Consider the following 72,089-nt stretch of genomic DNA (forward strand, 5'->3'; position numbering starts at 1 on the left):
TCGCTAGTGGGGGGTGGGTGGGGGGGGTGCTTTGACTTTATCCTCAAAAAAGGGGGCCTTCAGCGGCCACGAGGTGGGATCAAACCCTATCGAGATGCCACATCATCTATCTTGCACTGCCAAGTCTGCCACCGCCAGCCTGCGGCGACTGGCGCAGGGCACCGTCGTCGCCTACATCAACCAAAATTGATGCCATGTCACACTCGAGAGACACTCGTGCAGCTCCTGCAAACCAACCTCCATAGCCACGCCAAGGGGGAGCTCCCCTCTCCCATCCTCTCTTTCAAGTGGCCCTGATAGCCTGCTACAAATACCCCAAACTTGCATGCCTTGTGCTCATATGTGGGCTCATTTGCTTGCCACGTGGCAACCTGTGGTGATCGCCATCTAAGGACCCCATTCTCCATAAAAACCCTCCTTGACCAATCTCCCATTTTTTGTCTATGAACTCGATCTCCAACCCGTAAATTCCCATTAAAACTCCCCGTTTCAATCTTCAAATCCCTTTCTCCTTGTTGCATTTGGAGATTTCCTAGACCACGAACGGATGCTGCAACAATGTGAGAACCATCTGTAGACAACCTCGAGCAACCACACCCAATCTTTGACCGGCCACAACTTGCAGTCTGTACCTCTTTTTGACAAGCAATCTCTTCTTATCATCTCCATACATTGCATACTACTTCCTCAAACCCTGTCAAGCTTTAAAAACCTCTAGATGGCATGCTCTTAAACTGTCACACACCTGGCCCCCGGACAACTTTGAAGCTCCATATCTTGATATCCGTGACTCTGATATTTGAAAAGTCCAACATGTTCCATAAATCAAGCACTACACATCTATCCACTGAAACTGGCTTGGACTACTTGGCACCACCTGCCCCATTTGTCGGAGATCTGCAACACACTACACCTTCAAACTGAAATATCTTAGGCTCTGTAGCTCTGTTTGATGAGCCGTGTGGACCTCCTCCTTCAACAACTCAAACTCTACATCCTCAAGCCAAAAAACTACCCTGCAATTCTCTTCAACTTGCCATCCTTCTAGGCCCATCCTTGAGCCCTTTTGGTCTCTAAAATCTCATCAACCATACACAGTCGTTGCTACATGCTTGCCCATGATCTTTGTAGCTGCGCCTGCTCTATGTCATTAATCTGCTAGCATGCACATATATACCAATGCCATCTTCCATGGTCGACCAACTTTGGCTACACCATCATTGCCTACCCCCTTGTTGAACATTTATGTTCAACCAAAAAAGAGATTTATTCCACTTCTAACTGCAAAACGTAGCACGCACTATCAACAAATTAAAACCATATATACAGAGTTTTATTGTAGCCTACTGCCAAACCTTAAAGTGGGTTGCCCCACTCTTTGCATCACAAAACTTCCACCTAGATCAAAAACCTGCCATTGGTTCCTTCCATCCACCTATAACATCTTTCCATAGTGCCATACCAAGGCACATAACCATCTACACACCCAAACCACCAACATCATACCTCCACCACTCCATGCACCCATTGGCAAACTTCCCACTTCAAACACAACATCTCTAAGCACACCAAATAGAGCGCCATCATGCTCACCATTAAAAAACATACTTGCACACGTACCTGACCCACCCTCCCAACCATGTAAAGGGAGATCCTCTTCTAGTAAATCTTGTACCTTCTCAAAAGCGCACTACACAACCGCTCCTATCAACATTCCCTTCAACCACCACTCACAGAACTCCTTGGAAATCTTGGACACCACCTCGAAATCCGCACCATCTGCCATAAAGAGCACTTCTGCGCTAGAATCTCCACCATCTTTGGAAATATGATCTCCTCATTGGCAATACACTTGATTCCCACATCATCAAGTCCTCTTGCTGCAACCATCAGCTCTTCAAGGTCAATCAGCTCCACTTGCGTGTCAACTTCAGCTGCTTGTACCTCAATCTCCTCTTCTACCGTTGCATCATGCCCTTCCAAGGTAGAGAGAAAATATCCTCCCCGGGGGATTCACCATGGAAAACTTACCACACCACGTAAGTGCAGGGGAGGGGAGTTTTTTTACAATTTACATAAGCGTATAAGTTAGGGGCACGTCCCCAATAAATTATCTCTCAAGCTTAAAAATGAGCGAGGGGGGTATCATTTTTTTTTTTTGGGGGGGGGGGGGGGATAAGTGAGAAAAGGGAAAAATGAGAGGAAGTTTTGGTGTTTCAAAATCATGGCTTCCCAAAAGATTCTGCCCTTGAACTTGTGAGTCAATAGCTACAAAGATACATGCAAGAACTAACATTTCTTTGTATGGATTGCTTGTTTTGTGATTATAGTCCATTTGTTGAGGGATGAAACCTATAAAGAGTTTGTATAGATGCAAATTTACACGAAGAACCTAACATAGCTTTATAACTATGTTTTTTGAGTAATTTAGATGGGTTTGAATTGGACGAGTAGCCAGAGTGCAGGCTGATCGAGCACATAGTTTGATAGTCAAACTAAGACACATTGAGGGTACATCTAGTTGTCAACAGAAGTGGTTCCTTATTAGTACGTTGCCAATCACTATGCTACATACTCTTTGACTAGGTTTTACTAAGTTAGATCATGTGAGACCTAGATTTTGTATGTAAGATAAGGGTATGATTGTTTTCTTCATTGATTGTCATATAAGCATAGAAAGGGGGGTCATGTTCCCTAATATGAGTCGTATATAGTGGTTTTATCAAAGTTGTCCGCTCACAGGTGGCATCCCGTTTTGTATATAGAGTGAATCCCCCGGGCTCTCCCCACACTGCATCCATAGGTAAGGTCACTTCATCCCTTGTGGCAAGAATTTGCATTGTCTCCTTCTGCATGGTTCCATTGGTGGGCATAGACCATTTTTCCTATGGTGGTGTCGTCTTTTGATTTGGTACTATTGGGAAATTGTTGGCAATTTAGTAGTGCAGCCCTTGATCTTGCTATGGTGACACTTCAAAAAAATTGGCTTCTTGTGGCATTGTGGGGATTAAGGCTAATGATGGTAGCCAAAGAGCTACAAAAACGTGTTGCCGCTACACCTCTAGTGCAAACTTTGGTAGGCTTTCAATGATGAGGAGGTTCAAGCTGAGCAAGGCCAAGGATAGGATGTCTCTTGCACTTTTCTTCTCTCTTCTCTTTACCTTCTCTCTATAAAACAAACATACACACTTCTCTCCTCTCAAAACACAAACACACACAATCTTTGAAAATCTCTCATGTGTTAAATACACATACACACTCACATACACGCAATGATGCACATATACTCAATCAAAGCATAAAACATGAAGATCATAAAAAAGACAAATTGAGAAACAAAAGAGAAAAAAAATCAATAAAGCTCACAAAATAATGGATTGTTGATGAGGTGATCTAGCGTCATGAGAGAGCGTCGATGGAGACAATGCCTTGATGGTGGAGCGCAAAGCCGTAGCTTTGATACCAATTGTGAGGGTTGATCATTACTCTCCAAGATATAAGGTGAAAGCTTGGCTATGGAGTATCTTAGGCATGTTGTTAGGGTTAGGGTTAAAGCAATAGAATTTAGGGTTATTCTAGTGCTTAGAGCATGAGCAATGGGCTAGAGTTTGGACACAATGATAGACTCAATAGTGAAAAGTGCAAATTCTTCATTCACATGGGCCTCTTAATAGACTATTAGCTTTACATCCATTGAGTGGTGAGGCTATACCGTTTTTTCATTGGACCAATTCATAATCTCATCCATCCTAAATGGCTAGAGGGATTTCCCACACAAGTCACAAGTTGGGCTTATCCCCCAACAAAAAATGGCTTTCATTTCATCATCAAAACTAAGACCCTTTGATGTAATCTGCAACAAGCTGTTGGACTCATTTAAGTGTGAAGTGACACTGCTACAGCACATAAGCTTCTTCATTAGAAAAAATTTGTTCGAGGCACTCTTGCCATCCTAAGGTGAGCATAATGACTCCCATAATTCATTTGCATTAGTCTTTTCCATAATCATAAAGAAAATAGACTCACCAAGGTGCAAGCGAATGGTCCCCATAGCACAAGCATCAAGCTCCTCCCATTGATCATCATTGTAAACATCCTCATTATGAACTTTTAATGGCATTGCAAGGTCCTTATTGACCAAGACATCAAGCATACACTGCTTCCATATCATGAAGCTTGTACCATCAAATAACTTGATATAATACTCTTCTTGCTCATATGTTCTAGCCATGACTGACAAGAGAAAATGCAAAAGAGTTTGCAAAAATTTCAGCATAGTCTCCTGTGTTTAGAGATCAAAATCTCAACAAGAAACTCATCAAAATCACTATAATGTCATTGCAAAAGAGTGTGGTAAGCAACCTAGAGGACTTGTGGGGGAAATCTGATAGAGTCTCATCTATACGTAGATGAAAATCTCATGAAAAACTCGATAAAATCAACGCATAAAATCTCAAGAGTGCTCTATGGGCATAAACTAGCATATACTACCCAAAGAAACTGTCAAGAATGACTACCAACTTGGCATCAAAGCACACATACCCATCTATACATATCCTATGGCGAGGCCACAAATGGGGATCTCCAACAACCTAATCCACCTCACATTGGGTTACCCGACCCCCAGTGAATGATTACCAACACCTATACCCAAATATACATATCCTATGACAAGGCCACAAATGGGGATCTATAGCAACCTAATCCACGTCATATTGGATAACCTGAGGCCCTAGTGCTTGGCTTCAAAAAACCTCACAAAATATTATGTAGGCACAACTAACCACAATCTCAGAAAGGGCTCTTCTGGTTTGAGCCTCAAAAATGGTCGAGACTACCAAAACAAGCCATATGCATCCAAAAGTCCCAGTGGAATTGTAATGGATATCATTGCCAAAGATGCTCGTAAGATATGCTATCCAGAGAACCTATGACTGTCCCTATGCGTGTAAATCTTTATTTGAGAGCCGTCAATTGCTATGGATGAGCACTTAAATCAATCTTTGAAACCACAAAGAACGTACATCAATGCTAAGAAGGCATATGGCAATCTAAAGCCACACACTCGCTATAGAGAGAGTGTGTGAAGAGCCGGCGTTGGTGCTACAGAGAGAAAGAGAGAGAGAGCTTGGGATCTCTCTTGGTGACGAAGAAAAGAAAGAGATAGTCAAGCATCTTTATCAGTGACATCCGACCATTGCCGGCACTTGCCATCGATGGCTTCCCATATTCTTTTTTGGCATATATATATATATATATATATATATATATATATATATATATATATATATATATATATATATATATATATATATATATATATATATATATATATATATATATATATATATATATATATATATATATATATAGAGAGAGAGAGAGAGAGAGAGAGAGAGAGAGAGAGAGAGAGAGAGAATTGGCTTTCTTGGTGCTCCGCATCAACGTTCAACATCAACATCGGTGATTTTTGCAACATCGGAGACACTTGCTAATGCCATTCCCACAGATGCACATTCCGGTGGACGACCACTTCTCGTGCTCTTACAGATGGACCATTTCCCACAAATGACAGTGCTATCGACATGATTAGATGAGGTATCTCTTTCATAAAGGAGTGACACCTAGCATTGGCATCGATGACATTAGCCACGCTTTTTACTAAGTTTAGACTTCAAGCATTAGTGTTTTCAGTCTTTTTGTCCCAGAGGGTGGAAATTGGCATCGGATATCTAGTCTAGCATGACACATAGGTTTTACACAATAAGTTTACACGAGGGATTTTGAGCCTACATACACCTACATCTGTAGGTCTTAAAAAACACACACGCACAATGCCTTTAGAGGCACTCTCGACAGTGGTTTTTTGGCAGCAATTTCTCTACAAATTGTTATGCATTTGCATATGCATTTTTGACCACAGACAATGCTATTGAGCTCTTTTAAGAGTAGATATCCCCGTAGGATTTTGTTTACTGCTTGCAGCAATTTTTGGTGCTTGTTTATGCAAGATTATTCATGTACATTGAGTTGTGGATACTGCCCACTTTACACCATGTGGAGCCATTTTCTAGTCCTTTTGGATATTTCTCGGCCGTTTTTGAGACTTGGACTGAAAGAGCACTTTCTAAGATTGTGGCTAGTTTTTATGTCTGCTTAGCCTTTTGGAGGGTCTTTCATGAGGTTTGATTGAGTTGGGGTATTCTCAAATGTTAAGATTTTGATGATACAGGTTGCTGGAGTTTCCTAATACGATATCCTTGCCATATGTTATATAACTGATCGGATATTTTATCTGACACCACTATCAATGACACTTGACAATTTATGCCCAAATTTACTCTCTGAAGTTGATTTTATGCATCGCTTGGGTTTAGTCTTTACTCCCCAAATAGAGGAGACTCTGCGAAATTTTTTCCACAAGTCTACCTATGCATTTTATGAGTCTCTGAGCACTATTTTGGGTTGAGATTTTCCCTTCATTCTAAAGGAGAGTTTGTCAAAATCTTGCTAGGTTTTCTAGCCATAACTTTTGGCATTATCTCCATAGTGCTCAAGTCTTGCAAACATGGCATCTTTTACTGAGAAAAACATTTACAATATCAAAAAAATTGATGGCTCAAATTTCTCTATATGGAAACAACATATCTAAGATAAGTTGACACAAAGAAGTCAATTACAGCCAATCTTTGAGCGTGAATAGGGATATGGCTATACATAAGCGCAGTGGAAGATACTTGATGCAAAAGCTAGGTCCACGATTCACTTACACTTAGCCAAATTCGTGTTTTTCACCATAGTGGATAAAGCTACTACTACATCATTGTGGGAGAAGCGATGCAACACATTTGTGTATTTCACCAAAGTGGATAAAGCTACTACATCCTTGTGGAAGAAGCTATGCAACACATATGAGAGAAAAAGCACAAGTAACAAAGTGTACTTGATGAAGAATCTTTTCAAGCTTCACATGAAAGAAGGTGAAACAGTTTCTGAGCACTTGAATGCGTTCAATGTAATTTTTAGTCAATTGACATTATAGGGACTGGAACTTGACAAAGTGCGCTCCATCTTCTTATTGTGCTCTTTACCCTCTATATAGGAGCAACTATGCACCTGAGGGCAAGTTGGTTGTTGGAAGATTCTAACAACAACAGATGTCGGCTCCAAAAAAGGAGATGCTCGAGATGTGTTTTAGCCTATGTAGCAAAAAATGATTGTAATTATCTTGCCAAAAAACCATTATCTCTTTGTTTACTCTATAATTATGAAGAATTTGGGACTATGAGCTCTCAAGTTGTATTTTATGCTATTTTTGAAGCAAGTCCAACACTTGTACACGAGACCTTGATCTAGAATATAAAAGACAACTTTTGCAAAGTTTTGACCATCATCATCATTATTAATGAAAGTGAGCAGATAAGGTTTCTCTGTATGTTGCGTGTAATCTCTTAACTACTACTGTATTTTTATCGCTTTGCACCACACTGCACGATCATCATATCAAAATTTTGAGAGCACCATTTTGTTAATCTCAAGGAGCTCTACATGTGGATATCTACATTTCAAGCGTTTTGCGAGATCCAAACGTCAACTCCCACAACCTTTCAAGTAACATAGCTCACTATCCGAGTGTTGTTTTGAGATTCTATCGATTGCATCAGATTTTGTCACTTTGGAGCACCTAGTAGGTGTGTCCGATATTAGATTTGATGACCTACAATTTGTTGCTGTAAAAAATTACTTTTTTTTTCAGTTTGCACATATTAGGTTTATTGATCTAGAAGTGTGTTTGATCGGATAATGTCTATTAAGTTTGGTGTTGTTTGGAGTTGAATTGCTATAGGTTTTTCTTGTTGATGCGTGAATGGATCATAGAGATAAAAACTAGGTTTTTAATAGCTGAGCGATTTTAATGGAGTGTATTGTGTCTAGACAAGCGATTGACAACCTCTTGGTGTGCCTCCATGCCCTAGTTGAGTCACTTGCTTTTTAGGATTGACATTAGAGTCTTGGGTCCGTCTCTTTGTGAGATGTGATAGGTGATGACAATGTAACCACCAAACGTTGGTGTCGTTGTTGCCAAGGAACAAATACCTAGACTAGTGTGGACACATACAAATTGATAGAGTTACTTGAGTTAAACTAGTTAGATAAGGTAGATAAGGAGTGGAGATTGAGGTATTCTTGATCTTTGTGATTCAGTGGTGAGTTTCAGCCATAGAAGTAGTAAAGAGAGAGCTTGTAAGTGTGAAATATTTGCATATTTTTGTTAGTCATAAGAACAATTAAACTTGCATTAGGCTGAAAAATGCAAGAAAATGTAAAATTTCAGAGTTGGTGTAGCGAGTTGTTGTTTTGAGTTGTTCTTTATGTTGTTTATAGGTTATTTTCCTTTGTCATAGGAGTAGGGTAAGTAGAAGAGTGTAACAAGTACTCTTATCATTTTGTATTTGGACTGACTCAAAAGATCACCATTGTGGGTTTGAAGCTAAGTGTGATAAATGTTTGATAATGGAAACACATTAAAGCAAGTTGTGATTTGAGAGCATAGATTGCATGTACAGGAGTGTGTCAATGCATGTCATTAAACAAAAAGTTAAAAAATTGATCATTAGCCTCTATGAGAAAAAAACACAATTTTTTTTCCCATCAAGCTGATATGAAGAAAGTTTGCACATTTTGACTTGACAAGAATGTTTGGCTATTGCGTTTGAGCACTTCTATGAAAGTTAGGTGCAAAAGGAAGCATAGTTTGTGTCCAAGAGACAAAGTGTAAGAAAAGTCGTATGCTTGTTAACTCCAATTGGTAAGAACAAAATGGAATACATACCATTCATTGTGCTTAATAGAATGTGAAAGAGGCACAACATCAATAGAAGGAAAAAATAGAGCTTTTTTGGGAAATTACAAGAAAAAATTGTTTTTTTTAAAAGAAAGCTTCAAAAGTTCAATTTTTAAATTTTGCTTGGACACATATCCATTGGATGTTTGAAAGCTAGTTTGTGCGGGGAAATTGCATGCTAGTTTGTGGATACTCACACACACAGAGATTTAAACTGTTGATAGATAGACAAGAACTTAATAGATAAAAAATAAAATCAAAATTGACCAAAAATAGGTGTATCACATTGTTTGAGATTGCTAAGTATAGTGCAATTGTCAAGAACCAAATTGGACTTAAAAAAACGTGTTTTTTTTTCTAGCCATCTACTACAAGAGTCAAAACTTGACAAGACTTGGGACAAAGGTTCTTCTTAACCCAAGAAAGAAAACCATCAAATCAAAAGTAAGTTTGGGCATATAGTGTGAGTGTCGAGTCAAATCCCAACTCTTAAATTGAGAAAATTGTTAAAATTGGAGTTAAACTCAAACCAATTATCCAAACATTGTGAAACTTGGTGAGTGCACTCTTTAAAAAAAGTGCTTTGGGATTGAGAGAAGTTGCCAAAAAGTGCCAAAAGCAAGAGTAGAGGAAAACAACACGCCTTTTTTTACTATCTGCTCGAGACAGAATTTTCGGCCAAGTTTGGAACCAGAGAGGGACCTTGATGCAAGGATCACATTAATCAAGTAAAACTTGAAAATAGAAATTTGCACATAAGGCAAAATCCTAGTCAAAAAGTTGACAAAAAATGTTCTAATACCATCAAAAAGCTAAGAAATGGGATTAGTGCATGATTGCATAGAAGTGTGTTGTTTGCCTGTGAAAATTTGGAGAAAATATCAGGACATAAGCTAATACACATGAAAAAAACACAGTTTTATTCCTCTAAAGTGTAAGGAGTACAAATTTTGATCCCAAAAAGTGATTCAAGCTCTGTACAACATAAGTAGCCCTTTAGCTCAAGAGGAAGTTGTGCATAGCGTGCTGTTAAATACAAAAAGTGTGTATAGCTCAACTGCTAGCTTGAATTAACTCAACCAACACTTTAGTTTTGTGTTGAGTCTTGTGCAGATAAGTAGTCAAATGCACAAGTGCAGTTGGAGCAAGGTGGAGATTACCAAAGGATTTAAAGAGTTCCAAGTCACGGGTCAGGTTTCACTTTCCCATATTGTTGATGTTGTTGAGGTCAAGAGCTTTGTATAGGTGAGGTGAAAGACTACCGAAAGATCAAGGGAGTCATGTGTCTACTAAAGAGAGTGTCAATCAAGTTGACTTAGAGTATTTATCGACCTCTGAGGAAGAGGTAGTCTCAGATACTTCATCCGAACAAGCATTTCCTATCCTTGTTGTGATTGAGAGAGCATCATGTATGATTTATCATAGTGAAGGAGATGTGGGTGGTACCTCTAGGACTACAGCAATAACCAATGAGTATTGAGAAACTTGCAGATGAGCTTATGAGGAGAATGAGTCAAACATTGAGAATCCAAAACCAGAGAGTACTACCTTGAGACATTGCTTGACATGTGGAGGAGATCATCTGATACAGTAGTGCTCCATGTTGCCATAGCCATATCCTCAATAGAAATGGTGTGCCATTGAGAATAAGTTGATGAATCATGTCACTCAGGAAGAAAGGTCAAGTCAGGGAGAGGCCCTAGTAGCCCAACCTTTAATACCAGCCTAACACACCAATGAATCCTCACTATCAATAGAATATTCCACCACCACCACCGTCAAGATATGCATTAGGATCAACAAATCCACAGACCGGTGTTGGGGCACCAACCGCCACTACCAAGTAACAACCATGCAGCTATGAGGTATGTGTATCCAAATCAATATTAGAAAGAGAACATCCTAGTGATGATACAATTGTATTACAAAGAGGAAAGCTATGGGTACCACCATGCATACGATCCTAACCCACCAGTGATCATGGATTCATATAACCATGAGAATATTACTTCATCTTTAAATAATTCTCAGTCAAAAGTGAAAGGTTATGGTGGGTAGAGTAATGTGGCATTCATAATGATGAGAGAGAGAGAGAGAGAAAGAGAGAGAGAGAGAGAGTAGTTAAGGGTTAAGCCAATGCACAAAAGATTAGAATGTAGAGACACATACTTGATTATTTAACTTGAGAAAATGATTGCAAATATAGGCAAAGCACCTAGTGCTTACACCTATCCAAAGGTCACTTGACTCTTCATAATGGGAGAGATGCCGCTTGACCCTTGACCCTTCTATTTGGCTCTACACATGACTCTCGGAACATCACATACAACCACATGGCCACACATGGGCTATCACAAGATGTTATACACATAATATCTACATGGTAGTCTACATGGATAGGGTGAGTTACTGTGGTGCAACAAAACCCACACCTCAAGAAGCCCCCCCTTGTGGGTTTTGTTGCATTGATCACACCCACTCCTCCCCTACCTCAAAACGCACTAGGGGTAGGTACACAATTTTGCCTCCCCTTGACACATAGGGTGTAGGCACAGAAAACCTCCCTTGGAACAAACTAGGGTATGGAACACAAAATCCCCCAAATGCAAAGTGGGATACACACTCGATACACAAATCCTCCCCTACAACGCAAATGAGGGAAGTACAAATGATACTGCTTCACAATATATTATCGTAGACTATGCCAACTTGATTATCATTATCTTAACTGGAAGCTTCAGTATAGCAAGGTTGATTTTGGATTTGCGTTTGTCTTTGTGCCTCTCTTTGTAGTTGCTTTTGGTGTTGGTGCTGGAAAACGTCACTTGTCTATCATTGTAGCATGATTCTTTTGGCCACATGTTTTACAAGAGTTTATTTCATAACAATCTTTGGAAAGGTGGTTGGTTCTCCCACAGTGAGTGCACCTGAGATTTTCCTTTTTTGTTGAAATTGCTTGGGCTTGTTGTTATTGCATAAGCTCCACTAGATTCACTTGTGCATCCCTTTTTCTTCTCATGTTGGTGTAGTGAATTAACTACATCTTCAAGGTTGGGAATAATGGGTTCCTTCTCCTTTAGCATGGTGACTATTCGTCCATAGTCATTATCAGGAAGCATTGCTTTGAGAAAAACGGCTACTTGATCTTCATTTTCTGTGGGACACCAAATGTAGGCAAGTTGGGTGCAAATGCTTTTGATCCGGTTCACAAGGGAAGCATTGTACTCTTCAAGCTCCATAACTAGACTATAGAGTTACATCCTTAGGGATATTTTGGAGTGCTTTGCACCAACTCCAAAATGCTACTCTTAACTAGTCCATGCTTTGTGTGTTGTGTTGTATTCATCTAAGTAGTGCACAAAGTTGTCCCCAAGTGATGTGAGAAGGATGTTAAGTGCCTTTTCATCTTTCACATGAAATTGTGCAAGGCTTTGATGTGTTTCTACCCTTTCACTCTCCCCCAATGGTACCCTTTCACTCTCCCCCATGTGTGGAAGCCTTGACCAATGAATTTGTCAATGTTTTTCTTGCCCATTGTGGAGCACCCAAGTGATGTGGAGGAAGGTCTTACTCTTTGATAAGAGGAATGTCTAGTCCTTGTGTGCACTCAAACTCAAAGGTTTTAAAATTTATGTAGTGAAGTCACTCTCCAATTTTATGGAGCACCTCTTCACACAAAAAAATGAAGCTCGAGAAATGGTCCTTTTACAAATTTGGACTTACTTTGAAAGTTAGGAGGTGCACAAGAATTTGATGGGGATACAAGTTGTTGAGGCCTTTGTGGTATAAAAATCCTCCTATGTGTGTTGGACAACAATTTTAGAGAGAGAGAGAGAGAGAGAGAGAGAGAGAGAGAGAGAGAGAGAGAGAGAGAGAGAGAGAGAGAGAGAGAGAGAGATTAGTTAAGGGTTAAGCCAATGCACAAGAGATTAGAATGTAGAGATACACACTTGATTATTTAACTTGAGAAAGTGATTACAAAGCTTATTAAATAGGCATAGCACCTGGTGCTTACACCTATCCAAAAGTCACTTGACTCTTCATGAAAGGGCAATATGCCTCTTGACCCTTGACCCTTCTATTCGGCTCTACACATGACTCTTAGGACATCACATGCCAGCACATGGCCACACATGGGCTATCACATGATGCTATACACATGGTAGTCTACATGGATAGGGTGAGTTCCTGTGGTGCAACAAACCCCGCACCTCAACAAAGAGTATGCAGAGTATCTATTAGTGAAGGGTTTACATTGATTCAAAGAACACTAATGTTCATAGCCAATCAAGGAGAGATCATATGCTCAACAACAAAGACAACAAAGAACCCTAGGACCTCGTTTCAAGTGTCAAAGAGACCATTTGGCTAGGATTTCTTAATTGACCAAGCTAATGATGAAAACAATGTTCCTAATGTAGTGATTGTGGACATTGTGGTGATCATGGATGTAAACAGGTGTTCCAAGATTGTCCTCAAAACTGAGATAAGGAAGGACAAGAGATGGTGAAAAGTGTAGAGGTTATACCCTCTTCAAGAGGTCTTGATTAAGAAGAAAAGGTGCCACTGAAGGTGGTAACAAAAGCCAAGCAAAGTAGAAAGCGACAAGTGAGCAGGGTGGTAATGACTCTAACAAATCCATAGGTGTGAAATTTTCAAGGAAAGCTATGAGAGATAGAATAAGACCTTAGTATCATCATAAGTTAAAGGTTGTTATATTTGAGCTATCATAAACTCGAGAGCAATGACATCAACCGACAAGATCTTCATCTAGTGTCATACTAGAAGAAATGCCCAAAACTGAACAAAAGCCAAGTAGAGTAGAGCAAAAGGATGCTAGTTCAGGAGGTTTGATCTCAGTCAATAAAAATTTGAGCCATTGAAAGCGATTCTAAAGGCATATAAATCAAGATTAGACAATTGTCATACTATGGAGCATCAGTGTGGATGACTTATCCTCTGCAACCAAGATGAAAAAGTTGAGGTTGAATATGTGCAAAAATTTGATTGAGATTGCACAAGCGCTTATGAAATCTCCACCACCTATGCCAGACCAAGCTAGGATAATACCTCAACCACCTGTTGATTCTAAAGAAACAAGCAAGAGAGCTTAAATGAGGCGGCTAAACAAGAACCAATAAAGGAGACTGAGATTTCAGTTGAAGACGGGGTTTACAAAAAGAACTCAAACAAGAGATGTGAGAAAGACAATAGAACAAGGATCCAACATCCTCAAGGGAATGGGAATGCATGTACTTGTGAAGCAAAAACGGTTGAACAAGTGATAGAGAACACAATAGATGAATATGTCTTCCATATACCAAAAGTCAAAGGTGACTGGCCTGAAGAAATTTGGGACATAGTTGGGAAGGCTAGAGATGACAGTCATCAATGGCGGAAGTCGGCACTTATTGCTGAAGTTAGTCTTGATGAGGGTACGATGGATTTTGAAACCAAATCCATGTATGGTGACCAAGGAACACAAAGATCAAAATATAGTAGAGAAGAAACCCTTAAGAAGTTGCCATCATACTTAGGATAGTACGAGGAAAGATTTGATGTTATGGTCTTACCATCACAAAGAGAAGCTCGTAAATCAGTCATAGATTTTCAAGGATTGCAAGAATTTATGTCAACACCAGTGAGATGTATGCTAACGATTGTTGAGCTGCTAAAAGTTAGATCTCAAATGTGAAGAGATGCTGGTAGATATCTAAAAAAAATGGGAATCAAAAATCCTATCGAGACAATAGGTTGAGAAGTGGAGGAATGGAATAAACCCAAAAAGGATGCTAAATCGGTCCCCATATTTGCAAAGGTGAAAATAGAAGCACCACATTGACTATAGAATGTCAAGGAACAAAAAACATAGCTATTCTATGTAGCGGTGTGAGTGTTGCCATAGCCACTAAACATCTCTGGAAATAGTGGTGGAAATCGCGGCTCTTATGCAGACAGGGAAACTCTCCATACTTCCTCAAAAGAATAGATCAAAAACCAAAAACAACAAAAGGCCACTAGACCAACCAAGGACATGTCTAAGCCAGCTGATGACTTTGGTGAGCCTCAATTGAAAAAAGTTGTGTCAAAGAAAGAAATATAGCGAGCTGAATAGACCTTGAAAGACGTGTGCATGATAGAGAGGAGAGTGAGAATAAAATTGAATCAAAGAAGGACAAAATAAGTGTACCCTCTCGTTACAAAAAGTACACTATTCAGGACCAAAAAATTATTATTTAGCAACCCATTAGGGAAAAAGGAGAGCCAGGTAATCTTTTGATGGACCTAAGAATGCTAAAAAGATAGATCTACGAGCCAAGTGAGGAGCCCAAGCCGGCATATATTGCTAGTGATCTATCTCCAGACAAGGAATAGTTATTGATCAAGATGCTCAAGGAGTATAAGGATGTATTTTACTGGTCCTATAAAGGCTTGAAGGGGGTTGATCCTACAATTTATCAACACAAAATTCCCCTTAAGCCAGATGCTAAGCCGAGAAGACAGCATCCTTAAACTTACAAAATGAAACCTTTGCAAAGTAGATCAAGAAAGCGATTGATAAATTTGAGGAAGTTAAGTTCACATATGAGATAGAGCACATTGATTGGGTATCTCCAATTGTATGTTGGAATTAGGGTTGCAGAGACACACACACAGCTTGGAGAAGACGAAGGAAGCTCAAGGCACACAATAGAGAGTGTGTTACTTAGTGTGCAATGGAAAGATAGATAGCCCTAAAGTGATGGGCGTATATACAATGCACCGGGGAAAAAACCTCCTAAAGAGGGAAAAAATGCCCCGGCGGTCCTAGTGTGTTCACACACATCACTACCACATGTATATGGTAACAAATCCCCCCTAGAGTGATGCGGTGAACGAGAGCTGGCATATGAGTAAAGGGAAGTGCCATGCCCTGAGGACAGGATCAGTCCACAAAGGGGAGTAAGCCCAAAGCTTTGCGGAAAGCTTCAAGCTTCTCACGAGACAATGCCTTTGTGAAAAGATCTGCAAGGTTGTTCTGTGTTGGCACATAAGCCAAACCGATCTCTCCTGCTGAGAGCCTCTCCCTGACATAGTGGTAATGCACCTCAATGTGCTTTGTGCGAGCATGAAAAACTGGGTTCCTCGCAACTGCCAATGCGCTCTGACTATCAGTGTAGATAGTGTTGGCAGTGTCCTGTCCAACACCCAAATCAGCCATAAGGCATCTGAGCCATACACACTCAACCGTAGTTGTGAAGATTGCCCTGTACTCAGCCTCACAACTCGAAGTGGCCACAGTAGGTTGCTTCTTGCTCAACCATGATATACATGAACTGCCAAGCATGAAACACAAACCACTTGTGGACACTCGCGTGTCAAAACAACCAGCCCAATCTGAGTCCGAAAAAGCATATAAGTATGGCGGCAATGATCCTTCCTTGGGATAAAACAAGACAAGATGTAAAGTGCCACTAATGTAGCGGAAAATCCTCTTGACAGCCTGCCAATGCTTAGACCCTGGGCTATGCATAAATCTGCTGACCTGTGAGACTGCAAACTGAATATCTGGCCTCGTGTTGCATACATAAATGAGGCAGCCAACAGCATTTTGGTAAAGAGTGTCTTCAGCAGGATCGCCAGCATCATGTAGACTCAACTTCAAACCTGTTTCCATGGGAGTGGCAATAGGTTTGCAATCCTCAAGTCCAAACTTACATAGCAATGTTTCTGTGTAACTTTTCTGACACAAGGCAATACCACCATCACACTGCTTAAATTGTATACCCAAGTAATGATGCAACAGCCCCAAATCTTTCATCTTGAAAGTAGCATTCAAATCAGCATTAAATTCAGCAATATGTCTCTCATTTGGTCTAGTGATCATCAACATAAAGAACCACGATGAGAAATACATCACCCTCACGCTTTACATACAATGTGCTTTCTGTTGGACTGTTACGAAAGCCTTGTTTGACCAAATGAGTGTCATCTTTCTCATACCAAGCATGAGGAGATTGCTTCAACCCATACAAAGCCTTGTTACATTTGCACACTTTGTCCTCTTGTCCTTTTATGACAAAACCGCGAGGCTGCGTTACATAAACTTCCTCAAATATGTCACCATTCAAGAAAGCAGTAACAATGTCTCATTGATGTACATCCCAACCAAAATGAGCTGCCAATGCACATAGAAAACGCACAGTAGTCATACGACAAATGGGAGCAAAATTCTCTTCATAATGTATGCCTTTTTGCTATGCATAACCCTTTGCAACAAGTCGAGCCTTATGGCAATCGATCTCACCATCCGGCTTGCGTTTCAACTTGTAAACCCATTTCGTACCAATGGCCTTTTTGCCAGGAGGCAAATCACATAAAGTCCATGTGTCATTTTCTATAAGTGCATCATATTCTGATTGCATGGCAGCCATCCAATTTTCTGGATTTTGTGCTTCATCAAAACTCAGAGGCTCCTCAACATCATGTAATCTAGACACAGCCAAAGCATAACAATCTCATTGCATAAGATGCATGGCGAGAGCCTGAACGAGTACGACTAGACAAAGGTGCATCCAATTTACTATCATGCAAGGTGTGCACCAGCCATTTTGGCATACCTCTAGCCTGCTCATTTTCAGCCCTTTCCTCATCAAGTCAATCATGTACATCTACATCAGTAATAGGCTGATCTATGACATTTTCAGAAACCCCCATAGGCTGTACATTTGCCTCATTGGAACTTACATTCGTATTTCCACCACTGAAAAGAGGCAACAAAGTGTCATAAATGTCCTGTGAGCTTACTTTACTGTCTCTAGTACATGACAGCAAGGGCTGAACAGAATCTTCCACAAACACTACATCCCGAGAAACCAGAATACGTTTTGTTTGTGGATGATACAACCTGTCACCTTTGCTTTCAGCACTATAACCAACAAAAATACATTTGACAGCCTTATCATCCAATTTTCTGCGCTGCACTTGTGGCACCAACGCATATGCCAAACAGCCAAAAACACGCATGTGCTCAATAGAAGGTTTTCTATCATTCCATGTTTCATATGGAGTAATAGACTGCAAAGCTTTCGTAGGACACCTGTTAAGTACATAAGTGGCACACATAATGGCCTCAAGCCAAAAAGAATACGGCAAAGCTTGACTTTTGACCATACATCGTGCCATTTCCGTCAGTGACCTGTTTTTCCTCTCAGAAACACCATTTTGCTGAGGTGTATAAGGCATTGTACTTTGGTGTTTTATCCCACGACTAGCTAGAAATGCATTAAATTCATGAGACATATACTCCCCCCCTCGATCGGAACGGAGGGTGCCCATAGTACATTTCGAGACATTTTCAGCCATAGCCAAAAATTGTTTGAAGCACATAAAAACTTCAGACTTCGCTTTAAGCGAAAATACCCGTGCATGCCTGGAGTAATCATCAATGAAAGTCACGAAGTACAGGTAATTGCCCAAGGACGGAGTTTGCATGGGCCCACAAACATCACTATGCACAAGCTGCAACCTGCATGTGGCCCGAACTGAACCATCCTTGGAAACTTAGAACGCTGCATCTTACCCAAAATACAGCCTTCACAAACATGTTTGACAGGTGCTTCAAGAGGTGGCAAAGAAGCAACCATATCAGATTTCTGCAAACGCAGCAAACTGGCAAAATTCAGATGATCAAAACGTGCATGCCAAAGTTTGCATCTGAAATAGCCCTTGAATCTGCAATAGCATTTGCATAATTTTTTCCATACTTGTCATACAAAGTGAGCTTATACAGCCCACAGCACAAAAGCCCAGATGCAACAATTTCATCACCAAAACTGAGATCATGAATTGTACATCTGTCATCCACAAATTTGACTACAAGTCCAAGTCTAGCAAGTGCGGATACAGAAAAGAGATTCTTCTTGATCCCAGGTACATAGAGTGCATCAACAAGTGTGAAGGAACTGCCATTAGCAGCAGTAAACACAATCTTTCCAACTCCCTGAACTGGATAAGAGGCGTTGTTGGCACAAGTGACTGAATTCCCATGAGGGACAGACTCGAGAGAGGTAAACAATTCACGAGGTGAGGTAATGTGCTTTGTAGCACCACTGTCGAAATACCACACATGTGAATCTGCAGCAACTGACAAGCATGCATCATGGACAACAGGATTGTAAGTGCATTCTGCGCTAAAAGCCCATTCTGCATCAACATCAGCAACACAGTCTCCTTTCACAAAAGACTCAACAATGGCTGCATTTGTAGTGGAACCAGCATTTGCAGTGGAACCACCCTCTTTCTTCTTAGCCTCTTTGGCCTTCAACTTAGGACACGACTTAATCAAGTGATCATTGGCTTTACAATAATGGCAACGCATCTTCTTTTTACCCTTATCACCAGAATTGCCAGACGAAGTACTGCCAGCAGAAGCATTAGAAACAAAATTTTTGCCACTCGCAGCAGAACCATAAGAAGTGGCTGCATTACTGTTACCATCCTTTCTTTGAGAAGCAATAAAAGCATGTTCAACTGCACGCTGCCTAGTCCTGTTTTTTCTAGAAAGTGGCTCTTGCAACAGCAATGTGCATAATGCATCAAACTTGACAACTTCAGGATTTCCTTGGGTCATCAGTCTCCAAGTACTAGCAAAAGTCTGGTAGGAATCTGGTAAGGCATCAAGAACAGTCTGCACAAGGGAACTGTCTGAAATGACTTCACTTGCAGAAATAAGCAGCAACCATATAAATCATTCGACCTACCACATGCATATTGCAACCCGAGAGGTACCTATCTACGCATCAAGTTCAAACATAACTACTTGGATAAAATGCATAAGGACACCATGGAGCAAACCCAATGGCATGTACTATTGCATAAAGACCACATAAGCAAACCTAAATGCATGGACACCACATAGACTGAACCTAAATGCATGGATTGTTTCCAATAAGACTACCAAAATACATGTACATGAAATCAACCTTGAAATGGCACGTCCTATGATATTATGTGAATCACATGCATCATGGAATGAGAAGGTCCACAATGCAACAGATATGTAAAATATTTATATATAAAGTTTCCTTCAAAGCCGCATGCTCATTCTAGACATGTGCAAGTCTCTTTGCACTTGGGATTAGACTAACAAAAAACCCTGAATAAATGGAAACCATGCCAAGGGCCCCAATGGCAACACGGGTCAAAGTTGGAAAACTAGGACTACCCCTATAAAGTAAACAAGGACAACTATAGATAATAAACAAGGAAAAGTATAGATAATCAAGGACAAGCTAATATTTACAAGGGCAAGTCTAGGTAAAGTTGAAACATGGCACACACAATGATCCTGGTGACTAGCCTAGGATACCAAAAGGTCAAATTTAATTAAATGGAGATTTTAACTAAACAAGAACACATTTTTGAAAACCCTGATCACATGCCAAGTGAGAGCAAACATGATAAACTAGGACACCGTCCAACAATCTTCAATCAAATACGAGTAAACTAAGAACACCTCTCCCAAGAAAAGTATAGATAGAACCAATATGGCACAAGGACCTTGGTGAATAAACTAGGAAAGTCTTAAGGAAAAAGACAAAATAAACTAGGCCCATGGCAAACAAAGACACAATAAGTAGTAGAGCTCTAAGCACTTAAACCTAAGGGGCATTTCAGAGCCGCCATCTTCTCTCTCATCCTTCAGTCTTAGTTTCAATTCACTTATTCAAGTTCTTTCAAGTGATAAAGTGCTTGCAATTTCTACATCGTAGTTGTCTTGAAGTTTTTGTCGGATCCCTCACCGAAAGTGATTACAAGGACAACATGGGCCAACCAAGGTCCCCGATAAACAATGACCACTAGGTATGTGGGTCAAATGGGTCCATGCCAACAACCATGTAAGCAAATAAGACATGTGGAGTCAAGGCTGGACGACATTGGTACATTGGGGCAAGCCCATAGTAGCAAACAAGGGTGAAGCTTTAAAGGCCTTTACAGACAACAATCGTGAAACATGCAACCAACTCAAATGCCCAAGCTTCCAAACATACACTAATCTATTCACTATGAGCTTTAAGATATGAGGAATCTAAACTAAACAACATTAAGCATAGAAGCATGTGTAGAGCTAGACCCTTGGCAGCAACTAGGGTGGGTAAAACAAACCACTAGCACAAGGAAGGAAAGATCTTCATGCAAGCCAAGGTAATGGCCATGAAACCTACTGCTTATGTGTTGTTGCTTCAATAAACCAAAGCCTACATGACCAACGTGAGATAGAAAGAACATAAACATTCTCATGTACTAAAGCTTTAAATAATACAAGAACACATGTTAAATTGTAGCAACCATAAGCATGCTTATCATGGCAAGGTAATAAGAATACAAGAAATCTGTAACAAATTCCCACATATTGAGCCTTCAAAAAATACAAGGAATGTGAACTAAACTATAACCATAAGCCTCCAAAGAAATCCCTTAACCACCTAATTAGCTTACATGCTTATTGTAGCCTTCATCAATGCATTTCTGAATGCATGCAAGGTGCAATGCAGCAGATGTGTGGTAGGCGATCATCCATTCATTAATGATTCTATCCAAAAACTTCTTTTCTGGCATGGTTCTAAAGTTTGGCTTGAGCCTACTCCATTTCTCTTGTGCTCAAAGGCGATGAAGGTCCTCATCTCTCTTTGTGAGTTCCTACTTTTGTCTTTGGCTTCAAACTCCCGAGCCAAACAAAGCGCCAAGTCACATGTATAACATTGGTTTTTGGACCTCGTGGGTACCAAGGTAGCGAACTAAGTACTGGTTGTGTTATCCTTGTCAAGCTTGCCTTTGCCATTGTCCTCTAGCGAGCTCGTGCATTTGCTTTTAACTTCACAATCTCAAGCCAAAAAATCCACAGATTCCTTGAGAACTATTGTGGAGTGTAGGCTACTAATTGGGTGCTGATTAATGCAATTTCCATAGCTTCTTGTTGATGTCAAGGCTACACAAGAACGGCCCCCTTGCTATGATTTTGCTACCAAAATCATGGCCATTGGACCCTCTTTAGACCTTGCTGAAATGGGACATCTCAAGATGCAAGTAAAAAAATGCTTAATCTTCCAATAAATGCCACTCTCTCTCTATTGTTAGCATTGTTAGGAGTTTTTTGGAGAAAGGGATTGCACATTATGTATATACACATGCATGGTGCATAAAATAAAGAATTGCCCATTCTTCAGAGCCAGGTGGTTATGTGGGGCCCACATGTGTACAAGTAGGGCAGGGTGTACATAGTGCATCGATTTTCATTATCAGGAGTATCAATGTGTTTTTCTATAATAAGAGGAGTTTGTGGCACATAAAACTTCTCAATGAAGCTATTGGTGGGCCCACGCCATGAGTTAAGCAGGTGCGTTCGATGGCATCAAGTGGCGTCAGGAGGTCAAATGGGATCAAGTCTTGCACGTGGGTAAGTGAAGACACAACAAGGTTGTTCTTTTGTGATGAATTATGAAAAAGGTCATCATGAGGACCATCTTTTGGGGCTACTTCACGTGGTTGCGAGACCAAAGCTATGACCTTATTGAGAAAATTTGAGGGCCAGGTGTGCGGATGAATGCAGCAGGATGATAACTATGCACTGCGAGGCCACTTTCTGGCCTGTTCGAGGTCCGTTTGAGGTCAACTAAAAGGCCAAAGGTGCCCAAGTAATAAAGCTAAGTGTCGGAACTAAAAAACCTGAGAGAGAGAGACAAAAAAAAAACGTGGAGAAGAGGAGCAATACTTGCACTTCAGTTTTTGCTCATTTTGGAGCATTTTTTGGCCCTAAACAGCTCATCCGAGGTCGGATTTGAGCACTGTGACATTGTAGGGTGGGGTTTTTGGCCATTCCAGATGCAATGGTGCTGTCCATTTTGCCAAATTCCTCACAGATTTTCGGTTGTTTTTCTATGTAATCTTCTCTGGTGAGTGAAGCCTATGCTTAACTTTGTGGTTGTATCTTGTGTATTTCCTCAATACTGTGTAAACTATTTGCCCCATTGGTGTGGGCTGAGCTTCATTGAGTCTAAAAAATAGCAATTTTCCTCCTTTGAGCTGAATTGATAGTGTGTGTGTGAGTGTATATGTGTGAGTGTTGAGTGGGCAAGTGGGAAATCTCTCTCTTCTCACTCCATCTGTGTGTTTCCTGTCTTGGCCACGCAGGTTGTGTAAGCCGAGCGGTGCCACATAATGTGTGTGTGTATTATTCCAAGAGTGTGTGTCTACTTATCATAGAGGCTTTGTGTGTAATTCCAAACCGCTCACATTCTTTTCGCACCCCCACGGAGGATCTTCTTCGAGCACCTTCAACTTCGGGATTACAAGTTGCAAATTACAGGTTACAGGGACAGATACAGGTACAGGTGATTCACACAGGTACAGGTAGCTGGAGTAGAGTGATACACTGGCAAGTGGGAGTCACTTGTAATTGTCGTGGGTATGCATCAATTGGTGCCTGTTTGAGTGCATTGTCTTGTATTGTATGTTACTTGTGGATACTGGCATTGTACGCCTTTGTGGAGCCATACTTGGTTTTCTTTGGCAGTCCCAGCCATTTCTCAAACTTGGTCTGGAAGATAGTCATTTCTGAGACTTGACTATACGAGATTTGCATAAGCTTTTGTGAGAGGGTCAATAGTGTGAGGTTTTATTGAGTTGGTGGATTCTCAAATGTGAGATTCTTTTGGTGATACAGGTGGCTGCAGCACCCTTTTCGTGACCTCGCCATAGGCTATGTACTAGTGATTCCTACTTGATGCTCGGGTTCTATTGTTGGCAGGTTATGCATACATATACAGTCTATATTTTGGGTTCTTACTGCTCTACTTCTAGGGAAACTCTGCCAAAATTTTTCCAAGTTGTGATGGCTGGTTTTTTGGTCTTTTGAGCCATTTATGCGGTTATGCTGTTGAAATTCTGGCAAAATCAGATGATAAGTCAGGTGTGCCTTCTTGGGAGCTACATGGTTGGCTTTAATGGATGATCAAAATAGACATCAATTCACTCCTTTTCATTTAACACAAAGAATCCAGATAAATGTTCATGTGTCCAGGAAGTTTCTTTTCCAACAGTGCATAGTCTTTATGTTCGGGCCAAGAAGATTAAGAGAGATACTGGAATGCCCTTTGCCTGTTGTAATTCCAATGATTAACTATGAAAACTCATTTGATGTGCATGTGTTTGTCCTTATTTAAAAACAAGCTCTATTGAAGTTTCTAGGGATTGAGTCAGTCAAAAGTTTTGGGTTCTTGCACGTGTGTTCGAAGGGGTTCTCAAAGCATCGTAACTTGGGTAGCCATGGCTTTCTCTTATCCGGAATTTCATGGAAGAAGTGATGAAGATGTGAAAGACTTTTTGGAAAAGATGGAGGTTGCCTGCATTAGCAACCAGATTCATGACCCAGCGCAGATGTTACATCTTCTCTAGATTTGTTTGAAGAGTGATGCACGAGTTTGGTCCAAAGCATTTAAAAAGGAGTTGTGTGTGGTTGGCCCCCCTGTAAGATTGAGTTGGTACAATCTAAGGTATGGATTGGAAGTGGAGTTTGTGAAGACAGAAGATCCTGACAAAGTGTGGCAAGAAGTACAAGGTTTGGTGCAAAAGGAAGGTGAGCCAGTAGATGCATACATACGTAAGTTTTCATTGACATGGGAGAGGATATGCAAGGCCTTAGCACCACAAGTGCCCCCACCTAACATGATGAAGAAGGACAGATTAGTGGCTGGTCTTTGGGAGAATATACGTTGGAGAGTGGAGCTAAAGAAGCCTAGAACATATGAAGATGCATTGGAGGTGGCAAGGAACAAAGAGTGGAAGCTGAGGAAAATGAACCAACTAGGGGTGGATTCTTCGCCCAAGAGGTCTGGAACAAAGAGTGGAAGCTGAGGAAAATGAACCAGCTAGGGATGGATTCTTCTCCCAAGAGGTCTGAGTTTCAGCCTGTGGACTCTTGACAAGGTCACATGCCAGGGGTTCATCATGAACCAGTGGTTTCTATTACTCCTCAAGTTATGCCAGCAGTGGTCACTAGAGCAGTGCAAGATGATGGGCCAAGGCAAGACATTAGGAAAGTGGTGAATTTAATGAAGAATCTCAGCCTAAACATACTAGGTAATGTGGGAAATAATCGAGGTTGGGGGAGGTTTGCAAATCAGCCAAGAGGTGAAGAAAGACCCAGGAATGGTGTTGGACAAAGCAATGGTAGAGTCTGGAGGCAGACACCCACATGTTATAATTGTGGAGAGTTGGGGCACATCAGCCCGCAATGTGATAAGCCACCAAGGAGCCAAGGAGACATGTATCCATTGCCAAGACAGGTGCTAACTAGGTCAAATGATTATGGCATTGAAATTAAGGGAGAAGAAGAAACCAGTGGATTAACCCAAGAGGAAAAGGGAAAGACAAAAGTGATAAGTGTGGTCACCTTGGAGAAGACAGCAAAGCTGGAGGATACATTAGTGATGCCTATTGGGAAGAGGACCACCGAGGACAAGAAAGGAAGAAGTGCCCCAGGTCCTAGTAAGAAGAAGGGAAATAGCCATGAAGGCGACGATGTCAAGGCCAAGAGGAAAAGGAGGGCTCGTTTCAAGTTTCATGTTTCAGATTTTCCACTAGGGGATGGGCAATTAAGCTATGACTTGAAGGAGGATTTGACAAGCAGGAAAGCTGATGTTACTTTTGGGCAGCTTATCGAGCTAAAGCAACAGTGGAAGGGGATGCTTAACCCAATGGAGAAAGAGCCAGAGAGAGGTTCAATAAAGGTGTTGGCAATGGATGAGCTACCAGACATTTGCCCAATAGTAGATGTGTGGCACAAAAGAAAAATCTGGGACAAGGTTATGTGGATGGCGGAGTCCAAATACGTGTCATAACACACTCATGTGTTGAGAATGGGTCTTACAGTGATGACTGGGGTGTCAGGCTTTCGGATGGATTGGAAAACCATTAAAAAGTAAAATGTTTGGGTGTTGTAAAGAGCTTAGAAGTGGAGGCATATGATGCAAAGGTGGTGGTTGATTTTCATGTTATGCCAGCGGGGTTGGGAGCATATCCTATTATACTGGGCAGACAATGGTTACATGCAGTAGAGTTGTTCAAGATTGGAGACGTGGTACGATTAGCCTCTATGGAAAGACAGGTGCTAAGAAGCTATATAATATGGACACAAGAAAAGTATTGGAAGAGCTTTATGAAGATGAGGATGACTCTAGTGATGAAGACTATTCCACAGTGACTGATGAGGATAGTGATAGTAATACCAACAATGATGAGGATGTTGATGTTGCATTTCTTTTGATGGACAAAGAAATCCATGAGTCTGGTTTAGTCGCATTTGCAAATGAGGTTGAAGATGAAAGTAAAGGGCCTTATGAAGTGATTGAAGGGCTGATGCAAACCAAGGTTGAATTGTCAAAGAAGCAGGAATTGATGGCACAAATGATCAGTGGAGACCTCTCAGCTATGGAGAAGGAGATATATTTGCACATGCTGTCTAGTTTTCCTGATTTGTTCATTACTTCATATGAAGAGATTAGAGGGTTCAAGGGAGAAGAGATGCATATAGAACTAAAAGAAGGTGCTAAACCAGTGTGGCGGCTAAGAAGGATGGGTCAAGAGCATATGGAAGCCTTGCGAAAAGAGGTGGATAAGTTATTGAAGGCAGGGTTCATAGTTCCAATGGAAACCACAGAATGGGTGAGTCTAGTAGTAGTCAGTCCAAAGAAAGATGGAAAGTGGAGGATTTGTGTAGATTTTAAACCCTTAAATTCCACCACTAAGAAGAAACCGTATCCTCTTTCATTCATCAATCAGATCTTGGATTCAGTGGTGGCAGGTTATGAGAGGTACAATGTGTGTGATGGTTTTTTAGGCTATTTTCAATTGAAGATTTCTCTTAAAGACCGAACAAAGACAACTTTCATTACGCCATGGGGCTGTTATTGCTACACGGTATTGTCATTTGGGTTGTCAAATGGACCATCTTTCTATCAAGAGAGAGCAAATTGGGTATTGGCACCATTCATTGGTGGTTGTGTTAAAGATTTTATGGATGACTTCTGTGTCTAGTCCAGTAGGGCTGAACACCATGAGAAGTTGCAGATGGTATTGGCTCGATATGATGAATGTGGAGGAAAACTAAATCCAAAGAAATGTCATCTAGCACAGCCAAGGGTGAAGTTATTGGGCCACATGGTGTCAGAAAATGGCATTGAGGCTGATCTAGACAAGGTTAAGTCTATTATTCTTCTTTCATCACCTACGAGTACAAAGCAATTGGCAACCTTTATACACAAAGTGAAGTACATGGCGCGGTTTATTCCATTGTCTTCACAGCTCCTTTATCAATTACAACAAGTGGCAAAGTATGACCCATTGCAATGGGATGACAAGTGTGAAGAAGTGTTTCAAGAGGTGAAAGAGGTGTTAGGGGGGTTGTCAGCCATGCAGGCTCCTAATTGGGAGCAAGTGTTTTATGTAAATCCATCATTAGGGGATGATGCCATTGGAGCCATGCTATTGCAAAAGGGGAAGGGCAACCATTATATGAGGCCAGTGTATTGTGCAAGCCGAGTGAAGTTGGTAGCAGAGAGAAAATTCTCGGAAGTAGAGCTAGTGATGGCCAGTATAATATTGCTTGTCGACGATTTCTTCATTACTTGCTACCACGACCCTTTGTTTTCTTGACGAGTTATGCTTTTTTGCCACAATTGATTAATGGCATTAAGATGTCAAATGTGGTCAAGAAATGGGTAATTGAGCTGCAAGAGTTTGAGTTCTCTTTTCTAGTGGAAGACAGTACAAGAGCTACTCTAGCCGTTTTGTTGACCTACAAGGAGAATCCCCTTATTGTCAAGGAAGAGGCGGTGATAAAGGTAGTCGAAGAAGTGCCACAGATCAGCAATGCACATGTTTTGTTCTTTGATGGATCATACAGGAAGAGCCATGATGCAGCTTCAGGGGGTATAGCACTTTATGATGCAGAGGGGAAGCTAGTATGCAAGAGAGGGTTCAAATTGGATGCTCATAGTAACAATGATGCTGAATATGCAACTTTGGAAGCTGGATTACACATTTGTTTGAAGCATGGGATTAGAAGGTTGAGCATAAAAGGAGATGCCTTGTTAGTGGTGAAGCCAGTGTTGGGTGTGTGGAAGAGCAAGAACACCTCATTGAAGGAAATGTGTTTTAGACTTAAAGGCATGTTAAAAAAGTTCGAAGCATGGAGCATCAGACACATTGAACGTGCTCTAAATGGAGAGGCACATGAAGCAGCTCAAAGCATGATTGAGGAGCTATTTGTGTTGAGGACCAATTTACCTCTTTATCATGGCCGGGAAAGTTTGGCTTGAGAAGAGGAGTTTTTGCCAACAGGAATCATTCCGAAAGACATTCGAAACTCTAAGAGGTATGGTTTTGTGCTTAGAGCATACAGGTACAAATTGATTGGTGATGTCTTATACATGAAAGGGGCTAATCTCGTGTTGAGACGTGTACCTTGGCGGGAGGAGCTTTACAGAGTGTCGGAAGAGAATCATGAAGGCGCATGTGGCAGACATTTTGCTCTAAAGATCACCTTGCATAAGATCTTGCAAGAGGGGTATATATGGCCTAGTTTGCACAAGGATGTTCACCATTGGTGTAGGTCTTGCAATAGATGTCAAGCATTTGGGAAAGAGGGTGTTTGAAGCCAGAGCTACAAAAAACCATTATGGGATTTAATGTGTTTGAAAAGTGAGGGATTGACGCAATAGACCCATTACATGTCACAAGCAGTGGACTATCTCTCTAGATGGGTAGAGGCTATAGCAGTAAAACAAATCACTGCAAAGGATGTGGCAAAATTTGTGTATGATGAAATATGTTGCAAATTTGGGGTGCCATTGGAGCTACTTTCGGATAAGGGGCCAAGATTTAGAGCTAAACTATTACACTTCTTATGCAAGAAGATGAAGATTAGGCACCAGTATACCACTCCTTATTATCCACATTGTAATGGCTTAAATGAAAGATTCAATGGTCAGTTGGTACAAATTCTTTCGAAAGTGATAGAGCACCAAGGAAAGATTTGGGACTTGGAATTGCCTAGTGCATTATGGGCTTACCGTACTTCGGTGAAGACAGGTACAGGGTTTACTCCATTTTATCTAGTATATGGAAAGGAAGCACTATTGCCTGTGGAGGTAGATTTTCCTGCAGTAAAGATGTTAAAAAAGTTGCTTGGGCATTCCGGTGATGCATTCAAGAGAGGCTCTTACAGTTACAAGAGGTTCAATTGGATAGGACGATTGCATTTGAACATTATGGGTAGATGCAGGATAAGGCTTTGGCAAAGATAAATGAAAAGGTCAAAAGTAAGGGTATCAAGAAGCATGACTTGGTTTTGTGCTACAACAGTAAGCTAGACAACACCTTCCAAAAGAAGTTTCAAGTTGAGTGGGAAGGCCCTTTTAAGGTGGTCGAGTGTTTCCCAAATGGTACATATCAGCTGGCTAACCTGGATGGAATCCTACATAAGTGAAGGGTAAATGGATTGCGTCTTAAATTATATCATGCCAGGTTAATGATGGTGGAGAAATATGAGCTGTCTGTGGAGCAAGTAATGTTGGTGACGGATGAGGAGACTTGTGACGCGGCGAGTCTCATATCTCTTTTTGCCACTGCTGATCATGAATGATCTAGCAGGCTAGGAGATGGGCAAACTGTGTTAGGAGTTTTTTGGAGCAAGGGATTGTGCATATATATATACACATGCATGGTGCATAAAATAAAGAACTTCCCATTCTTCAGAGCCATGTGGTTACGTGGGGCCCACAAGTAGGGCAGGGTGTACATATTGCATCGATTTTCATTATCACAGGTATCATTGTATTTTTCTATAATAAGAGGAGTTTGCAGCATGTAAAACTTCTCAAGGAATCTATCAGCGGGCCCACGCCATGAGGTAAGCATGTGCATTAGATGGCATCGAGTGGCGTCAGGAGGTCAAATGATATCAAGTCTTGCACGTGGGTAAGTGAAGACACAACAGGGCTATTCTTTTGTGATGAATTATGCAAAAGGTCATCATGAGGACCATCTTTTGGGGCTACTTCATGTGGTTGCGGGACCAAAGCTATGGTCTTATTGAGAAAATTTGAAGTCCAGGTGTGCGGATGAATGCAGCTGGGTGACAACTATGCACTGCGAGGCCACTTTTTGGCCTGTTCGGGGTCTGTTTGAGGTCAATTAAAAGGCCAAAGGTGCCCAAGTATTAAAGCTAAGTGTGGGAACTGAAAAAGCTGAGAGAAAGACCAAAAAAAACATGGAGAAGAGGAGCAATACCTACAGGTCAATTTTTGCTCATTTTGGAGCATTTTTTGGCCCTAATAAACAACTCATCCGAGGTCGGATTTGAGCATTGTGACATTGTAGGGTGGGGTTTTTGACCGTTCCGGACACAATGGTGCTGTCCATTTTGCCAAATTCCTCACAAATTTTCTATTGGTTTTTTGTGTAATCTTCTCTGGTGAGTGAAGCCTCTGCTTAACTTTGTGGTTGTATCCGGTGTATTTCCTCAATATTGTGTAAACTATTTGCCTCATTGGTGTTGGGCTGAGCTTCATTGAGTCTAAACAACATCATTTTGCCTCCTTTGAGCTGAATTGATAGTGTGTGTGTGTGAGTGTATATGTGTGATTGTTGAGTGGGCAAGTGGGAAATCTCTCTCTTCTCACTCCATCTGTGTGTCTCCTGTCTCAGCCAAGCAGGTTGTGTAAGCCGAGTGGTGCCCCATAATGTGTGTGTGTGTGTGTGTGTGTGTGTGTGTGTGTGTGTGTGTGTGTGTGTGTGTGTGTGTGTGTGTGTGTGTGTGTGTGTGTGTGTGTGTGTGTGTGTGTGTGTGTGTGTGTTATTCCAAGAGTGTGTGTCGGCTTATCATAGAGGCTTTGTGTGTGTTTCCGAACCGCTCACAGCGTTTCAAAATGCTATTTAAAGCATTGACAACTCCCCTTCACTACAGGTGCCACGTCTCAAAACGCTAGCTAACATATGTTCTCTATAGGTGCTAGCATTTGAGAACACTCTGCTAGAAGGGGGAAGAGAACACTCTATCACTTTTGCTATCGTTTTAAAACCTTGTTTGCAAAGGGTGATGTTCCAAAGTTGATCAAGAACAGCAAAATACTAGCATTTAGAATGTTTTCCACAAGGCCCTCTTCTTAGGAGGAAGCAAGGTGCAGGTATAGCGATGAGAATTCCTTCTTCTTCGATTTCTCTTCTTCACACACAGGTGCTTGTCCTTGCTGAAGGTCACAAGCCTTTAGCTTTGATACCATGTCAAAGTCGACAATGCGGAAGAGTAGAGCAATGGGGAGAACAACGAGAGAGAGAAAGAGAGAGAGAGAGAGAAAGAGAGAGAAAGAGAGAGAGAGAGAGAGAGAGAGACTATTGGACCGATCAACCTTGGCAATGAATTGATGATATTGCAATGGGAGCAAGGTGTACTTATATAGTCACCTTAACAAATTTCCCTACACAGACTTTGACAAATAAGTAATGTCATAAAAACTAATATCTAATTCTCCCAAACAACTTTATCATGTTAAACTAATCATTTAATATGGGGAAGTACCAGGGGAGTAAAAGCTAGAATATTGGTAAGGCTGCCAGACCACCGGTCTCAGTAGAGGGATCCAAAGGAGGAAAAATAGGAATCCAAAGAGAGACAGTCTCCAAAAGAGCAATGTGCTTCAATGGGGCTTAAAAGACCTAAGGTTCAGCTCCATTAAGACTTCCATAGGCTAAGGTTCCAAAGTTTAACTAATAAGTCCAATGGCCAAAGGTGGAAAATATTGGTGGATGGTTATGGGAAGACTAAAAAATCTTCCCACATCCCTAGGAAGGAGGGGGCGAACCCTAATGGTAGGGGATGGGAGAGAAACACACACACACACACACACACCCAAGATCTACCCAAAGGGAAGAATGGCAGGCTCCTAACCCAGCTACCCCCAATCTCCCCTCAAATCCTATTGGATGGCCATAGAGGTGGACCAATGAGAATTAGGCTAGAGTAAAATTATTCTAATCAATTTAAAAATGATTGATAAAAGAACCAATAGAAATTAAGCTCCCTAGAAGACTATTGGACAGTCTACCAAGGGGTCCAATGAGCATCCAGCATCCCAATGGCTTGCTTGATTCCTATTGGCCAGAAGAATAAAAGGTCCAATGAGATTTTAAATAAATTATTTAATTACCTAAAGCTCTCACAAAAGGATACATGTCACAAGGCTATCAATTATGCTTCTAATTTGTGATTGGCTAAGATTTGCAGGAGCCAATGGGAAGCCAGCAAGAGCAAAAAGCAAGAGGGGTCGACCAAGTAGAGAGAGAGTTGGCATTTCTAGTCTAATTCACTTTGCTACACACACACACACACACACACACACACACAACTCATGTGTTGAGCAAGAACTCCATCTCCTTCTCCAAGCATTGAGAAGTGAAGGCCTACACCACCAACTCTTGGCTAAGCTTCAATGGCATGCTCATCTCCTCTACCATGCTAATTACTAAGCTAAGCTATGCTATTAGACTAATTATGTCAGGAGAATACTTCTTTTTGGTAAGATATATCTTCTTCCTCTCAATCTTTCCTCATTCCCTGCTAGCTCTCACCATTTTTTGAAGGTGTGTGAGGTCTTGGGACTGAGGCTAGGGACACTAGGTGTGTTCATCAAGCATAATTTGGTGCATGAAGCTTCCATGTTCATTGCACCAATGATTTTTGTCAAGGAACACAAAGATTGTATTGTACAAAAGTCTCCTTTGATGGGAGAAGCTATAATACAAAGCCTTTTTGGAGGGGGGACTGGCTCCATGTAAAAATCCGGTCCTCAATTTTTGTCAATTGTTCTATTTCTCTCTCTTTTCAAGTATTGTCTATGTTAAACTAGCTAGGTGTAAAATGCTATTCTTCTTTCTCAAATTAAGTACTCTCTCTATGCTCATTAGGAACTTGTTCTTAATGAAATGCTCACTATGTTATCAATTTCCACTACACACAAGTTACTAGTGCATTAAATGTTACATTGGTATCAGAGCTATTGGTTTGTCTTTTCTTACTCAAGAAGAGAGGTCCTCAAGATTACTACAAATGGTTGGTGTTATAAATTGCAAAAGAGTAAGTAGAATAGTGATTTTTCCTCCTTGAAGCACGCTTGCCTTATGCTGTTAAAGGGGATATTGTCGAGAGCTATGGTCTTAATAATGGAGTCCTATGGGGCTTGCCTATGGATTTTGCCTATGGCTTAACCATTATTGAGCTATTAGAAGCTTGATAGGAACCGGTGCTGTCTTGGCTCTAAATCCTCTCTTATATTCCTTGCAATTAATAATATTCGAGCCATGTGTATAGATGCTTGAGTGCTTATCTTTGAAGGTAAAGAGGAGTAGCAACTAGGGCTTGAAGTGCCAAGTACAAGTAAAAACTTACACCTAAAATTTGCTAGTATGGCTGACAAGGAAAAAGAGATTGAAATGAATGTTGATAGCTTTGATTTTGTTGATGAAAGAGCAACTAATGATGCCCCTATGCTTGTATACTATCTTGTTTCTAGGCTTCAACAAGCCCTGGGCAATCCATCTCTCCAAGATGAAGTGCTACAACAATTACACACCCATGGTATTCTCCAAACTCCCCACCAAGAAGAGAGAGTACCTAGGAAATCTCCTGACTGGTGAGACTTCCAAGAGAGGACTCTCTCTGATAAGGGAAGAAGAGGAGGATCCATACAAAGGGGTCAAAATTTTACTACTCGATGAGGCATCTACCTCCCAAAGGAGAACCCAAGGTTCAATGATAGAGCCCCCACCAGAAGAATGAGAAAGAAATGAGTCTCCTGCCACCTTGGTGGAGATGGCTCCACGAAGACGGCGGGCAAAATGCTCTCCAACACCCCCTAAACGGAGAAGACCATCCCAAACTCCTCTTCACCATAATTCAAAGAGGCAAGAGAGAAAACAAGAGAAGAAAAGGTCGAGAAAGTGGTCACCCTCTTCTCCATCTTCTTCATCTTCTGAAGAAAGTGATGGTGCATACAAGAAGGAATAAGCGAAGAAAAAGGCAAGAAAGAGGTCACCCTCTTTCCATCGTCCTCATACGCTTCTTCTTCTTAAGAAAGTGATAGTGCAGTTCTCGAACCACCCAAAGGAAGAGGCCATAGGAAGGCTGCCTAGAAAAGGTCGTCCAAGCTCAAAAAGTTCAAAGAGGGAGGAAAGAATGTCCCTTTCCTTACCTATGATGGCACCTTTGGTGCTACGAACAAAGTCTTGGTCTTTATCCAACAATTCAATGTGGTGTTTGGAGATGAGGGCTTCACAGAGTCCTCTAAGCTACATCATGTAGATATGCATTTTCAAAATTTCACCAGGCAATGGTGGTCTAGCCTACGAGCAAACGGTGAAGCTCCACAAACATGGAAACCTTTAAGAGCTTTCATCATGAAGCAGTTTTTGGCTACCAATGATGCCAAAGACAAAGTACTCATCGAATGGCAAATCTTGAAGCTGTCTCCCTTTCACAAATATGTAGACAAGTTTTGGGATTTACATCTCAAAGCCACTATCTATTGAAACGATGGATTTTGGAGAGCAAAAATAACAATTTTGTGCGGTGTAATCTGAGGATATGGCGGAATATGTTAACTCCCAAAGGCCTCGCACCATATCTGCGATCATACACCATGCCATGGTGGCTTCAAGAATCAACCCCCAACAAGGGGCTAAGAGAAATCTTAAGCCCATGGAAAACAAGGACCGTAATGAGCCTAAGGGGAAGGATAGCGTCCAAAAGTCTCCCAAAGGCAACACCAACAACAACAAAGCTAAGGAGAAGGGAGTTTATAAAGGCAAAAATAAACTCTCTCATGAAGAGCTAGAGCGTTATCAAAAAGATAGCCATTGTTTCAAGTCCGGGAAGCAAGGGCATGCCTATCGTGCTTGCCCCCACAAGAATACACATAATGAGCCTCCTCGAGCTACCTTGGTTGAAATTCAAGAAGAGGATGCTCATCACAAAGGATCTCCTCTATGTCATGCTTGGGGAAAGGTAAGAGAACATGATGCTTTCATTCTCTTTGACCCTAGTTCTACTCACAATTTCATATCCACAAAGTTGGCCACCAAGCTAGGCATCCAAGCCTATGAGATGGCAGATGTCCTACATGCTGATGGTGCTTTCAAGGGTCAAGAAGACTCAATCACTCCCTTAATTGAGAAATTGAGGCTCCATCTACTTTAGGTACAGGGAAAAAGATATGTATATAGATGCTAAGGAGTTGGGTAGTACCATACCCATTGTACATAAGCAAGCTTTCAATAAGTCAATAAAGAGCTCTATTTCCGTGTACATGATTTTTGTTAAAGATCCTCAAACTGAACCTAATGTTTTAGCAAAAGAAGATATAACCAATCAAAAGGAATTAGAGTTATCCAATTTCCTTGAGGGATTCCAAGATGTCTTTATTGACAACATCCCTTGTGAGCTATCTCCCAAACGAGGGGATGACAACCATGCAATTGAACTTCTTCCATGAAGCTCACCGCCTGATAAACCTCCTTATCGAGTTTTCCAAGCTCAACAAGAGGAGATTATGCAGCAAGTGCATGTGTTGGTTGAGAAAGGCATGGTTAGGCATAGCTCATCTCCATTTTGTTCACCAATGTTATTAGTGCAAAAGAAAGATGGCACATATCATATGTGTGTCGACTATAGAGCACTAAATTGGATCACTATCAAGAATAGGCTTCCCATTCCATGGGTAGAAGACCTATTTGATAAGCTACAAGGGTCGACCTACTTCAATAGGATTGACCTAAAAAGTGGTTATCATCAAATAAGGATAGTTAATTAAGACATTGTAAAGACCGCATTTTGCACTATGTTTGGTCTTTACAAGTACATTGTCATGCCTTTTGGCTTGACCAATGCACCAACCACAGTTAACCACCTGACAGAGAAGTTATTCAGGCCTTGTTGAACCTTTACTGGAGTGTTCTTTGATAATATAATCATCTACTCTAATTCATTAGACGAACACACGCAACACCTCCGGGTAATATTTCAAGTTTTACGAGAGAATAAACTTTATATTAATCGAAAGAAAAGTGAGTTTTTCTTACAAGAGATTTAGTATTTAGGTCACATTATCTCTCAAGATGGCATCCAAATGGATCCATCAAAGTTAGAGGTCATAAAAGGATGGCCTAATCCAAGGAATATGCATGAACTAAGAAGCTTTATAGGTATGTGTGCATACTATAGATGCTTCATAGAATAGTTCTCACAAATCGTGGGACCATTACATGGCCTAACAAAGAAAAACATTAGGTATATATGGTCCACCAAGGAGAACAATGCTTTTGAAAATCTTAAAGAGAAGCTTATCTCTCAACATGCGCTTACATTGCCGGATCTCTCAAAAGCCATTTGAGGTCCAATGTGACGCCTGTGGTGATTTCCTTGGAGTTGTTTTGCTACAAGAAGGGCATGCCATAGCCTACAAAAGTCAAAGGCTCAACCCTATTGAGCAAGCTCTAGGGATATAAGAGAAGGAACTCTTAGCAATTCTACATGCTCTAGACTCGTGGAAGCACTATTATTGGGGACTCCTTTCATTCTGTGAATGGATCCCCAAAGCCTTAAGTACTTCATGACCCAGACCAAGCTCTTTGACAAACAAATGAGGTGGAAAAATTTCCTTTCGCAATTTCATTTTCATATTGCTCACATTGTTGGCAAGCATAATCAAGTGGCCAATGCACTCTCAAGACGATCGAGAGTGAATGCGGTATCCATAGCAACTCACAATGATCTATCTTCTATGATAGATGAGTACACTATCGATCCCAAGTTTAGAGATGTGATTTCAGCCCTTGCACTAGGGAAGAAGGAAGAACCATTTACCCTACAAGATGGTTATCTTCTCTATGGAAATAGACTATGTGTTACTAACTCACTACGTGAGAAAGTAATGTATGAATCTGATGCTCCTCCTTATGCAAGGCATAGAGGGATTCAGTCTACCCTAAAAGGATAGAAAGATACTTCTATTGGCCTACCATCAAAGCAAACATACAAGAGTATGTTTCAAAATGTGTGGTATGCCAAAAGACAAAGTTTGATAGAGGGAAGCAACCTGGGTTGCTTCAACCTTTGCCAATTCCTAATTCACCATGGGAGAGCATATCCATGGATTTTATCTTTGGATTTTCCAAGTCTATCCATGGGAATGCAGGAATATGGACGATAGTAGATAGGTTTAGCAAACAAGCACATTTCTTACCTGTTAAAAAGACTATTAAGGCCCATCAAATGGCTCATAGCCATATCTTCTTTGCAAGAGAGAGTTGTCACATATGCATATATGCCCTTGTGTATCCTATACGCCCGTCTGGTACGTAATGAAATAACCTGCCAACACATTGCCTATTCCTCCCCAATTTTGTATGCTCCTAGCATATGCCAAACATGGGGAGTCTCAATGCAAGACGTATAAATGGAAGCCTTGCTTCACATAAGTTTATCAAATAGTATATAGCCCCTGTACCGTATGTGTACCCATCTGCCCTTGGCCAAGGCCTTGGCCAGGGCCATAAGTTCATCAAACAGATGAGACAAGAAGGTAACCTGAGTGCTCATAGCTAACTGATGCTCTTCTTGACACACATATATCTGAGTAGAAAAGGATCGACCTTGTCGAATTTCATAGAGAATTGGCCTTGTCGCATAACAAAATCTTACAAGTCGCAAGCCCTGCCTGGCTTGTCGGGTGTCTAGGCAACCTTGCGTATACGTAGTAGCTATGATTGAGGAATTAAAATAAAAGAAACTAAAAAATTACCTCATCCTGAATTCCAAGTCGTAGACCACGACCTTGTCGACTTGCGCAAGAACATTGGTTATTATTCTGCTAACCATGTATGTTGAGCAATTGGCGGTCCCTAATCCCTATAGATTATGCTTAATCAAGGAAAGCTCAATTTTCCATGCCCTTGCATGATGTTAGGTAAAGGCGGTGTGCCTCACCGTGCTTTGCCCGTGTCCGTCGGCCAGTGTCCGACTCCCCACATTTATCTTCTTATTCTTTATACATACAAAGAATAAGGAGCTCTCGCTCACATTCTCACATAGTGCTCACACAGTGAGATTTTGGGAGCTCCACCCCACATCCTGTGTACTCTCTCTCTCTCCTTCTCACTCTCCACACACGCACCGCATTCGCGCACTCACAATTGGTATCAGAGCTATGGTGACCGCGGAGAGCACGATGGCTTTGAGAGCTTCAAGGCGATAGCTCGCTTGCTCTCGACGGTGGAGAGATTAAGAAAGCTTGGAAGCTTTGTGAGAATGCAATGGGAGCTTGTGAGCTCAGTTGAGAGTGATGTATGCTCTTGTGGAAGCTCAGAAAGGAGTGTGGAAGATTGTGTGTAAGTGAAGGTGCTGCCCTAAAACCTGTGTGCGCAGCAGCACTGTTTTCAGATTCGTTTTTCTCCTTGTAGAATGTAAATCTGAGAATTCTGAAGCGTAGCCCATCCGTTTCGACGTGGTCTACAACTTTGCAGAAGAAATTTTTTGCAAATTCCTCACCGTTTTGTTGATATTCAGCTCAGACTGACTGTATACAGAAATTCCAGATTTTCTATTGTCGCATTGTGTGCGAGTTTGATGCACTTTTGGAAGCACGGGAGATGCTTGAAGTCGAGTGCATAAATTCTGAGCTGAAGATGCAATTGTAGCTTGTGCAGAGCTTGTGGTTTGAGGGTTTTTGATAGATTTGGGCAACGAAGTACGGAGGCGTTTACACACCATCGAAGCGGTCTCTTGAGAGACGCAGTTTTTTTTTGGAGTACACAGGTGGAGCTTCTTTCACTGGTTTTCAAAGGATACTTTGGCAGTGATTTTGTGCTTGGATTCATGGTCTTTGTGAATGGGTTTGCATATGGTTATGGTGCATAGTTGATGCCTATTATACATGCATTTTGGCGAGCACTTTCAAGTGCCGGTAAGCTCTCTTGGGAGCATTGTTTTCGCATTGATCAAGTTTCCGGATTGCAACTCTTTTGGCGCTTGCTTATGCACGGTCACTCCGTTGATGTACGTTGACTGCGGATTGCCATTGTATGTGAACATGTGGAGCCATTTTGGCATTTCTACTCATTGGCATTGAGTAGAGTTATGGTTTATGGTAGAGATTGTACTTGCGTTTTTGCTCAGTTTTCAGGGGAAACTCTGCCGGATTTTTCCCAGATTCTCGCCATAGTTTGTGATCGAGTGTTTACTCTCACTTTGACAGGTTTTGTCAATTTGGACACAGTTTGGTGTTCTTGTATCCACTCTTCCAAGAGTGAGGAGTTGTGTATCCTTTTTTGCTTCAGACAGTGGTTTGCTCTCGGGTGGGAGAGTCTTCTGATCTCAAGCACTGTTTGCCATAGTTTTGGCATGGAGACGCTTCAGGTTAGAGGCGGTTCTCGTTCACGATCGCGACTAACATGTTGGCACTGCGGCCATAAGGGGCATATTAGGCGCCGTTTCTTCAGGCGTATGAGGCAGCGGAAGAGGCAGATGCATGGTGCTACTATGAGGATAGATGCTAGAGAGTATGCATGTGACGGGCATGTCACTTTTGAGTCTAGCTTGCCTTCAGACTACTTTGTGTCTTGGGATAGCACATTGTCTACGCATTTTCTACTAGACGAGCATGCAGTTTTTCACGTGACGCCATGTCGTGATTTGTTTTGCTCTTTCTCTAGTGGGAGACTTGGTTGTGTGCAGTTTCCTAATGGTTCAGCATATGACATAGAGGGTGTTGGAGATGTATGCATGTCTTTACCTAGCGGTGCATTGCTTACGCTATGAGATGTACGTTATGTACCAGGACTCAGCAAGAGTCTCATTTCAGTGCGTCAATTGTGCAGAGTAGTGGACATTGTTTACTGCTTGGAGAGCGGTCATTTCAGATGCATAGGGGATCACTGGTGATAGCCACAGGTGCTAGGAGTGGTCTGGTATACCCTTTGTAATATATTTTTGACACACGAGGCGGTGTAGTCTCTGTGTATCTGCAGCCATGTTTCAAGCGAGAGATGAGGCGTGTCTCTTTTACGGATGTGCTGCATGGAGAGCAGGTTGTGCATTTGTCTTGTGGTGATGTTCACGCAGACAGTGGTATCTATGGGGATGCACAGCTTTGTCAGTCATCAGTTGAGGTGACATTAGTTGAGCCAGAGACCGATGCATTGTTCTATCATGCGTCTGATACATTTGAGGGCAACAGTGTCCTTCAAACTACTGTGTGTGATTGCAGTGGTGCTGATTTTTCGGTTTTGTAGTCATTCTCAGTAGATATGCCTTTGCCAGAGGATGCTGACATGGTGATGCATAGTCAGGTGGTTCCTGATGAGGATGCATATGGCACTGAGGTTGCTGACAGGGATAGGTTGGCACACTTAGTGCATGTTTCGTCGGCTTTCGGGTCTCTCATGTCTGACCTTTTGGTCTCGAGACCTGATCTTGCTTATGTGGTTGGTGCATTTGCAGTGGGAGTTGTCAGTCGTGCGATGACTGACACTGGCATTGTGCATTGTGTAGCCATGCAGATTGTCACTCAATACCTGCATCAGAAGTGTCATCGTAGCTCTAGCTGTAGTGGTATGCATGTTGCATCTGCACTAGAGAGGTTACAGAGTGAGCCAGTGGGCATAGGTTGAGAGTCGTCTTCTCTCACCTCTTGTATATACTAGTTGTAGGCTAGTCTTCTCGCCACTTATTGGCACACAGCCTTTAGTGGGAGAATGTTAGGTAAAGGCGGTGTGCCTCACCGTGCTTTGCCCGTGTCCGTCGGACAGGCTCCCCACATTTATCTCCTTATTCTTTATACATACAAAGAATAAGGAGCTCTCACTCACATTCTCACATGGTGCTCACACAGTGAGATTTTGGGAGCTCCACCCCACATCCTGTGTACTTTCTCTCTCTCTCTCTCCTTCTCACTCTCCGCACATGCACCGCATTCGCGCACTCACACATGATATACCTCAAGAGCCCAACATTGGATGTTTGGCTACTCACAAAAACTTGTCAAACAGAGGCACCATGTTCTTGTTGTGTGATTATTATGGAAATGTATGTCGCAATACTTAGGAACTCAAGAAATTTCCTTCCTGAGAACCCAATCCTCATCAAACTGCCTATAGCAGTCATTGTAACGACCCTTGCCGTATCGATCGGATGCCATGAACATGCTCTACAAAATGTTCAATAGTAAGCCATGCAAGCCTTGCTCAAGGGATACGACTTTGGTGGGTTTTTTTTTTGTGTTAGCCCCTTCAGGCATTGGACACTACTCTGCAATTGCATTGCCCTGTGTGGCACTTAACCATGCAGCCATGGACCCCCCTTACGAAGGCCTTTGCATGAGCATGTAACCATGCATGATTACATGTACCCATCTTCACGAACCCCTCCAAGCCCAAGGCGTGGGACCTGCTTCTTGCAATGGAAAAGGCCAACAGAGGGCGTCCAAAATCAAAAGGAAGTAAAACTAATATGAAACATGCATCGACAACCCTGTGGGGTCTGCGCAAGGGAGAAAACCCCTTTCAGAAGCGTCTGTGATGCTCACCTAGCATGCCCCACGTGAGGAGCACGCCTCTACAGGCTGTGGCGAAGACAACAAACTCAACTCGGCCTAATTTCATGCAGGTCAAGGCCACCTCCCTTCCTGCCCTTAACGTCTCTGCACACGATTGTCGGCTTCGACCTCCCAGCTTAGATCCGCTACACGCGAGCAAGAGGTTTGGCTTCCCCTTCCTCCCCAACTTGGGACAGCGCACATGGTTTTTCCATGCTTGTGTGTTGCATGTGACATGCAAACTCACTTCGAGAGCAAGATCGAGAGAACCCCTAGGCTGAGTGTCCATGAACGGGGGGAGAGAGAGAGAGAGAGAGAGAGAGAGAGAGAGAGAGAGAGAGAGAGAGAGAGAGAGAGAGAGAGAGAGAGAGAGAGAGAGAGAGAACATGCCAAGCCATGCAAAGCATTTTCCCCCCCTCCTCCATAGCCCGCTCTCCCCTGAGCTATGATACCAATGTAAGACCCAGGAGCTGTGTACTGAGATTCACCGCCCAACCCCCCATTATATAGCCCTTGGCCGCTATGAATAGAATCTCCCTGTCTACATTTAGCAGCCGGCCCTTGGCCCAAGTCATACTCGCCTGGGTTTTCCCTTGGCATGACAATCCTTCATAGATACAATAGTGTAAGCCGCTTACAGGTCCAAAACCATGCAATTGGTTGACCCAATCCCCACACCTTGAAAACCTCAAGAAAAGTCATCTTGTGCATTGTCTGCTGACCACACACAAATCCTAGGCACACACAACATGACCCTCACTATGCCCTACTAAAATAAAAAACAAATGTATACCTTATCGCCTACCCCTCTTCATGTGCACACACACCGGAGTAATGTAGCCAAACCTGCTATCAAATCCTCTTGTTTGTTGCCTATCACAATTCTGTTCTCTCACACAACCTTGCTAGCACGCTAGCTTATGCCCTACCGCAATGCCTATATTATCTCAATCTACAACAGTCCACCTGTGATGGACCTAATTCCTTGTGTGCTCACGAGTCCTGACAACCCCCGTTGCACCTCAGCTCCCCCACCACACATGCACAGGACTCTCTCCATTCCCACCACCTCCTCCACTTGCATGGCGAGTTGCATGGATGGTACAACCCACGCACGCCACCATGATGCCCCTAAGTCAGCATCCCTCTAGTCTGAGTCAGCCTCCACCTAAGCTCCACCTCAACACCCCACTACCTAGTCAACCCCCCACCCCACCCACATGCCACATCAGCACCATCCGAGTTTAAGAAGCTAGGCCAAGTTTACTTCTTTTAAGGGTGACGTGGATGGCCCAAATCCTCGCACCTCACTTCCTAGGGCCGCAAATCCCACCGCTTGGCCTTCATTGAAGACCTCATGGTATATAGTATTGAGGGAATCCATACTCTTTATGTAGCAATTACCAAAACAAGTTATTAGGCATTCATTTTGTGAATGTAAGCTTTTTAAAAATTTTATTGGTGTGATAGCATACTCAGCCATGATAAAGGCTAGCACTTGCTAAGTAAGAGTAAAAAGACAAATTGTCCAAAGGAGCTAGCTTGGTTGGTTGAGCACTTGACTGTTGTGACCCAGGGGGTCATGGATTCGAGTGCAGCCAAGCGATCTTAGTAGCGATCATGGACATGTTTGTTGTTTCCCACGGGATTTGTGCAATCTGCCAAAAAAAAGAGTAAAAAGACAAAGTGTTGAAGAGGGTAAATAAATTGGTTGGCCAACTATGATATTTTATATTTTCTTTTTACACTGCTAAATTTTTGCAATCTAACCCATATACGCCCCATACTCAAGTTTCTTATCATGTGGCATTTATGTTTAACGTTGCATATGATTCAATTTCAACTATTCTACACGATTCAAGAAGAGAATATGTTTCATGTGCAGCTCTAGTCTCTTGGTGATTCAAAAGGTTGTTTGACTAGCCTCTCTCTCCCCCTAGCTTGCTACAACTTCACTAAAAGATTTTTTTATAGTAGATTTTATTCAAGGAATCTCTCTCTCTTTGACTCTCTCTCTCTCTCTCTCTCTCTCTCTCTCTCTCTCTCTCTCTCTCTCTCTCTCTCTCTCTCTCTCTCTCTCTCTCTCTCCTCTTGCAGCCATTTTTTGACCTAGTAGACAGCAGTTCACTCTTTTGATCATAACTTCTTCATCCGAACTCCGATTTGGGTGATCTATAGACTCATTCAAAGAGCACGATTCCCTGTAGCATTGATGTAAAGACAAAAACTTTCAAAGTTATGGGAGGAATTTTTGTAGCAGCATTCTTGAAGTGAACAGGTTCAAGAAAGTTGACTCTTATCTCTTATTTTACATACAATGTTTTCCAGCACTTGCAAGGGTTCTTCTTCTTCAACAAGGTCCACAACCATTGCAAAAAATGATCCAAAATCTCCTAAGTGTGAAGATAGCAACACAGCCACCCAACCAACAACATCGAAAATCATGACCATGGCATACTTGGTATCCTTGCAAGAGACTGTAAACAAACAAAGTAAAGACTTATGGGCACTTGCAATGGAGAATGGCACGCTGAAGGTTCTTGTGGTCGAGAATGAGAATCTCAAGGGACACTTGAGATACAAACAACGGGTTTGATTAAACTTGAAGAGGAAGTCAAGGAATATAAACGTTCTCTTGTGGACTTGAATGCTTTGAAGGAGCGCATGAGCAAAGTAGACCATGACCATATATTGAAAGAGGAGAAATTTGACACCATGAGCCGGGATGTATGTGACATGAAAAATGTATGCACAAACAAGTCTTGGGCTGATGTATGTGGTAGCAATGTGATTCATAATTCCTTCCTCATGCAAGCTATGGATCAAACAAAGAATGTTGAGAATGTGGATGTGGAGGAGTTGAAGAAACGGGAGCGAACTTTGTTATTCATGGAATCCTTGAAGAGAAGCTAGAGACGCATCCTTCTCTTGCCATTGTTATCAAAGATTTCTTCAAAACCCACTTTGTCGTGTTCGGAGTTCTGGTCTATGGAGCACATAGAGTGGGTAAGCAAGAAGCTCCTCACTAGAGAGAACGGCCAATTGTATGCATCGTGCCGGATGAGACCAAATGAAAGATTATCCTTGATAAGGCATATGAGGAAAAGAATAAGAATTTCAAGGAGATCTCTCACAAAGAAAATGTGCCCAAGGAGGAGGCAAGTCCCTCGAGCAAATAGGGATGCATGACCTATGAGGCCAAGTTACAATTGAAAATATGCTTTTGGAATTTCAATGGATATCCATGGAATGCGGAGGTTGGCATTGATGAACTAACAAGCAAATCCGATGTTGTACTTCTTATTGAAACTTGGCAGCTTGATACACAAAGGATTAACAGCTTGAAGGATTACAATGTACATTCATTGATGTGGTCAAACAATCTCAAGCAACAAAGAGGGCAATGAGGGGTAGCATGTATGATTAAGAAAGGATTAGAAGATTTTGTATCAATTGTGAAAGATGACAAGTACAAACATTATGTATGGCTAAAAATTATGACACCAAAAAGAGTACCCATTTTTATAGCTGGTTGCAACATTCCTCGTCATGAGTCCCCCATTTATGCTTGCATGGATAGAGATCATCTATTTTTTAATTTAGAAGAGGACATTGCTTATTTCAAAGGAAAAAGTGATGTTATTGTATTTGGGGATATGAATGCTCGCACAAAAACATTACAACATGATACTCAACATTTTGATATGCCATACATTTCAAGGGAGTTGGAGGAAGTTCACTTGTATGATCGTACTTGAATGGATGAGAAAGAGTTGGATCACTATGGAAAGTTACTTTTACACATGTGTAATAGCACAGATATGCTCATTGCCAATCATGTATCTTTGTGGAGTGGAACCAATGGATTTACATGTAGAAAACATAATGGGGATAGTGTGATTGACTATATGATTCTCTCCGAAGCCATCATGTATAGCATAAATAGTTTTATGTTTGGCCAATGGACCCGGGAATCAAACCATCGGACCTTATGTATTGACCTTGCCTGTAGAGAAGCAACTAAGCATAATTATCTCAGCCAAAGGGAAGAGAAGTATCAATATGTATGAATTTCAAATGGAAGAGAAGTTATCACTATGTATGGATTTCAAACGGGCACCAGTGTACATTGAAATGGTTGAGCAAAAGTTACGGATGATAAAGCTTCAATAAGATACACCATTGGAAACTAAATGGGAAGATTTCAAGAAACTTATTTGTTCTTGTGCTGAAGAATGATTTTCCATAAAGCATCTCCATGGTATCAACAAAGATAGATCACGCAAAAGGTGACTTGATAAACAATATCAAGATGCTTAAAATTCCTTGATAAAGCTTGATACAACTATGGACAAAGACAACTATCAATGTCATTTGCATACATACAAGGCATTGATTCAAAAGAAGAGAACAAGATGGGAAGTAAAGCAAAAACTTTTTCAAATCCAAGAAAAGACATGTGCATGTGGAAGATTTTGTAGAAACTTGAGGGGCAAGCGGGTTGAGAATTTTGGTAACTTAAGTCTTATGGATATGTACACACATTGTAGGAAATTATATGAGCAACCAAATGCTGAAAAAATATCATTTTAAGGTTCACTCCCATGTATGCCCTCTTTTTTTACTATTGAGGATGTATGTGGTGGGATTGAAAAGTTGGCCACTCGTAAAGCGGGAGATCTTCAAGGTATCAAGCCGGAGATCATCAAATAGACGGGAGATTTTACCCATGAGTGGATGTGTGATATGTTCAACCTTTGCACTTCAACATGGTATGACTTATGATTGGAGTACTAATTCGTTCAAGCCTTTGCATAAAAGAGGGGATGTAAAGAATGTAAACAACTACCGGACTATAATGATTGGGTCTCTTACGGAAAAGTTGTTTGAGTGCATAATGAAGATGATATTGAGTGATTGGATTGAAGAGAATGACAAGCGTGCAAAAAGACAAGCGAGTTTTTGTCAATGCCATAGCACCATTGATCATCTTGTCACTCTTCGTGTTCTCATGGAAAAAAGTCAGTTGAAAGGAAAGCGGTTGTATTGTTGTTTTGTGGACTTTAAGAAAGCCTTTGATATGATTCCACGTAACAATTTGTGGAGAAGGATGGAAGAACTCCAAGTGCCAAGTGAGTTTATGCTTGCGATTTCTCGAAATTATGAGAAGGTGATGTGTCAATTGCGCATGGAAAGAGGAATTTTAGAAATTTTTGTAAGCACTATTGGGTTAAACAAGGATGTCCGTTGTCACCAACTCTCTTTAGTCTATGCATCAATCAATTGGAACAAATGGTACTTGACTTTATGAAAGAAGAATGCATTGAAGAGGTCACTATTTGCAATGCAGTAATCATGCTTTTGTTGTATGCAAATGATCTAGTGCTTCTAGCACATACTTTAGAAGATTTACAAAAGCTTATGGTTGTCCTTGAGAACTTTTGCTTGCATAGTGGGCTGATTGTGAATGAATCCAAAACAAAGGTTATGCTTGTGAAAACCAACCATAAGGAGAAGCCATGCATTTTGTACAACAATGAGACACTTGAAGTTGTTGAGAGCTTTAAGTACCTTGACCTTGAGGTTTTGTCCAATTACAAGTGGCATGAGTGTGCTATGCGTCATTTGGAAGCAGGAAAGAGATCATATTATGCATTTGAGAACATGTGTAATGTGGGAAACATCAAGTGTTGGGTTCGCAAGAAGTACCTTTTTGATGCATTAGTGACTCCAGTTCTTCTTTATGGAGTTGAAATGTGGGGCGGGAGCATCTCAAAGTCTACTTGAAAAGAGTTTGAGAAAGCGTTTTCTTACAAACTTTCTCCAAGTTAAGACACAAACACCATATATGCTCCTACTTCTTGACTCTTCCAATTGAGGTTATGGGCATGAAAAGGGTTGTGGAGTACATGATAAAGATGCGTCAAAACCCCTCACATTGACTTCCTACAATTGCATGCGAAGCAAGCAAAAAAGTTCACAAGACGCAATAAAGCAAGATCTTGAGCACGGGATAGATGCAAGACATAAAGAAGTGGTTTGGGAGTTGGGATGCATTACACTTGCTACATTATGCCTCAATTGACTCAATTGACTTGCAAGTGAATGAATCTTTTCTACAACACCAATGTATTACGGCTTGGGAGAAATCCGGTGTGTCACGCTTCATACATTACACCACCTATATTACCCCCAACTACAAAACCATGTCCTTCACTGAAAGAGGAAACCGTACTCACACTTCCATGCTTGAGCCTATCCCCTTGTCGTTGATACACACTATCGCAACCATTCGGCTTAGCTCTCATTCCCGTCGATGCGAGACAGGGCGTTGGGGCAATGGAGAAGAGTCAAATCGATTGTGCACATTATGCTCACTCCAAGTTCAAGAGTCTGAGTACCATACACTACTAGAGTGCTCAGCAATTGGTCACATTTGAACTTGCTTCTCTCACATTTTCAGCCATGACTTAGACCTACACACTTTCCTCTCCCAGCCACAGTGTGGGCTCTCCATTGGGACTATCATCACCACAATTTTTGAGCATCGAGAGTCACTCATAAGCCATACACATACTACATCACATGTATTTTTGGTCCCATAGGTCATATTTGACCTTCAAGGACGATAATAAAATCTCTCTCTCTCTCTCTCTCTCTCTCTCTCTCTCTCTCTCTCTCTCTCTCTCTCTCTCTCTCTCTCTCTCACACACACACACACACACACACACACACAAATTAATGCTTCTTTGGATACCACTAGAGAATTATTATTTTGTTAGTGGTTATCCTCCAATTTTTGTCTCAAGAAAGAAACATTGTTTTGCTAATGTTTAACTTTGTCGTGATTGTATCGCTTGTTTTACCTTTGGAGATACAATAATGTTGGTTTGAAGTGGTGATCCTCTAAATCATTCTTGGTCTCTATAATTCTAAGTCTTGAACTTGAGAAAACCAATGCTAATCATTAACCTTTGCACTCGTTTTTTTACTCTCTCTCTCTCTCTCTCTCTCTCTCACACACACACACACACACACTATATATACAAAAACACTTTCATCAGTTATTATTGCTCATTTATTAAACTTATCAAAGGCAAGACATCTTGAATGATTTAGCATTTCTTATTTTTGTCTCTTGAAAGAAATCTAGTTGGGATTTTTCAATTTTAGCTGGGATTTTATTGGTTTCAAAAAACTTGGAATGCCTACCATTCAAAATTATAAAAGTAGTTTGATTACATTTGAAGTTTTTTACATTAAATTTCTCTAAATTTTAGTTGTAAAATTTAGGAGTAACTTTCAAAATTTGCAAATGAGATTACACCAAACTCGAATATGATGGCAATCTAACCCATACTCAAGTTTCATATCATGCGGTATTTATATATAACATTGGATATCGTTGAAAATGGGGTTGCAGAGAAACCTACACAGCTTGGAGAAGATGAAGAAGCTCAATCCACACAATAGAGAGAAGTATTACTTAGTGTGCAATGGAGAGATAAGTTAGCCCTAGAGTGATGGGCATATATACAATGCACGGGGGAAAAAACCTCCTAGTGAGGGAAAAAAATGCCCCGACGGTCCTAACTGTGTTCACAAACATCATTAACACATGTGTATGGTAACAAATCCCCCTTGGGAGTGATTCCATGAACAAGAGTTGGCACATAATGTACAAAGAAGTGCCACGCCCTGTGTGCATGATCAATCCACAAAGGGAAGTAAGCCCAAATCTTTGTGGAAGGCTTCAAACTTCTCACGAGGCAATGCCTTTGTGAGCAGATATGCAAGGTTGTCATGTGTTGGCACATAAGCCAAGCCGATCTTTCCTACTGAGAGTCTCTCCCTATTGACAAAGTGGTAATGCACCTCAATATGCTTTGTGTGAGCATGAAAAACTGGTTCCTCACAACTACCAATGCACTTTGAGTGTCAGCATAGATGATGTTGGCAGTGTCTTCTCCAACACCCAAATCATCCATGAGGCATCTAAGGCATACACATTCAACCATAGTTGTGAAGACTGTCGTGTACTCAGCCTCACAATTGGAAGTGGCCATAGTAGGTTGCTTCTTGCTCAACCACGATATGCATGAAACAAAAAACACTTATGGAGACTATCGTGTCAAAACAACTAGCCCAATTTGAGTCCAAAAAAGCATGTAAATATGGCGTCAATGATCCCCCCTTGGGATAAAACAACCCAAGATGCAAATTGCCACTTAGGTTTGGAGGTTAAAAGGTCAAGGAAGGAAGGATGAGTGGAAATTCACAAGAAGATACACGGTAAGTTGCATTCTCCCCTTCCTTGGGTAGATCATACCTTCTAAAAAGATGTCATCACCCTTTGAAACCAATTATTTCAGTTGGTAACAGGTGAGGATTTCAGCCAATAATTTTCTATTACCTTAGGTGCCTCATTGAGTTGCAAAGGTGGAAAGGTACGTTTGCAAGAACGAACTTGAAGTGGTTCATCAGGTGATATTTTAACAATGGGAGGTGTAGATTCTCTTGTAGCTTCATGGGGAATCACAATGGTAGGTGGAGGTTGTGCATCTATGGATGCATTACATGAGAAGCTAGAAGCTTCATGTGACTCCTCCCTTCTTGAGCTAGACGAAATAGATTAGTCTCGCTTTAAAACCCACACTAGCTTCAAAATTGGTGTGTAGTATTCCATGATCTTTCCGTTTTCATGATCTTCAATCATCTTTGAAGTTATAGGGTTTGACTCACATGGATCCGCAGGTGATAGGAAAGAACACAATTTACGTTTAGATACCCACATTTGATCATTTTTGTCATAATAGCCATGAAGCTCCTCCAAGACTAGGAATGACAAACTCTTATGGCATTACTGTGTCTTGACCATACACCATTTTAAACGGTGTGCAATCAATAGCCACTTTATAAGCAGTATGATAAGCCCATAGAACTGATGTAAGCTTCAAGTCCCAATTTGTACAATGAGCCTCTTTAGTCAAGATATAAATTAGAGTCTTGTTGGTACTCTCGGCTTGGTCATTCTCTTGTGGATAATAAGCTGTAGACTAATGGTGGGATATCATGATATCTGATGTGAGTTCTTTTATCATTTCATTGAAAAAATGGGTACCATTTGCACTCACAATCTCAATGGGACATTTGAATCATGTAATAATGTTTTCAAAGAGAAACTTGATTGTTGTCCTTGTGTTGGCCTTGCGTGTAGCTTTAGCTTTAGCCTATCTTTTCACATAGTTAGCAGCATCGATGATATACTGAGATTGAGTATTACAGGTTGTCGAACTAATTGGACCTACAAAGCCTAAGCCCCACTTTTCAAATGGTTGGGTCACCTTAATAGGATATAGAGGCATCTTATCTTTTTTTTTTGTGGTTTTGCATCACGTTGGCATTCATCACATCCTTTTGTAAAGAGTGATGCATCCTTAAATAAAGTGGCCACCAATAGCCTGATTGTAATACCTTTCTAGCAGTCAATTTTCTTGAAAGTGACCACCACCTATGCCCATGTGTGCTTCTTACAAAATGTACAAATATTCATCTTCACAGGCACAACACCTAAGAATGTCAACTTTTCCTCACTTATAGAGAGTTTCGGCAATTAAGCAATACGGTACACGTTCCTTGATTAACTTTTGAGCTAAATCTGTTCAAAGCTCTTTGGGAGGAAAGCCATTAACTAAAAAGATGACAATCTGATCACTCCGTTCATGCATTTTCTCGATTATGAATAGGGAAGTGTTGGGCAATTCATCATCTACTCCAGTAGGAGCCTCACCTATGACTTGCTACCAAGTTTGTGTTTTACGTTGATCATCAAGCGTTGTTGCATCTAGTAAACAAACCATGTTCTATGGGGAGAATTATGGATGATTATTAATTCTTTTTTAGATTAATTTCATTGTTGTTGTAAGACCCGAAAAAAAACATGTTTTGGCAGATCATTCGTCTCGAGGTAATATTGAAAATTACTTACAACATAAATCATAGATAAACCTTCTCGCACTCTAGTGGTGTAGTTCATCTCAGCATCATTTAATTGGCAACTTGCAAAGGTAATGAGGTAGTCCAACTTATGTTCTCCTGGATGAGTTAGAACACACACAATACCAAAGTTTGATGCATCAATATACACATGCAAAATTGTGTTCCAATCGGGCACTTGTGGGATTGGGACACTTATCGGGGTCACGCTCCTTGGTCCAATGAAACTTGATAAGAAGCTTGTACAATGGACAAGATATCTCGGCAAAGTTTAAAATAAATCGCCAATAATAACCAACATGGCCCATGGATCTTTGAACTCCCTTATAGTTTGTTGGTGGTAGCAAATTGGCAATGGATTTAGTATTGCTCTCGTCTATGGAAATCCCATTCTTGGACACTATATGCCCTAAAAGGACTCCATGTTTAACACAAAATTTGCATTTGGAAGGGTTCAATGAGATGCGATACAATCTGCACCTTTCAAATACTTTTTGCAAACATTATAGATGCTTCTCCCAAGAGGAATAAACACAAAGGTCGTCTAGGAAAGCTTCACAAAACTCCCTTAAATATTCCTTGAATGCAATGTTTATTATTCATTCAAATGTAGCAAGGGCATTTGTCAAGCCAAAGGCCATAACACAAAATACAGACACTCCAAATCCTGTTATAAAAGTACTTTTAGCTTGGTCCTCTAGTGCAACCGTGATTTGATTGTAACCAGAGTACCCATCTAAAAATCTATAAGATTCCTTGCCTGCAACTCTTTCCAGCACATGTTCCAACTATGGCAAGGGATAATGATCTCTTGTGGTGGTTGTATTGACCTTTTTGAGGTCCATGGACACTCTGAGTTTCTCATTCTTTTTTGGCACAATGACTATCGGAGAAACCCATTTTGAGTGCTCAACAGGGTATATGAACCCTAAATATGCAAAGATTGTTCAAGAAGAGATTGAAAAGCTTATCCAATCGTTGGGACTTGTTGCACCTCTTGTGTGAGCCACACTGAGGCTACAAACACACAACCAAGATGCATGTAAAGATGCAATCGGGTGTGTCACTCACCTTTGTGTAGTCATTGATGAAGGAAACGCGTGCCGCAGTGAAGAGGGAGCTCGCCACCACTGCTCAACCACTTCACCGTTATCATATTGCCGATTGCACTCACTCACACACACACTCTCTCTGTCATGCTCACACACAGCCAAGAGATAATGCCAGAGAGGAGGAGAGCAAAAGAAATCACCATACATTTGAGAATGACCAAAAGCTAGGTTTACAATTTTTATCTATGGGTCCATCCCTTTCACATATGAGCGCCCACATTTGACCAAATAAGTCTAGTGCACCTCTCATTGGCAATCACCAACCCTTGACCATAAACCTACGAGACCAACAAGCCCGGCCCATGACTAAAAATATGAAGAAAGAAAATAATCGCGATGATGGGTTAATACTTGGTTCCATATTTCTCACATAGTTCCTCTGGTCTTAAATTCTTTTTCCAACTTCTTATATTGTCTATCTTGATCTAGATTCTCCTCTTGGACCCCTAGATTGTTAGTCTTTGGTTAGCATTATCATACATTGCACAAGCAGTCCTGAACCATGCTCTGCCTAGAACGTTCCATGATCCATGAACATCCAAAACTAAGAAGCTCGTTTTAAATTTTTCTTTACCAACTCTTATTCGTGTATCCTCAATTAGTCCACTACCCTGTGGTCAGCCATTCATACCCTAAATGGTGTTGGTTTTAAATCTTGAATTCCCAATTTTTGTCATAGATGCTCTCCAAATATATTAACTCCAGTTCCCCCATCCAGTATTACTCCAGACAACGGTTCCCAGTACTTTTTGAGTTTATAATCAACTTGAATAACTAAAACCTCATCATCCCTTATGGCTACCGAGTCCACTGCTCTTGCTTCAACTTCTACATTACTCTTTTATCTAGTGAACCTTGCAGTTTTTGGTAATGTGCGTCTGATGTCATCCAAATCTACCGTCAACTTTTGGATTCTCTCATAGACCCTTAACATATATTTGTTCTTGTTCAATACCAGAACTATAATCTGAACTGGAAGATCTTTCCTCCATCTAGCTATCTTCACAGTTCCACTAAGCTGACTTTCCCTGTTTGGTAGCTGGCTGATCCTATTTCATAGGTGTTGGAACTTCTTGTTCCCTTAGCTTTTTACTTCTAAAACCTATCAGAAACCAAGATCTCATTCTCTTTTTTGATAGAGGTTTTTGTAATTGTCTGGTCAACCCTTTGATTTTTTCAACATAACTCCTGACTAACAATTTTCCTTGCTTTATCTTGTCAAGCTCTCACAATGTGTCTTCATCTCCTTTGTTGTCTGAATATTCCATATAAAATTATTTAATCAATGTACTATGCGACGTGAGTTGGCATGCTTGATAATGGTAATACCACTTTTTGGCTGCCTCCTTCAGAGTTTGAGGAAAATACTCTCCCCATTTATCTTCATCTATGTCCTTTAGCTCCAAACACCTAAATGTGTACGTCTGGATCTTCTTTCCTTCCCCCTTTGTAGAAAATAAATCTTCATATTAGTAGATTTTTTGTGACAAGTGGACCTACCTTTTTGAACTAGTTTCTTGTTTTTGGACTGCCTTTTACTGTAATGATATGTGTCTTCTTTCCAATTGTCATTATTGTCAGTCTCGATCACTGTATCTACTTCAAGCTTCTTTGTTGGATATTTCCTTGTGGATATGTGTCTTTTCTCAGTGCCCTCTTTGTCATCTGTATGTCTTATGCTCCTATGAGATCCACTGGATCGAGTCCATCGTTCTGCTCTCTCTGCATGTCTCCTTCTAGAATGAGTTGAGTGTTAAGAATTCCTCGATTCATCACTTGGAGGAACATTTGTCTCATTCCCAAGCTCTCTCTCAGTATCAGAGCCTCGCTCTGATTCCTCTTGAATGGTGTTGACCCAATTCGGATCATTTATGAATCTCGTTGTTGGCCTTCTACGTAGTGAAACTCGTCTCGGAAACATGTTGAATTTTAGCCAGCTCTAACACCAACTGGGAAATAGTTTGTTTGTCAAAAGCAACTTAGCTCAAGCCACCATGATCGCCAAAATGGGATAAGCTAATCATTTATGTCAACTATTCACATTGTTCAGTTAGAGTTAGTTCAGATCAGGCAAGTAGAATCAGATAAAGACTTCAGATATTAGACCAGACAAAGAATGAAATGAAATACAAAGAGTGAAATTGAAATGGAAATTGAGGCCGAAATGTTTACTCAGATCGGTACAACTAGAATACAAGAGTAAGAGCCAAAGTTGTGCTTTGGACTTAATGATAATAGAGTACAAGAGCATATGAGCTTCTGGACACTACTCTGTGATAGTGGAATAGTGTAACCCGCAAAATGAGTAGTGGGTCCTATTTATAGCCACCAGATTGGATATCTAACTAAATTTCACCTGCACAATTATTGCAATTGAGGGCCACTTTTCAAATTTTTCTCCACCTCTCTCTTGGTATGCACTTGATGGCAAGGCTTCAAGGCTTCACAGAGGAGGAGGGATGCATAAAAATCACAAAAAATCTATGTATATTTTGTACATAGCTATGGTTTTGACACATTTGGATCTTGGAAATAAGGAGAGGTAGGACCAAACCCTATGAAAAGAAAAAAAATCAATGGATGTTGATTCTACCCAACGGTCACTACAAGTGAAGAATAAAAGTCAATAGTGAAAGGGAGGAGAATCTTATGCATTATGGAGTTGGAGTCAACAAAATATTAGCAAATTCAAGTATAATTCACTTGTGGAAAGAAGGCTTGCACATGGAGTCAAGAGGGGACCACCTGGAAGAATTTTGGAAGGAAAAAGACGGACACATATTTTTGTGGTATTTTTCTCTTTTATTTTCATTCCAAATTGGAAAAAGTTTTCAACAAGAAAGTTGTGGGCGTTGAGCTGATCGTTTTGCCCCTATTTTTTTATGATTTTTGGAGCTACGAATTGGGATATATGGCCGAAATGGTGGAGCCTATCTGTCCACATGGGGAAGAAGTCATGATATCGGACTCCACACACACAATTTCTTATAGATTTCTCTCCATTATTGCTGGACTTTCTCTTATTTTATCAAGATTCTCTCAAATATTATAAAGAAGCTCTTAGATTCAAGCTATGGAAGGTGGCATGGAGACAAAGCTCGCCATGATGAAGGCAATTAGGAGGAAATTGGCCAATAAGCAGGGTCAATAAGCAGGGCACATGGAGCTCTCACATTGGGGGAATGCCTCTAACTGAGGTTACTTAGTAATAACTCCTTTTGCTCATAATCTCTTCCCTAATCACTCTCTTGACCTATAAAAGGAGGCCTTCTCTTTTGTAAACCGACACGCAATCTGTTGGGGTATAAAGCCCAATGTGGTCGCCTAGGTAAGTGGGCGGGCCGCCAGGTATGTACACATATTCTTTTGTAAAAACCTAATAAGAACTCACTATGCTCTACACATTACAGTAGAGCGAGTTCACCATATCGTCGTGCTCTTCTTCTCGCACTCACTCTCGCGTCGCACTTTCGCTCGTACTCCTTCAACTGGTATCTGAGCTCAGATCGAGGCTCGGGGCAGCACTGCAGGAGGCTAGAGTCACCAGCTCAGATTGGAGTGAAATTCGACAGGCGAAGACACGGCCCCAAATCCTGTGGGCGAGCCCGAAGGGCTCGATGTTCTCAGAATTTCATTCTGAGGTCATCTCGGCCACCGTTCGGCTTCGACAAAGGTCTGTGCAGGCCATTTTCGACTACGTGGTCTCGGCGGGTGCAGATTTGACTCTGCAAATTTGGGGTTTTCGGCCTACGGCTGCAAGTGCTGAGGATATCGACACTCCCAGAGTGTTGATTTGTGGCTGTCTACACATCGAAGGACGGATCATAGTTCTTGGAGGCGTGTCACTTACGACACGGGCGCATCTACACACAGTCTGTAGGCGACATCCACTAGTTCATCAGGTAGCTTGTGTTTCCTGCTTGATATTCTAGATTTCATCCTGACATTGCAGGTACTTCCACATGGGATGTATTTTCAGGGATGATGTATGTTTGTTGAGGGTTTGCAGGCTGTGAGTCACGCAGCAAACAACCACCGCAGCGGTTACAGCATACAGTGGGAAATTTGTGGATGTATGACTTTGTGGGAAGTCTATGTACTGTTAGATTTACTGCAGCCTTTGTTGAGGGTCGAGTGAGGTTTTATTGAGCTGGGGGATTCTCGAATGTTGAGATCCTTTCGGTGATACAGGTCTTGGAGCGATCCCTCGAGCACCCTTAGATAGGCAGCTAGGATGTATTGACTGTGAGTTAGACAGTTGGGATTGCATCTTTGCTTTATTGCCGTTGAGGCATTTTTGCAGTCTATGCTTACAGGACAGTGACAGGACAGTCAGAGACAGTACAGGTGCAGGACAGGTTTACCCGCAGCTTACAGTGTCAGAGAGACAGTGTTTTTGAGCTGTTTTTTGGTCTGTTTTTTTTTAGTACACCAGAGCCATTTTACAAAGGAGACTCTGCCGAAATTTATGCAGAATCTGAAGCTTTTTTGGTTCATTTGACAGGTTGATATTGGTTCAGAGGTCAGTTTACAGGGGAAACTCTGCCGAATTTTTCCCAGGAAAGTAAACCACTGTGAAGCGTAGCTATGGCTAGATCACAGGACACTGCTCTTTACAATATCAAGAAGCTGGATGGAACCAATTTCCCATTGTGGAAGAAGCAGATTTGGCACGTGTTGGTACAAAAGAAGCAGATAAAACCTATAAAGCTCAAAGGGATAAAACCAGAAGATATGGAAGAAGATGAATGGAGCGAAATGGATGAATTGGCACTTTCTACCATTATGCTGACTTTGGCAGAAAGCGTTTACTTCAATGTAGCAGACGAGATGTCGGCTTATCAAGCATGGTTAAAGCTGAGTGATCTTTATGAGAAGCAGAGTGCAGCTTCACAGGTATACTGGATTAAGAAGCTTGTTGAGTTGAAGATGAAAGAAGGGACACCTATGTCCAATCATCTGAATGAATTCAACACAATCTATAGTCAGTTGTCAGCTCAAGGTGTCAAGTTTGATGAACCTGTTAGAGCTATATTCCTGTTGATCACATTGCCGAAAAGTTGGGACACTTTTCGCACAGCTTTGAGTAATTCTACACCTCCAGATGGTTTGAACATAGCAGTGTAGAAGAAAGTCTGCTTACTGAAGAAACCAATAGAAAGACAATGGACAAAGGCAAAGGAACAGCCTTAGTTGTCAGGGGAAGGACCAAAGAAAAGTACAAAGGTGGAAAGAGGAATCAGTCTCGTAGCAAGTCCCGCAATGCTAAAGGCAAGAGTGACATAGAATGCTACCATTGTGGCAAGAAGGGTCACATGAAAAGAGACTGCAGAGAATGGAAAGCAGAAAAAGGCAAAGAGAAAGCTGAAGACCATGGTGAGAAGAACAAGTCCTCAGTGAAGATTGAAGAAATAAATGTGACAAACACTGTTGCAGAGGATGACAGTCTAGTGTCAGGAGACATCTACTTCTTGAAGAATACAATGGACTCAGCTCTTCTTACAGCATCTGATGGAAATGCACTGAGTGACTGGATTATAGACTCAGGGGCATCACTTCATGTATCTCCAAACAAGGAGTGGTTTACCTCTTATGTGACCACTAAAGATCATGTTCGGCTAGGCAATGGGCAGACATGTGAGATCTTAGGTGTTGGAGATGTTCAATTGAAGTTTCAGAATGGTTCTTCTTTCACGCTGAAGAATGTGAGACATGTTCCCGCAATTACAAAGATCTTGATCAGCACAGGTTTACTTGATGATGCTGGCTACGTCACCACTTTTGGACAGAACATGTGGAAGATATCCAAGGGTTCTATGACAATAGCACATGGAGTAAAGTCTGGAGGACTTTACATGATTTATGTATCAAATGTCTCTAAAAATGTAATCAATGTAACCGAGCAGCCGAACGTTTCCTTGTGGCATAGCCGGTTAGGACATATGTCCAAGAAGGGAATGGAAATCTTGTCTCGTTCTGGTTATTTGCCTGGCTTTTCATTTAATGATTTTGAATTCTGTGTACATTGTCTGTATGGTAAGCAAACACAGTAGCCACATAAGCATAGAAGCAGTAGAAGAGATACATAGTTGGCACTTGTTCATAGTGATTTGTGTGGACCTATGCCTAACCTATATCTAGGGGGAGCTTCTTACTTTATGACATTTATAGATGATTACTCGAGGAAAGTATGGGTTTACTTTCTCAAGCACAAGGATGAAGCGTTTAGTGTTTTCAAAACGTTTGTGACACTTGTGGAGAATCAGAGTGGCAAGAAGCTTAAATGCTTACGCACTGACAATGGTGGAGAGTATGTTTCAAAGGCCTTTCAGGACTTTTGTGAGTCAAAAGGTATAAAACGTGAACTTACTTCTCCTTACAATCCTCCTCAAAATGGTGTTGCTGAGAGGATGAATAGGACCATACAAGAGAAGGTCAGAAGTATGTTGTCTAATGCACAGCTGCCAAATGGGTTTTGGGCTGAAGCTGTATCAACAGCTGTTCATCTTGTAAATAGATCTCCTAGCAAGGTTTTGCAGAAGGATTCAGTGCCAGAGATGGTATGGTCAGGCAAAATGCCCTCATACAAGCATCTCAGAGTCTTTGGCTGTGAGGCATATACTCACGTTCCAAAGGAATTTAGGAACAAACTTGAGCCAAAGAGTAGAAAGTGCATCTTTCTAGGCTATGGTAATTCTGGTGAGATGGGGTACAGGCTTTGGGATCCCGAATCCAGAAAGGTTGTCCGCAGCAATGATGTTCACTTTAATGAATCCAAATATCATTCTAAACCAGAGAGGGTTGAGGAGATTAGAAGAGTTGTCTTCCAAGAAGATGGACCTGCACGTGCAAGACAAAATGTCAGGGCTCAAGAGGAGCAAGGACAGGATAGAGTGCAACCACAGGTTGTGGCTGAGCCTGAGCCACCTATTGTGCGTAGATCTGGACGTGTCATGCGACCTCATGATAGGTTTGTTCCATCTATGAACTATGTCATGTTGACTGATTGCAATGAGCCTTCATGTTACAAGGAAGCAGTGCAAATGAAGGACTCCGGGAATTGGAAATTGGCCATGCAGTCAGAGATGACAGCTCTGCATAAAAACCAGACATGGAATCTAGTTAAATTACCACGGGGCAAAAAGGCTCTACCTTGTAAATGGGTTTACAGGTATAAGATCACCGCTCATGATAGTCAGCCAAAGTACAAAGCAAGGCTTGTTGCCAAGGGCTTTAAGCAAGAACAAGGCATTGACTTTGATGAAGTCTTCTCTCCGGTGGTCAAGATGACTACATTGAGATGCTTTCTTGCATTGGTTGCCATATTAGATTTGGTGTTGCACCAAATGGATGTCAAGACAGCGTTCTTGCATGGTGATTTAGATGTGGAAATTTACATGCAGCAGCCAGAAGGGTTTGTTGAGAGAGGCAAGGAAGATTGGGTATGCCAGTTTTTAAAGAGTCTTAATGGCTTAAAACAATCACCGAGGGCATGGTACCATAAATTCCACAAGTTTATGCTTTCTCAAGGCTACAAACGTAGTGAGTTCGATCACTGTCTATGTACAAAGAAGGCTAAGGATGTCAGTTGGCTGATCCTTATTTTGTATGTGGATGACATGTTGATTGTTGGCAAGCACTTGGAAGAAATTTCAGCTTTGAAGTCAAAGATAGCAAAATCGTTTGACATGAAAGACATGAGTGAGGCAAGTCATATGCTTGGTATGCGCATTGAGAGAGACAGATCAAAGAAGTTGATTTGGTTATCTCAAACAGAGTATATTGACAAGGTTTTGCAATGTTTCAATATGGAGAAGGGAAAGGCACTGAGTGTTCCATTGCCACCATATGTGAAACTTAGCAAACAAGATTGTCCTGTGTCTGAGGAAGAACAGGCTGAAATGGATAAGATTCCATATGCGTCTGCAGTGGGTAGTTTGATGTATGCAATGATTGCTACTCGCCCAGACATTACATTTGCAGTGGGAGTAGTAAGTCGATACATGTCAAACCCAGACAAGAAACATTGGGAGGCAGTGAAAGGAATATTGAGATACCTAAAAGCTACAAAGAGTATGCGTATATGCTATGGGAGTCAGGAGCTAAATGTATAGGGTTTTACAGACTCAGATTATGCAGGTGACTTAGACAACCGAAGGTCTACGTCAGGGTATGTCTTTACATTGGCTGGTGGAGCAGTATCATGGCGTTCTAGATTACAAGATTGTGTTACTCAGTCTACTACAGAGGCTGAATATGTTGCAGCATCAGAGGCATGCAAAGAATCAATTTGGCTTAATCGACTAGTAACAGATTTGGGAATCGAAGAAGAGATGCCTATGTTATATTGTGATAGTCAAAGTGCTATACAATTGGCTCGCAATCCAGTTTATCACTCAAAGACAAAGCATGTGGATGTGAAGTATCATTTCATCAGGGAAATGCTCGAGGATAAGCAACTTCAGCTTGTCAAAGTTCACACCACAGAAAATCCTGTTGATCTACTTACAAAAGGACTTCCCTCAGAGAGCTTTGCGCATTTTCGCAAGCAGATAGGTGTAGGGTAGTACATCACTTCTCTACATCTCTTGTATATTAGCTTGTATAGTAGCTTCTCTCACACTTAAAGTACCACATTGGACTTTAAGTGGGAGGTTGTTGGGGTATAAAGCCCAATGTGGTCACCCAGGTAAGTGGGCGGGCCGCCAGGTATGTACACATATTCTTTTGTAAAAACCTAATAAGAACTCGCTATGCTCTACACATTACAGTAGAGCGAGTTCACCATATCGCCGTGCTCTTCTTCTCGCACTCTCTCTCGCGTCGCACTTCCGCTCGTACTCCTTCACAATCAACCTTTGACACACTCTACACACACTACACATGTTACCATATACATGTGGTAGTGATGTGTGTTAACACACTAGGACCGCCGGGGCATTTTTCCCCTCTTTAGGAGGTTTTTTCCCCCGAGCATTGTATATACGCCCATCACTCTAGGGCTATCCATCTTTCCATTGCACACTAGTAATACACTCTCTATTGTGTGCCTTGAGCTTCCTTCGTCTTCTCCAAGCTGTGTGTGTTTCTGTGCAACCCTAATTCCAACAATTGGTATCAGAGCAAGTTGCGTCCTCTCGGGCTTAGTCGCCAGCTTCTCCAGTACACGCCTGCTCACTTTCTCCGATTTCAGTGAGCTTTGGCGAGTGTTCATAGGTCGACAAATACTTCGGGTGTGCTCGAAGAGCTCGGTCTGCTCAGATTTTTGATTTGGGCTCATTTCGGCCTCCGTTTCCACTACATGTAGTATTGCATAGGCTATTTCGTCATTTTGTGCAGACTTTCTATCAGTGCCATTTTCTGCATAACAGGTGCCTTATAGTCTTCTACGGTTTGTGCTATATAGCACATATTGTTCCCGCTCCGTTTCTCCTATTTTCGGGCAGTTTTCACATTAGGTGCAGCATTTACCATGGCTGACAACAACAACACAGATGTGTTCAAGATGTTTGTTGTTGAGGACAGGTTGGATGGGGACAACTACCTATATGATGCAACATGTTTTTGTGTCAAAGGGCGTCTGGAACATTGTGCAGGGCATTGATGTATGTCCTGGTTCTGAGGATGTAGGCGATGTTGAGGATGTTACAGGTCTTGCTGCAAGGATTGCTGTTGTTAGAGTTGTTTTGCCTACGGCAGAACAAGCTCGTTGGGATGTTAAGGATGCACAGGCTCATGCATTGATTGTGTTGTCTGTGAAGTGCACCATTGTTCTTCACATCCGTTCAGCAAAATCTGCAAAACAGGCTTGGGACATTTTGGCTGGTCTTTATGCAAGTCGCAATGAGGCTAAAATTGCTTTGCTGCGTAAAGAGCTGGAGTCGAAGATTATGCATGAGGAAGATGATATGGACACTTTCCTTGCTAGTGTCAAAGATATCAATGAGCAACTTATTTCTGCAGGTGAAGTCATTTCAGACAGTTCCCTTGATGCCTTACCAAATTCTTACCAGACTTTTGCTAGTACTTGGAGACTTATGACCCAAGGAAATCCTGAAGTTGTCAAGTTTGATGCATTATGCACATTGTTGTTGCAAGAGTCACTTTCCAGAAAAAATAGGACTAGGCAGCGTGCAGTTGAACAGGCTTTTATTGCTTCTCAAAGAAAGGGTGGTAACAGCAATGCAGCCACTTCTTATGGTTCTGCTACGAGTGGCAAAAATACTGTTCCTAATGCTTGTGTTGGCAACACTTCGTCTGGCAATTCTGGTGATAAGGGCAAAAAAAAGATGCGTTGCCATTATTGTAAAGTTAATGATCACTTGATCAAGCAGTGTCCTAAGTTGAAGGCAAAAGAGGCTAAGAAAAAAGAGGGTGGTTCCACTACAAATGCAGCCATTTTTGAGTCTTCTGTAAAAGGAGACTGTAATGCTGATGTTGATGCAGAATGGGCTTTTAGTGCAGAGTGCACTTACAATCCTGTTGTCCATGATGCATGCTTGTCAATTGTTGCAGATTCACATGAGTGGTATTTTGACAGTGGTGCTACAAAGCACATTACCTCACATCGTGAATTGTTTACCTCTCTCGAGTATGTCCCTCATGGGAATTCAGTAACTTGTGCCAACAATGCCTCTTATCCAGTTCAGGGAGTTGGAAAGATTGTGCTTACTGCTGCTAATGGTAGTTCTTTCACACTTGTTGATGGACTTTATGTACCTGGGATCAAGAAGAATCTCTTGTCTGTATCCGTACTTGCTAGACTTGGACTTGTAGTCAAATTTGTGGATGACAGATGTACAGTTCATCATCTCAATTTTGGTGATGAAATTGTTGCATCTGGCCTTTTGTGTCGTGGGCTGTATAAGCTCACTTTGTATGACAAGTGTGGACAAAATTTTGCAAATGCTCTTGCAGATTCAAGGGCTATTTCAAATGCAAAACTTTGGCATGCACGTTTTGGTCATCTGAATTTTTCCAGTTTGCTGCATTTGCAAAAATCTGATATGGTTGCTTCTTTACCGCCTCTTGAAGCACCTATCAAACATGTTTGTGAAGGCTGTATTTTGGGTAAGATGCAGCGTTCTAAGTTTCCAAAGGATGGTTCAGTTCGGGCCACATGCAGGTTGCAGCTTGTGCATAGTGATGTTTGTGGGCCCATGCAAACTCCGTCCTTGGGCAATTACCTGTACTTCGTGACTTTCATTGATGATTACTCCAGGCATGCATGGGTATTTCCGCTTAAAGCGAAGTCCGAAGTTTTTACGTGCTTCAAATAATTTTTGGCTATGGCTGAAAATGTCTCGAAATGTACTATGGGCACCCTCCGTTTCGATCGAGGGGGGGAGTATATGTCTCATGAATTTAATGCATTTCTGGCTAGTCATGGGATAAAACACCAATGTACAATGCCTTATACACCTCAGCAAAATGGTGTTGCTGAGAGGAAAAACAGGTCACTGACGGAAATGGCACGATGTATGGTCAAAAGTCAAGCTTTGACGCATTCTTTTTGGCTTGAGGCCATCATGTGTGCCACTTATGTACTTAACAGGTGTCCTATGAAAGCTTTGCAGTCTATTACTCCATATGAAGCATGGCATGATAGAAAGCCTTCTATTGAGCACATGCGTGTTTTTGGCTGTTTGGCGTATGCTTTGGTGCCACAAGTGCAGCGCAGAAAATTGGATCATAAGGCTGTCAAATGTATTTTTGTTGGTTATAGTGTTGAAAGCAAAGGTTACAGGTTGTATCATTCGCAAACAAAACGTATTCTGGTTTCTCGGGATGTAGTGTTTGTGGAAGATTCTGTTCAGCCCTTGTTGTCATGTACTAGAGACAGTAATGTAAGCTCACAGGACATTTATGACACTTTGTTGCCTCTTTTCAGTGGTGGAAATACGAATGTAAGTTCCAATGAGGCAAATGTACAGCCTATGGGGGTTTCTGAAAATGTTTTAGATCAGCCTATTACTGATGCAGATGTACATGATGTACTTGATGAGGAAAGGGCTGAAAATGAGCAGTCTAGAGGTATGCCAAAATGGCTGGTGCACACTTTGCGTGACAGTAAATTGGATGCACCTTTGTCTAGTCGTACTCGTTCAGGCTCTCGCCATGCATCTTATGCTTTGGCTGTGTCTCGCTTACATGATGTTGAGGAGCCTCTGTCTTTTGATGAAGCACAGAATTCAGAAAATTGGATGGCTGCCATGCAATCAGAATATGATGCACTCATAGAAAATGACACATGGACTTTATGTGATTTGCCTCCTAGCAAAAAGGCCATTGGTACGAAGTGGGTTTACAAGTTGAAACACAAGCCGGATGGTGAGATTGATCGCCATAAGGCTCGACTTGTTGCAAAGGGTTATGCACAGCAAAAAGGCATAGATTATGAAGAGACTTTTGCTCCCACTTGTCGTATGACTACTGTGCGTTTTCTATGTGCATTGGCAGCTCATTTTGGTTGGGATGTACATCAATCAGACATTGTTACTACTTTCTTGAATGGTGACATATTTGACGAATTTTATGTAACGCAGCCTCGCGGTTTTGTCATAAAAGGACAAGAGGACAAAGTGTGCAAATGTAACAAGGCTTTGTATGGGTTGAAGCAATCTCCTCGTGCTTGGTATGAGAAAGCTGACACTCATTTGATCAAACAAGGCTTTTTTAACAGTCCAACAGAAAGCACATGGTATGTAAAGCGTGAGGGTGATGTACTTCTCATTGTGGTTCTTTATGTTGATGATTTGCTGATCACTGGACCAAATGAGAGACATATTGCTGAATTTAAGGCTGATTTTGAATGCTACTTTCAAGATGAAATATTTGGGGATGTTGCATCATTACTTGGGTATACAGTTTAAGCAGTGTGATGGTGGTATTGCCTTGTGTCAAAAAAGTTGCATAGAGACATTGCTATGTAAGTTTGGACTTGAGGATTGCAAACCTATTGCCACTCCCATGGAAACAAGTTTGAAGTTGAGTCTACATGATGCTGGCGATCTTGCTAATGTCACTCTTTATCAAACTGTTGTTGGTTGCCTCATTTATGTATGCAACACGAGGGCGGATATTCAATTTGCAGTCTCACAGGTCAGCAGATTTATGCATAGCCCAGGGTCTAAGCATTGGCAGGCTGTCAAGAGGATTTTCTGCTACCTTAGTGGCACTTTACATCTTGGCTTGTTTTATCACAAGGGGGGATCATTGCCGCCAGACTTACATGCTTTTTCGGACTCAGATTGGGCTGGTTGTTTTGACACGAGAGTGTCCACAAGTGGTTTTTGTTTCATGCTTGGCAGTTCATGTATATCATGGTTGAGCAAGAAAACCTACTGTGGCCACTTCGAGTTGTGAGGCTGAGTACAGGGCAGTCTTCACACCTACGGTTGAGTGTGTATGGCTCAAACGCCCTATGGCTGATTTGGGTGTTGGACAGGACACTGCCAACACTATCTACACTGATAGTCAGAGCGCATTGGCAGTTGCGAGGAACCTAGTTTTTCATGCTCGCACAAAGCACATTGAGGTGCATTGACACACCTCTTATCCAAGCATCTGAGAAACCCATCCTACGTAGAGTGCCCTCCAAGAAGTCCCAATCAACTCTGTCGTAAGCCTTCTCAAAATCGAGAAGAAGTATCACCAGATCCTCTCCTCGGAGACGCACAAGGGCAGACGCCTCCCAAAAAGTGAAGATGTTGTCAAGGATACTACGCCCCTTGACAAAACCTGTATGGGTCCCATGTATTATGCTTTCTAGCAATGGTTGAATCCTCAAGCTCAGTGTAATCCACATCCGAGCAACCTCGAGATAGGCGTGACTGTAAAGACTGTCCAACCCAAGCCCAAGAAGAGTGTGTCATCCGTAGTCTCTGTCGAGGAGTCCTCATGTATATATACATAGCATGGTGGGCTCTGCGTGTTAGCAAAAAAGTGTACCACAATGTGTCTACATCCTGCTATGTCTATATATGTCACCAAGAACTTGGCCTACAGCCACAGAGTCTGTACAAAATCTGTAACCCCCAAGTCTCATGTGTGGTGGAGAGATCAGCTTGGCTTATGTGCCAACACAGGACAACCTTGCAGATCTTTTCACAAAGGCATTGTCTCGTGAGAAGCTTGAAGCTTTCCGCAAAGCTTTGGGCTTACTCCGCCTTGTGGACTGATCATGTCCTTAGGGCATGGCACTTCCCTTTACTCATGTGCCAGCTCTTGTTCACCGCATCACTCCAGGGGGGATTTGTTACCATATACATGTGGTAGTGATGTGTGTTAACACACTAGGACCGCCGGGGCATTTTTTCCCTCTTTTGGAGGTTTTTTCCCCCGAGCATTGTATATACGCCCATCACTCTAGGGCTATCCATCTTTCCATTGCACACTAGTAATACACTCTCTATTGTGTACCTTGAGCTTCCTTCGTCTTCTCCAAGCTGTGTGTGTTTCTCTGCAACCCTAATTCCAACAACACATACATACACACTACACACACACACACACACTACCCCATACGCACACTATCCCGTACCCACATACCCACACACCTACACATACACACCCTTGTGCTACATGCTAATAGCATGAACCCTAATCACCTAATCACAACACCATCACCATCACCATGCACAAAATGAGCACCATATCTCCACACACTTGTGATGAAGGATTCAAGGCACAATTTCAAGAAGAAGAATGATGGCTACACTCATGATATTCCTCGCCATCAACTTCCATCCCTCCATTATGCTTCATATGGTCTTGTCCCCTTCTCATCTTCTTTCCCTATGCTACCTATTGTATTCATCTTTTGCAAGCAATCAATACACTCCATCTTGGTGCCAAAACTTGTGTCGTTTGGGGCACACTTCATTGTGAGTATGGTTTATGCTTGTTCTTTCCATTTTGCTTATGTTAAGGTGTGCAGATTCGCCACCATACACACACTCTCTCCCTCTCATATTCCTATCATCTTGTTGCTTGCATCTTAAGGTGTACGGATTTGCCACCTCTGGTATGATAAGTGAGCATACTTGCATGTCTCCCTTACCTCACTATATTCCTTACTACGTGCAGGAGTAGCAAACCCATTCTCACTCACTCACCATTTCTCTCATCTTGTTTTCCGACCACCCCATCTCACACTCGGACGTGGATCTTGAAATTGTTTTCCATGGCATGTTTGATTGTGTATATGTATGCGTCCTAGCCGCATATCTTGCTAGGTGGTGCCCCTATTGTGTACCTCCCATGATGAGGCCATCGTGCATAGTCTAGGTGGAGAGGCCACCGAGTCTATTTTTCACTTTCGCCTCTCACAATAACGTGCCTTGGTAATTACCAGTCCAGACATCATTGTGGACTTCTCATCTAGAGGTTGTTCCCATCGTCTACAATACATCACTCGCGGCTAATCCCACAAACTCCCAATGTGTTCTCACAAAACTTCCAAGCTTTCTTGAGATCTCCACCACCAAGAGCAAGCAAGCTATCACCTCGAATCTTTCGATACCATCGTGCTCCCGACAATCACCAAGCCGTAGCTCTGATACCACTTGAAGAGTACGCAAATGTGGTGCGTGTGCAGAGAGGGAGAAGGAGAGAGGGAGTGAGGGAGAACACAAGCACAATGTGGGTGGAGCTCTGAGTGAGGGTTTCAGAATTGCCTCACTCCTCCTTATTGTTCTATATTATCAAAAAAATAGGTAAGGTTAGTACAGTCAATGTAATGGGTGTCCGGCTAGTTGGCTTGAACCCTAACAATTTTAACTATTCTACACAATTTAAGAATGGAATATGTTTCATGTGCATTCGGCTCTAGCCTCTTGGTGGTACAAAAGGTCTCTCTCCCCTACCTTTCTACAGATTTACTATCATTTATAGAGAGATTTTGTGCTTGTAGATTTTATTGACTATAAATAGGATTATAATTAAAAGCTCTCTCTCTCTCTCTCTCTCTCTCTCTCTCTCTCTCTCTCACACACACACACACACACACACACACACACACACACACACAAGGCAATGCTTCTTTGGATACCACTAGTGAATTATTAACTGGTTTGTGCTTATCCTCTATTTCTATCTCAAGAAAGAACATTGTTCATGTCCAATTTTTCTCATGGATTAGCATCGTGCTTTCATCACTTGTTTTAAATTTGGAGGTTACGCTAATGATGGTTTGAAGTGGTGATCCTCTAAAGCATTGTTGGTCTCTTTAATGCTAAGTTTTAAACTTGAGCAAACCAATGCTAATCATTAACCTTTGTACTCATTTCTTCAACATCTCTCTCTCTCTCTCTCTCTCTCTCTCTCTCTCTCTCTCTCTCACTCAGACACACACACGCACACATCCCTCAATATACATTTAAACACTTTGATTGGTTCATGTTGCTTATTTATAGAAGTTATCAAAGGAAGGTCATCTTAAATGATTTAACATTTCCTATGTTTATCTCTTCAAGGCAATCCACTTAGGATTTTGCAATTTTAGCGGGGAATTTGCAATCTAGGTATGACTTTTTGCAGAAAACTTGGAAAGCCTACCAAATGCAAAATTATAAAGATAGTTTGATTACATTTAAAGGTTTCATTAAATTTATCTAAATTCTGTAATTTTACTCGCCTTTAGTCGAAAAGTTTAGGGGTAACTTTCAAGACGATTAAGCCTTGCCTCAATTAAGCCTTGCCTTGCCTCAAAGTTTGAGCTAGCAATTAAGCCTTGCCTCAAAGTTTGAGTTACGAAGGCGAGACTGGTATGCCGCAGGGCTTCAGAGCGATGGACTATTGTAAAATGGAGAGAGAGAGAGAGAGAGAGAGAGAGAGAGAGAGAGAGAGAGAGAGAGTATTTCAGGTAGTCAAAAATGGTTTTGCTAGCCTAATGAAAACAAGGCAAATGCTAAAATTTTCCATTTTCTAGGTTAAAATCAAGCAAATTTCTATATTTACACTAAGACTTGCAAAATTATAACATATTTTTTTACAATCTATCCAAAATTTTACAAGATTAGCCAATTAAAAATACACTTAACCGTGTTTTTTGTGGCATATGATGTACTCTCTAAGCTAGAGACCTATGCTTCTAGGGCGTTTAGAGCCTCCAATAGTGTGTGTGTGTGTGTGTGTGTGTGTGTGTGAGAGAGAGAGAGAGAGAGAGAGAGAGAGAGAGAGAGAGAGAGATCATTCATAAGTATAAAGAGAGAGAAAGTTGAAAAGAGAGAATGATAGAATGCTTTCTCAATGTTTAAAGGCCAATTGATCCATGAGACATAATGATGTACATGTGTCTTAGAGGTATCGAACAAAAAATGCAATAAAAAAAAGTCGCTTGAGCTTGCCATAAATGAATCGCTAGCCAAAAACAAGGCGCACTCAAAATTGTTTGATTAAAATTTGAAGAAAATGTTGGTATATATATGAAAACGTACAAAATTGTACTAGGTTTACACAAGGCAAGCTTAGATACTTTGGAAAATTTTACAAAACTCCTTGTTGAATGATGTACTCTTGAAGCATTGAGAGAGAGAGAGAGAGAGAGAGAGAGAGAGACTAGGTGGCTTACATTTATGGTGTACACAATTGAAAGTTATATTAAAACTTTTCAAGAGGACGAGATTTCACAGTATGCTAGAGTTCTAATTGCAAATGCTCTTGTCCATTGTCTACCAAAGATCTTTCTTTCATTTTAGCTCACCTGTAATAGGCTGACTCCTTGTTTATAAGAGAACAATAAGATAGAGTATTTTCATGCTAGAATGTATATTTGAGGAATGTGGTTGGCCCCTTGGTTGGTTGCACTTTATCCATGTAAATGTTTAAGGTTTTTTTTTGGGGGGGGGGAGCCTTAAAACCTATATCGAAATCCTATTGAGTAGGAGATATATTTATTTGATAAGGTTTTGAAATTAAAGCCAACATACAAAGGAAACTTTGGAAAAAAATTTAAAATGATACAATATCTACAACTATCGATAGAGAACCTCCCACCAAGTTTCACTGCAAGATTCCAACAAAATCTTACTCCTCTCGTGACAATTCGGCTCGCAAAGAAGAGAGCTTAACTTGCAAAAGATATCATACAAATTTGTACTAAACAAGAGATTAAGAGAACTAGAATCCAGTTAGCCAATTTTTGTAAATTGACTCGGAATTTATTGGCATTTTATTTTACTAGTGAATGTTTTTATCTTATTACCTGGGTTAATTGTTAGACTATGTATTAAGCTTGTGAGTCGATGCTACATCTAGATTGAAAAGTCCAGATATTTTGATTGGTGATGTGTGTATGTGCATGCATGCACGCGCATAACCTCCCTAGGACAAATACTATTTTTCTGCCTTTCCTCAATATATTAACACTAGCAATAGCTAAGGGCAATTCAAGTTGAGGTTGTCCATGCACTACCCAGCTCCCCTTCCACCTAGACTTTAGTTCATCCTCATTAAGGTATCAGTGACAAGGTACAAGGATCAACCATTGTAATGCTGCCTTGAACTAAGATCATTGTGAAGGCTGCACCTTGAAAACTATGTCAACTTTATCATAAGAACATCAGGACGGTAAGAGCCTTTTTTAGTCTATCGAATATTGGCCAGTATCACCAATGAGTTTGATAAGTCTATGGCCATTTTCAAAGAACAAATTTATGCTTCACTACGATCTGGCATGTTGCCAATGTGGCTTTTGATCTTGTCTTTATGCCTTGCAAGCAATGTACTCATGATCAATCCATTGTCTAAAGCGCTGCCCAAATGCGAATGGCTTACAAACACTTCCAGGGTAATTTTTATTTTAATGTGAAGATGAATGTTTTTGTGGATGGTTTGGGGCATAGAAACTATGTACTTAAAACACAGTACGGAATGCCGACGCCGAGAGTGACATTAATTTGCTAGGGAGACTTCACCAACAACCAATATATCAAAGCTAGCAAAAAACACTCTCGCAGAAACGGTGAAGGGGGCATCACAGGTTCGGTCACGTAATAAACCCCCCACAACATAATCTCAAGCTTCATTGACCCCACCATGGAATCCTTGTGGATGAAGGAGACGCAAGTGAGAACAACAATTACAAGTGCAGATTTTGCAATTGATACATTACGATATTACACAAAGTGATAACAGTATACTACTACAAAACCAATAGTTTGAAATGGGTTAATACCTCCCTTACCAGTCAATTAAAGAGGATTAATTACTAGTCTTAAAGGCAGACATTTTTTTTTCACAAAATAACCGGAAACTTATTTTATTGCTCTAAACAAATGAGCATGCAGACATGCGCACAAGCACCTAGCCCTGACACTTAGCCCCAAAAGCAGCAGGAAAAAGGAGGATGAATGAAAACCCCAGTGAATAGATGGATAGTAAAACACACATGCTGATGCTCTCAGCGCCGACTTACATCATCTCCAATTTCATGATTGCAACACATTGAAACGG

Source organism: Adiantum capillus-veneris, chromosome 13 (assembly GCF_014529385.1).
Source record: "Adiantum capillus-veneris isolate H3 chromosome 13, ASM1452938v2, whole genome shotgun sequence".
NCBI classification, from domain to species: Eukaryota; Viridiplantae; Streptophyta; class Polypodiopsida; order Polypodiales; family Pteridaceae; genus Adiantum; species Adiantum capillus-veneris.